The sequence below is a fragment of the Prionailurus bengalensis genome, chromosome E4 (genome assembly GCF_016509475.1).
Source record: "Prionailurus bengalensis isolate Pbe53 chromosome E4, Fcat_Pben_1.1_paternal_pri, whole genome shotgun sequence".
Taxonomy (NCBI): domain Eukaryota; kingdom Metazoa; phylum Chordata; class Mammalia; order Carnivora; family Felidae; genus Prionailurus; species Prionailurus bengalensis.
In genome coordinates, this window is record NC_057360.1 from 63,478,138 (window position 1) to 63,530,002 (window position 51,865).

General features: G+C 44.6%; 3 protein-coding genes across 5 annotated transcripts in view; 2 read left to right on the plus strand and 1 right to left on the minus strand.

Moving 5' to 3' along the window:
• The first annotated feature begins 4,584 nt into the window (after positions 1-4,584).
• Positions 4,585-7,942, plus strand: CFAP126 (cilia and flagella associated protein 126). 2 transcript variants are annotated; one of them, XM_043568813.1, is made up of 6 exons: positions 4,585-4,709; positions 5,978-6,082; positions 6,197-6,259; positions 6,461-6,541; positions 7,027-7,203; positions 7,529-7,942. In XM_043568813.1, the coding sequence occupies exons 2-6, from the start codon at positions 6,038-6,040 to the stop codon at positions 7,865-7,867; spliced, it is 705 nt and encodes a 234-aa protein (XP_043424748.1). In that variant the 5' UTR covers positions 4,585-4,709; positions 5,978-6,037; the 3' UTR covers positions 7,868-7,942. The 2 variants fall into 2 exon arrangements, with proteins under 2 accessions (XP_043424748.1, XP_043424749.1); XM_043568814.1 differs by lacking the exon at positions 5,978-6,082 and having other exon boundaries at positions 4,587-4,709.
• A 1,606-nt stretch (positions 7,943-9,548) lies between these two features.
• Positions 9,549-45,776, minus strand: SDHC (succinate dehydrogenase complex subunit C). Of its 2 annotated transcripts, XM_043568815.1 has the most exons (7): positions 45,708-45,749; positions 44,616-44,660; positions 40,133-40,189; positions 38,650-38,751; positions 29,380-29,441; positions 13,476-13,639; positions 9,549-10,409 (listed from the first exon to the last, which is right to left on the minus strand). In XM_043568815.1, the coding sequence occupies exons 1-7, from the start codon at positions 45,725-45,727 to the stop codon at positions 10,305-10,307; spliced, it is 555 nt and encodes a 184-aa protein (XP_043424750.1). In that variant the 5' UTR covers positions 45,728-45,749; the 3' UTR covers positions 9,549-10,304. The 2 variants fall into 2 exon arrangements, with proteins under 2 accessions (XP_043424750.1, XP_043424751.1); XM_043568816.1 differs by lacking the exon at positions 44,616-44,660 and having other exon boundaries at positions 45,708-45,776.
• A 3,731-nt stretch (positions 45,777-49,507) lies between these two features.
• The window catches only part of MPZ (myelin protein zero), a 5,488-nt gene continuing 3,130 nt past the window's right edge, over positions 49,508-51,865 (plus strand). The window contains 1 exon segment of the mRNA XM_043567861.1: positions 49,508-49,652. Coding sequence (XP_043423796.1) covers positions 49,586-49,652 — 67 coding nt within the window. The 5' untranslated portion in view covers positions 49,508-49,585.

The window sequence follows — 51,865 nt, forward strand, 5'->3', positions numbered from 1 at the left end:
AAAAGAGAGAGAGAAAGAGAGAGAGAAAAAGAGAGAGAAAAGAGAAAGAGAGAAAGAGAGAGAAAGAGAGAGAGAGAAAGAGAGAGAGAGGGAGAGAGAGAGAGAGAGAGAGAGAGAATCTTAAGCAGGCTCCGTGCTCAAGCATGGGGCCTGACTCAGGGCTCATTCCCACAACGCTGGGATCATGATTTGAGCCTAAATCAAGAGACAGACGCTCAACCAACTGAGCCACCCAGGTGCCCCCTAAACATATTTCTTAATCTTAAAAGTAAGTAGTATAGCTTGCTATAATTATTGTAAAAGATAACAGTGATGAATAAAATACATGTTTGTATTTATTATTTCTAGTTTTTGTGTAGGCACAAACTACAAAGTGTAGTTTGTAAAACTATACAAGAACTGATCATTGGTTTTCGGAAAGCTATTCCTTATTTTTAAATTAATTAATTAATTAATTAAATTTTCATTTATTTGTTTTTATTATTTATTTTTTAATTAAAAATTTTTATCACTATTTTTTTTAAATTTAAATTCCAGGTACTTTTTTTTTTTTTTAAGATCTACTGGTTCAAAGCAAAAGCAGGAAACTTTCACCTTCTATGGTCTCTCTCCACTTAAACTGACCAGTATTCTTTTTCTTCTTCCCAAATTCTATGACATTAGTTAAGACTCTTACTAGGTTGCAAGAAAGGTACAAGCCCAGGGTGCCTGGCTGGCTCAGTCGGAAGAGTGTGTGACTCTTGATCTCAGGGTCATGAGTTTGAGCCCCACATTGGGTGTAGAGATGACTTAAATAAATAAAACTTTAAAAAGAAAGGTAAAGCCTATGTTATTTCAGGATGATGGCTGCCAACGAGGGAACGCTGGCTTTCAGAGAGGAAGAAAGCAGTCCAGGGAAAAACACAGATGGAGGAAAAGCAATCTCTCTTCGTGACCACGTTCTACCTTCTGCATTCTAGAACTCTTTAAGACCCAAACATCTGCTATCTGGGCATATCAGATGTGTCTACCGCTCAAAACGAAGACTCTCCCCAGTTCACACCACAAGGGAACTGAGACACAGAAAGATGTCGTCACTGTCCAAGGTCACGTGTTCAGGCAAAACCAGAATTTAAACCAGGCAGTTTGACTCCAGGGTCCAGGCTGGTGGTTACCCTCAGCTAGAAACAATTTACACATTACCTACAGATACAAAGCAGACTTGCAACTCCACAGCGAGTGATGAGTGATCGGAATCCAAATGAAAGACTTCCTGAGGTCTAATTTCAGGCATCACAGAACTGAAGCAAACAATGAAAATATCTTGAGGCATATTTTGTGACTGGGACCCTTATGGGGCCTTCCAACTTTGAAAGAGTTAAATCTGGTCCCATGAAAGACCATCTCCTGTTCCGGAAGTCAACCAATCAATCTGAAGAAAGACTAAAATTTCAGTACAATTTTATAAGAAGCTTGAAAATTGCCTGTTATTATTTACAATTTCCTAGTCTTTGTGAAATTCTAACTGGAGAGTTGACACGGGTCCAAGCCCGGATTGGATTTTAAAGAGACAACCTAAAATGGTTACCCTCCCCCCAAGAACAATAGGTTAGAGGATCCAGAAATAGACCTAAATAAATTAGGAAATAAAATAAAGGTGGCATTTCAAGTCAGCAAGGAAACCATGGTATATTCAATGAATGATTCCAAGACAGCTAGTTAGGCATCTGGGGCCTGATCTCAGTCTAGTCACCAGAATAAATTCCAGGAAGAATTTAAAGCTAGGGGCACCTGGGTGGCTCAGTTGGTTAAGTGTCTGACTCTTGGTATCAGCTCAGGTCACGATCTCACGGTTCATGGGACTGAGCCCACTTTGGGCTCTGCGCTAACAGCGTGGAGCCTTGTTTGGGATTCTCTCCCTCGCTCTCTGCCCCTCCCCTACTTGGTCTCTCTCTCTCTCAAAATAAATTAAAAAAAAATTAAATATAAAAAATGAAACTATGAATTATTTTTTTAAACATTCAAATTTACAAAAAGCCATTCAAAGCTTAAGATACAGAAGCACAGAAAGAGTAATCAATTTGACTATGTAAATATTAAAAACACATCCATGGCCAAAAAAAAAAAGCCCACAACAAAAAATTAAATGACAAGCACACTGGCAGGAAATGTTTGCAATGTTTGCAGCATATTTGACAAAAGAACTAATTTCCTTAATATATAAAGAGTTCAAGATTAATAAAAAATGATCAACAGCCCAATTGCAAGTGGCAAAAGACACAGAAGGTTATTTTCAGGGAAAAAAAATATGAGAAATAAAAAGGCTAATAAACATATGGGAAAAAATCATAATTGAAGAAATGCAAATTTAAAACAATGATAAGCCATGGTTTGTCCTTCTTTTTAAGTTTATTAATTAGAGAGAGAATAAGCAGGAGCAGGGGAGGGACAGAGACAGAGGTAGAAAGAAAGAATCCTGAGCAGGCTCCACTCTTTCAGCCCAGACGCTGATGCAGGGCTTGAACTCATGACCTGTGAGATCATGATCTGAGCTGAAACCAAGAGCTGGACACTCAACCGACTGAGCCACCCAGGCGCCCCCAATGATTTACCGCGGTTTACCTCCAACTTTAAGAGATAATATGGTGGAAGTGGTTAAAACTGATGGCTGTAGAGTCAGAATACCTGGGATGAAATCCTGGCTCTAATCCTTCCTGGGTATGCCCCGGTTTCCTTGGCTGGGGTGGTTACGAGAGCCAAGTAAGAAAATGTAATAAAAAGCAATTAAAACCGTGGCTGGTATATAGTAACTATGCTTGTTATTGTCAGATTGACAAAAACAGGAAAAACATTAGTAATAGTTTTAGAAAGAGAGTGGAGGACTAGCCCTCTCGTGCACTTCCAGGAGATGTACAAACTGGCATAGTATCTTTGGCAACGTGACATTGTCTACTCAACGTTCTAAATGCACAAGCCTTTTGACTTTCCGATTCACGTTTAGGAACGTATCCTATCAATCCCGTACGTTCGTAAGAATACATACAGGTCTATCTATATCTATTCATAAAGATATATATGCATATATAGATTTTCATTGCAAGCACGTCTATAACAGCAAAAGGCTGGAAATAACCTAAATGGTCAAGTAGTTACGACAGCAATAGTAACAGTAATTGCCTCTGAGGAGCAAGACTGGGGGTTGAAGTCAGGTGGAGACTTGACATCCTTCTGTAAAACTGGAACTCCCCCCACCCCCAGTACATTACTTCTCCCATTAAACAACAACTAGTTAATTCTTAAAAATAAGAATGCGGTCATCAGATAATTACAACTCTATCAGAAGAGCGAACCAGCTGAAGGCAGAAGTTCCATGAGAAATGCAGTTGCTTAACTGTCACTGTGCTTTCAGGACCACAAAGGATACCCTAGAGCACAGTCCTTGGTTCTTAATGGTATCACCCTAGGGTGCTGAGGACCGCAGGGAATGAGCACACACGTCCTTTCCAGACTTCAGGTTATCCCGGGGTTAACTGCCAGAGCCTACAGAACCAAGGCTCTTTGTACCTCCAATTCTAGAAGCGCAGGAGTGTTCTTATACCCGGTGTGTTGGTTGGGGTGGTGACTTGGGTGGGGGTGGGGGGAGAGGAAGGGAGAAGGGACTGACGACTCTCCCTTATGATGCTCTCTTGGTTCTCCATCATCATTTCTTTGAACTGACTTTTTTCATCTCAACATCTCATGTGTAAACAGACTTTACAACTTATGTGGCAGTGCCACTTTCTCATGAATTCTGACAACCCAGTAAATGGATATGCTGATGCCATTTTACAGGAGTCTCAGAGGGCTTGCCCAGTCCCACAAACATTAGGTTTGTGCCCTGGCACCACCACTTAATTCCCCAAATCTGGTGCCTTCCACACCATGGTTTTCTCACCATCCCTGCCCGATCTCCCCCCACCGGCTCCCGATCCTACCCCATCCCTGCCAACACCAAGTATCTGTGTTCTTAAGCCCTGAGATTCTGAAGTGATGGAGGAGACAGGAGCCATTTAAGGACAAAGGACAAGAGATGCTTTTTCCTTCTGGGGATAAATCTAAGTCGCGTTATAAAACATTATTTCTGTCTGAGAAAATGAAGTAGGGGACCTATAAACAGTTGCCCTCGTACTGAGTACCTCCTATGCAATGACACTGTGTAGACACTTTGCACTTTATCTCATTTACCCTGTAAAGGGAGGCCCTATTATCTTCACAATACAAATGAGTCTACACGAGTTTAGAAGGGAGGGTGGTGCCTGGGTTGCTCGGTCGATTAAATACCCAGCTCTTAATTTCGGCTCAGGTCACGATCTCATGGTTCAAGGGGTTCAAGCCCCATGTTGGGCTCTGTGCTGATAGTGCAAAGCCTAACTGGGATTCCCTCTCTCCCCCTCTCTGCCGCTCCCCTGCTCACTCTCTCTCAAAACAAACTTCAAAAAAAAGTTTTTTTTAAAGAAGAGAGAGGGCTGCTATTTAGCTAATTTTTTCATGTTTATTTACTCTCTCACATCCCTAAAACGAAAATGAACCTAAGTGTCACGGGAAAGGTTGGAGCAGTGTCATCGGAGAAAGCAAAGAACAAGTAGAAGGGACCGGCAGTCCCGGAAGGTCTGCCTTCTGCAGTTGCCAGGCAACAAAGGTAAACAGCGAGAAGTGGCAGGATCATGGCCACCAACTACAGTGCAAACCAGGTAAGCTCTTTTCCCATCTCTAACATTTCATCTTGCCTTCCAGACTCCAAGTTTGGACTGACCCTCCCATGGGATTCTGATTATTGAATGGACAGCTGAAAGTGGGGTGAGACTATTTTTCACCTCCTTAGCTCCTCAGGGTAGAGGGCCCAATGACGAGCAAAAGGTATTTCAGGGTTAAGTTTGTAGGATCTAAACAAGAGGTCAGCAAGTCTTTTTTTCTGTAAAGGGCAAAGGGATAAATATTTTATTTTTAGGGCCAAGAGACACAATCAGAGATATTATGTGGGTACTTACATCAGCAAAATATTTTTCCATAAAATTTTGACAAGATTGAAAATATAGTAACTGCATTTTTTGGGGAATACTAATGAAAAAACGATTTTTTTTAGATCGTGTTTATTTAAGTTCGAGAGAGACTGAGGCAGCACCAGCAGGGTGGGGGAGGGAGAGAGGGAGAGAGGGAGAGAGGGAGAGAGGGAGGGAAGGAGGAAGGGAGGGAGAGAGAGGGAGAGAGAGAAAATCCCAAGCAGGCTCCGCACTGTCAGCACAGAGCCCAATCTGGGGCTGGAACTCATGAACTTGCAAGATCATGATCTGAGCCGAAACCAAGAGTCAGGCGCTTAACTGACGGAGCCATCCAGGAGCCCCGAAAAAAATGGAATTCTTATGGGATGAGAAAACATTTTAGTTAATTGGGATACAAAGCTAGTGTTACCTTTTATCATATCAATCGCAAATATTCATCTATAAAAAACATTCTTAGCTTTCTCAGGTCATCCCAAGACAGACTGGAGGATGGGTTTGGCCCACGGGCCACTTTGCTGACCCCTGTTCTAGACCAGGGGTCCCCAGTAAAAAGATAATGCGAGTCGCAACGTAACTGAAAATTTTCTAGTAGCTACATGAAAAAAATTAAAAAGAAATCAAATTAAGTTTATTTTATTTTGAGAGAGAGTATGTGTGTGTGTGCGCGCACATGACCAGGGGAGGGGCAGAGAGGGGCAGAGAGAGGATCCCAAGCAGGCTCCGCACTCTCAGCACAGAGACCAATGTAGGGCTCGATCCCACAAACCAGGAGATCATCACCTGAGCTGAAATCAAGAGTAGGATTCTCAACTGCCTGAGCCACCAGGTGCCCCCGAAATAAAATTAACTTTAATGATACACTTAGTAAGTCCAAAATATTATTTTAATGTTTAATCAATACTTTAAATGTGTGCATTCTCTTTTTTGTACTGTCTTCATTGTATTTTCTATTTCCAAAGCACCACCATTCAGACTAGTCACGTTTCAAGTGTCTAGTAGCCACATGTGGCTAGTGGCCCATGTTGAACAGCACACATGCAGACCAAGAGTACATCCCTTCTACAGTGAGTTAAAGCCTTCAGGTCTTTGGTCCTCCGCTCTCAAGGACTCGCCTCGTTATCATTTCCTGGGCATGGGGCCTTTGAGCCTCACAGAGATTCTCGTCTTTCTCTCCACAGTACGAAAAAGCTTTCTCACCCAAGTATCTGCAGAACTGGTCTCCCGCCAAGCCAACAAAAGAGGTATTCATGGGCAGGGCTCCTGCAAGGCCGGTTTCTGATTCTTTACCCCATGTTCTCTGTCACTGACTGGCACCGAACTCCTTAGCCTGTTCTAAAGTCTAAGACCCTCCTCTCCCTCAGCCCTTACCTCAAGCCCCTAGGACACCTTCTCTCTTTTCCACTCCATTTTCACAAACGCTCCTCTCCTCGCTTCTACCCTAGAGAATTTCTTCCCACGAAGGCTACACTCAGTTTATCGCCAATGATCGTGGCCATCTGCTGCCCTCGGTGCCCCGTTCCAAGGTGAGATACTGAAATTCATCCCTACTGAGAAAGGTAAAGAACTGAGGCACAGAACTGGGGTGACCGAGACTGGAGGTTTGCAATCTAGCACAGCCACTATCTGGAAATTAAAATTCCATCTAATTCACCACTGCAACACGACCACCCCCAAACTGCCAGTTTATCCAACATGACAGAGTGAGCACCCAGAATTCCTTACACTGATGAACACCTTCACGTGATGATACTTATGCAGTGGGCACTCTGCCAGACTTAGCCCAAGGACACAGGATTTAATTTAGGCCCTCAGAGTTAATATGCTGAAAAAAATAAGAGTGGCCTAAATGAGAAAGGGGGTAAAGCGAGGGTGGGGAGGCTGTGTCTCTGACTGATTTCGTCGCCACGCCTCCCGAGGGTACAGGGTGGAAGGGAGACAACGGACCTGCCAACAGGTGCGGTACTGGGAGTGGGGACCCTGCCGCAGGACCGCGTCATCTTCCTTTTAGGCAAGTCCTTGGGGATCCTTCATGGGCACCTGGCAAATGCCTCTGAAGGTGCCCCCCGCCCGGGTGACCCTGACCTCCCGTACAGTGGCTGGTGCTGCCTCCCTCACCAAGTGGATACAGAAAAATCCGGATTTACTCAAGGCCTCCAACGGGCTGCGTCCTGAAATCTTCGGCAAGGTATCTATTCCTCCCACCCAACCTCAAATCCTATTACCCCCCCGCTTCTTTTCAACCTCAAAAATGCCTCTTGTGACGGCATCACTATCCCAGCAGGGGGAGCCTCTAACCAGCTCTGTCTTAGCCTGTCTAGTCCCCGTCTTCTGACACCTAAGGAGAGGAGCTAATGACATCTTACGCCCTCCCCCCTGCCCAGTGTAAAATGACCTGACCTGACCTTTTGTCCATGGTACGGGGAGAAAGGGAGCTAGGATTCTAAGGATTCTAAGGACCAGGAACGATCTAGGCCTGACCAGAAACATAACTCTTGCATTCTACCCGACAGCCTCAGGACCCAGACAGCCAGAGGAAACTCGGGAAGTGGATCACAAAGACCGTACAACAAGCACCAAGTCCCACCATAATCCCCAACTCCCCAGCTGTAAACCTCAGTTCCCCAGACCAACCCCAAAGCTCACACCCCTCTGCAGGTCACACTCCAGGCCCCCAAAGCCCAGCCATCTCTCCCAAGAGCCCACCTGGGAGCCCGCGCATGCCGGAGCACTGGGCAGGTCCTAATTTAGCTGAGGTCCAGACGTACAAACCTGGAACTCCGGAGACACCCAGGGACCCCACTGAGAAAACCTGTCTGGAGACTGAGCGAAGGAAGCAAGACCCCTGGTGAGGGATATAGAACGGGGAGATTTCAGGGTGGGAATAAAGGTACGTTTGGAAAATAAACATCATTTGTTGAATCTTTTAGTGACTTGGATGTTTTCCTCCTGTTATGGTTGCCCCCGGTAACCCGTTAGTAGGAGGAGGGTTGGAGGAAACAGAATAGGAATAAGAACATGACAGGGGCTTGAGGTGGAATACGTGTTTACACAGGTTGAGTCACTTATACTCCAAAAGCGACCAAGAGTAAGTTGGTCTGAATCGTAGCAAAAGAAATCTCAAACCACCAGTCCCTCACTGCCACCCCTCATTTTTCACCCCGAGCATTCCTACTACAACTTCTGGGTCGGAAGTACAGGCGTTGAGTAGAGGCTGCATGCGTGTGTCTGGAGAAGATGGGGGAGAAAAGGTAAGGAAAGCCAGACACGGGCAGAAGACACTACCTTTGTGTAAGACTTCACACCTGAGGATGGTGAACACACCAGGAAGACAAACTAGAGAGAGCTATAAAAGTGAAACTCAAGCAAACGTACATCCATAGTTTGAAAACTGAAGATACAAAAGTGATTAGAAGATAGAGGGGGAAAAAAAAAAAACCCTAAAAAACAAAGAGAGATGGTAAGTAGGAACTGAGGGCAGAATAACAAACTTGATGACCACTGGACCCCAACCCCAACCAGTCAAATGGTTAAGAAGCCACCAAAAAAGTGAAGATCCGCTTCCCGGCTTCTAACACCTGTTTACCATTCTCCTGTTCTACATCGTCCTGGTGCTGACCGTTCAATGCAATGCCCTTGCCGAACCTTTCCCGGTTCCGATGCCAAAACCTTCCCTCATGGACATTTGTCCCTCACTCCAAGGACAAGGACAAAGGACATAGGGTTTAAGCGGAGGAAGGCTACAAAGACTCTTCAGGGCTAGTTGCACAAAAAGGGAGAAGCAATCAGCGTGGAAAGCCAAAGACCCCTTGGGGGCCGGGAGGAAGACTCTTGGGGCAGCAGGTCCCCGCGGTCTTGGCTTAAACGAGGTCTTCCTGCCCAACGGCCACCAGTTACACAGTCCCTGTTCCTCCTCTCCAACCCACAGCATTAACCAGTTGGCCAACAAGTCAGACAGACAAGACAGATGTTACCCCTGAGTTTCCAAAGAATATCAAAACAGCACTCCCACCAAGGGAGTTAGGGACCCAAGAGCCTGGCTCATATAGATTTTCAAAGCAGCAAGTCTTCCCATTAAATTATAAATTTTTGCCGGGTCTTGAATAATCCCTCCTGTCTCGTCTCGGCCCCCCTTTCTCTCCCAGTCTATGTACCCAGCTCATGATCCCTCAGCTGCCACCTCTGGGGCTCTGGCTCCCTTCCTGGCTCACAGCGTGCTGAACTGCACCAGGAGGTTTATAAGCAGTTCTCAGCGGGATTCTGGAGCCTGTGGGAACGCCGAGCTTCCACATGCTAAGCTTCCTTTCTCTTGCTCCTTCCGTCTCTGAGGCTTCTGTATGATATTCGATCTCTGGCTACTTGCATTTGATTCCCTAAAGACCGTTCCAGTGGTCAGTGGCAGAGGGACGAGCGGTTTCCCTCCTGTGAAAGGTCAGATTGGGGGATGTGAACGCCTGAGAGCAGAGGGAGTGGGGAGGAAACTGGCTCCTCCCCGACCGCCGTTCTCTGGGTTTCTCTCGATTTCAAGGAGAGTCAAAGACAAAACGATTTTTTTAATTCAGTTTCAGAAAAAGATGCCCTACGAACTTGGATTAGCAAAGAGGCTCATTTTTCCAGAAATGCAGGGGAAAAAATAACCCTTCATAGGTTCAGCGATAACTTTCTGGGTCTTCCTTTTGCATCAAGAGCTGTGTATCTCCCCCCCCCCCCCCTCCCCGAGCACCTGCTTCAAGAGTCAACTGATTCTCTTTATCTCCCTCTAGCTGGGACAGGCTAATTCCCCGCCACCCCCACCCCTGTGCTTTCGGTCATGCTGTGTGGGCGCTGAAGACCCTGGGCTCTGACCAGTGAACAGAACTGTCCTTTAAGCTAGCAACCCACAGGCGGTGGCGCCCACAGCCCCACTCCCGGTCCCCGTGGCAGAGGCCACAGAGCTGGCATTGTTTCCACTGTCTCAGGAAGAAGGAGCCAAAAGCTGACCGTCAGCACAAATCAAGGCCCAATATGGACAGAGAATGAGGGCTCCCAGGCCCGGAGTAGGCTGTAGGCTGGGGGCAGGAAAAGGGAATTTTTGAGTCATTCCATCTTTAGAAACGAGGGGAAACTGGGCCCTTTCCCACTGCCATGGCTCTATAAGGTATCTACTGCTACTGAGCTCCAAGGGGATGTGCGAGCACAAAGGGTCTGAGGAAATCAGGAGAACTGCGCCTCGGCTGGAGAAGAGAGTCACCAACAGGAAGACAGGTCAGTGAATCATTTATGGGAAGACAATGCTGGGAACTTCACTCTTCACATGGCTGCCAGCCCTACAGAGGACAACACAGTAAGAACCAAGACAGCCACTCCAGACTGGTACAGCTGGGGGATCTTCAGACCTTTCCCGAGGTCCCACATCTGCAGAAAAAAGAAGAAAAAAAAAAAAAAAAAGAAGGAGAAGAAAGCAAGCAAGAAAGGATTTCAGCAATCAGGGTCCTGGCTACTGTCCTTTCTGACACAGGAGCCCCACCTCATGGAGGGCAACCGCCCTCAGCCCGGGTCAAGGGGGAAAGTGCTTCTCTCACACCCGACCCACCTCCACCCTTCTCAAAGCCCGTGCGACATGGCACCCACCCCCCCCTTCTCCCGGGGACAGGAAAGGCATCCTCGGCCCCTACATACAGAAGCTTCCAGACTGAAGAGATGTAACTTTCCCTCGTGACACCACCACCAAATCAGTGTTTCCCCAAGTGTGTCCCTCCACAAACTAGTCCCTCAGAATGCTGAGAGTTACTGCACGAGAAAACTTCTATGGTCAAGTGAATTTGGTGGCCGTTTAGCTGCAAGACTTCTGAAACAACTTATTCACGTACAGCGCGAAGCTCCACAACGGGGGCGCACTACACGTGATTCCTCAGACACGGTGGCTCACGGGACCCCCGCTGAGAAGTCACATCTGTCAGAGAACCAGTACCCTAAGAAAATACTCTGGGATCTAGACCACGACGTCTCAGTTCTGTTTGTCAGTATATTTATAGCGAAAGTTCACGAAAGAATAAGCGATATTTACCATTAGCGTGTGTGTGCTACGTTCTGTATGCCGCATCCTACTAAATTCCTGTTTTGTTGTTTTTTAAAGAACCTCTATGCCCAATGTGGGGCTTGAACCCACGACCCTAAGACCAAGAGTCGCACTCTCCACCGACTGAGCCAGCCGGGCACCCCTAATTTCTGGTTTTGTGGGTAATAACCCACTAACCTGATTTTCTACCCATTGCAACAAAAACCAGGGGTTTAAAAACACTGATCTCGACTCTCTTGTACCCCAGGGACACTAACATACTGTACTCTGAGTCACTAAAAGATCCCCTAGGGCAAAAGCAGAATTTCTAGGTTCTACACTTTCCACACTTGGCTGCCCCCTGCACAGCACCAACGCCCACACTCTGGGTTAAGCTAAGTCAGGAGCACTTCAGAGAAAAGTCAGGGAGAGCCCAGCGCGGGGTCAGGGAGTAGGAGTCAGGCCTCTCTCTACCTGGACCAGATTAGGAGTCAAGCAGATTCCACATAGAGCTGTTCTGCCTACATAGGAACGGTGTTTTACCAACAAAAAAAACCCAAAACAAAACAAAACAGAAAAAAGGAGCCCTACTGGCTGGTAGTGATGGAGGGACACTCCTCAGAACACCAGAGACCCTGTCACTTCTCAGTCTCCTACATCAATGCCACTGACCACGCCCCATCAGGTCTTCAGGGAAGGCAGCTATCAGGCTCAGAGAGGCTCAGAGAGGCTCAGAGGGCGAGAGCTGGCACTGCCGTGCAGAGTAGACCAAATCCTGTCCCACACTCAGAGCCAGCACTCGCCACAAGAAAAAAAATAAAAGCAGATTTAAGGGCTTAAGAAAAGCCTTTAGGCTCCCCACTGTGTCAACAAAGAGATTACCATTACAGGCAGGAACCAGGGCAGAAAAACCTTGACTGCATTCTGAGATTTTGCAAGACCTCTTCCCCTAACCCCCCCTCTTACTGAGACCAAAGCAGATACAGGGCAAACCCCGCCTGAGCCAGGATGTGACCAGAGGAAGCTGATCGGCTGATTTTCATTAGAGAGATCTGTTCTGCGGAATAAGAAGTCCTTAATGGAAATGCCCTCCTTCCCTATCCCCTCCCAGAGGGCAGTGAAGTCATTGTGAATCAAACTGGACACCACCCCAGGGAACAGTTGATAGATACACTTAATTAAATAGGTCATTCAGTCCCTCACTTTTCTGATTCCATTAAAGTGTCTTTTGGACCAGACTGAAATTTAGAAAGTGCTTGTCTCTAGACTCTGATGTGGAAGGTTTAAAGGTCACATTAAGGCAAAAGTATCCATCTGGCAGATGACTCAGGTTCAGAAGGAAGGAAGATGAGAAACAATGGAATCAAAACTGTCTTCCTGGGAAAGAAAGCAAGGCTGGGGTAGGGAGATCACAAAATCTTAAAACGCTGGAGGAGAGACTAATCTCTGACCCGGGGCAGGCGTGATTAAGCTTTAATCCCTTTATAAAATAGAGACGGAAACACTAGTTTTGAACTGACCCAAGGTCACACAGGAGGCAACACCAGGACAGCTTTTAGGCCATCAACAAATTTTTAACCCCAATATTAAAATCTGGGATCCTCGCTACCCAGCTGCTGTTAAAGGTGGCCCCATTCTCTCTAACAGCTCAACAAAAGCCCAAAAACAGTTCGGGCATCTGGGTGGCTCAGTCGGTTGGGCGGCCGACCTCAGCTCAGGTCATGATCCTGTGCTTTGTGGGTTTGAGCCCCGCGTCGGGCTCTGTGCTGACAGCTCGGAGCCTGGAGCCTGCTTCGGATTCTGTGTCTCCCTCTCTCTCTGCCCTCCCCCACTCACACACACACACACTCTATCTCTCTCAAAAATAAACACTAAAAAACAAAAACAAACAAACAAACAAAAAAACCAAGCACTCCACCCCTTATTTCCAGTTAAAAAAAAAAAGTCAACTCGATCCAATGTTAAGATAACAGAAGTTAACAGAAGTTAATATATTTGACTCCAGCAGTTTGTCACCTGGATTGACAGGAATCAGCAACCATCTAGCTCATAACTGAAACCCCAGGCTCTAGAACAGAGGCTGACACACAGTAGGCGCCAGTTAATTACACGTGTACTAAGTACGCCTCCTAGGCCAGAGGGACGTCCTGGCTTCAGGGGTCTCTTGTAGTGACGCGCCTCACACAACGGACGAGTTCGCAGTGAGACCAAGCAAGGGTCTGGCTGGCCTACAGCCAGTGCTCGGCGGGGCTGCCGAGCAGGGCACGGGACCCGGGGACCCGCTGAGCTTTCCCCAAGCGGCCCCCGGGCAAAGGTCAGCACAACTAACTTCAGGGGCAGCACCAAACCCAGGCAACAAAGGAGAGAACCCTACGTTCCCCTATATTCCCTTCACCCCGAAAGCGCGTAAACAATGAACTTACCAAGTGTCGGATCCCATTCCAGGTGTGATACATGAGAGGGAAGACAAGAGCGAACTTGGCTGTGTAGATCAGCGATGGCCCCAGACACAGGGACTTGACAAGTTCCAGATGAGACTCAAAGTTCCCAGGGACCAAGAGGGCCGACAAACCAAACAGAGAGACCCCTGACGAGAAAACCAAATAAGCCCATTAGAGCTGCCCACCCGCTACGGCTAACGTCACACACAAAACTGGTTCTACGACAGCCCCTGGCACCTGTCGTACGATTCTCACCCATCCTGAAACGGCAAGATTTAAACTAATGCTCAAGTCTGTGGTGAGCGGGAGGCTGCCTGGCACCTGACCCTAATCTCTGAAATCTGCCACACACGTTAGCACATTATTCCTCCCGTCAACATCCCTCTCTATAAGAGTGACACCTGCCACTCCAGAAGTCACCTTCTGACCGCATCTAGATTATCATCTCTGGAAGGAAAAAATAAAAACAGGATATTCAGTCCTATGTCAAGACTGAGAAACATTTTTTAAGTCGTTCAAATCTCTACCCCACACACACACAAAATGTAACTCAAAATGGATCAGAGAGCTAAATGGAAGAGCTAAAACAGTAAAACTCTCAGGAAATCACGGGAGTAAATCTTTATGACCCTAGATTAGGCACTGGCTTCTTAATATGATGGCAAAACCATCGGTGACAAAAGAATAAATTGGGCTTTATCAAAATTAAAATTTTTTTTGCTGTGAACCATGTCATCAACAAAGTCAAAAGACGAATAAAAGGATAGCATGGGGAATAAAGTCAATGACACCGTAACAGCGACGCAGACACATATAGTGACATGGTAGCTACACTTGCAGCGAGCACAGCATAATGTACAGAGAAGCTAAGTCAGTGTTTGTACGCCCGAAACACGCAACACTGTGTGTCAACTACACTCAAAAGAAAAAGTAGGAGAACACAGAAGCTGTTTGTAAATCATCTGTCTGATAAGGGGCCTGTATCCAGAATACATCAAAGACGCTTACAGCTCGATAATAAAAAGACAACTCAGGGGCGCCTGGGTGGCTCAGTCGGTTAAACGTCCAACTTCGGCTCAGGTCACGATCTCGCGGTATGTGAGTTCGAGCCCCGCGTCGGGCTCTGGGCTGATGGCTCGGAGCCTGGAGCCTGCTTCCGGTTCTGTGTCTCCCTCTCTCTGACCCTCCCCCGTTCATGCTGTGTCTCTCCCTGTCTCAAAAATAAATAAACGTTAAAAAAATTAAAAAAAAAAAAAACACAACCCAATTTAAAAACAGGCAAAGGAGGGGCACCTGGCTGGCTCAGTCAGAGGAGGGTAAGACTCTTAATCTCGGGGTCAGGAGTTCGAGCCCCACACTGCTAACAGAGATTACTAAAAAAGATAAACTTAAAAAAATAGGCAAAGGATCTAAATAGTAAAGATAAATAAATGGCTGATAAGTACGTGAAAAGATGCTCAACACAATTAGCCATTAGGGAAACGCAAACCAAACCCATAATGAGCAGCCCTGGGTGGCTCAGTCAGTTAAGTGTCCGACTTTGGCTCAGGTCATGATCTCACAGTTTGTGAGTTCAAGCCCCACACTGGGTTGTCTCTGTCAGCTCAGAGCCCACTTCAAATCCTCTGTCTCTCTCTGCCCCTCCCTCTCTCTCTAATACATTTTCAAAAATCTTTAAAAAAATCACAGTGAGAAGCTACTTCACATCTACTAGGATGCTATATCTAAATATAAAATTACACACACCTTTACATAAAATATGCACATTTATATAAGTATCAAAAGCGTTCAGTCTGTCTTTAGTAACATAAATATAAAAAGACAGATAATAACAAGTGTTGGCAAGGATGCAGATAAATTAGGATCTCAAACACTGCCGGTGGGAATGTGAAATGGTGTTACAGTCACTTTGGACAACAGTCTGGCGTTCCTCAAAATGATAACAGAATTAACACATGACCTAACAATTTCACTTCCAGGTATACACACAAAAGAAATGAAACAGAAGTCTACTCAAACACTTATACACAATAGCAGCATTACTCACGGTAGCCAAAAACTGGGAACAACCCAAATACCCATCAATCGACGAATGAGTAAATTAAACACAGTCTAGCCGTATACGGACACATGCTACAACACGGAGGAAATCTGGAAACGTTATCCTAAGTGAAAGACACCTGTCACCGAGGACCCCATATTGCAGAATCTGCTTATATGAAATGTTCCACACAGACAAGTCTACACAGACCGAGTAGGTAAGTGCTTGCCTTGGGCTAGACGATTGGGAGGGAAATGGGGAGTGATAAATGATATGGGGTTTCCCTTTGCAATGATTAAAACGTTCTAAATTTTCATTGAGGAGGGCACTTGCACTGGGTGTTGTATGTAGCGATGAATCACGGCAATCTGCCCCCCACAACCAAGAGCACACTGTATACACTGTATGTTAGCCAACTTGACAATAAATTATATTTAAAAAAAATATGTTCTAAATCTTATCGTGGTGATTGTTACACAACTCTGGGAATATACTAAAAACTGAATTCTACACTTTAAATAAGTGAATTGCATGGTGTATGAATTATGTCTCAATAAAGCGGTCATAAGAAACAATCTCTACTCCAATAGCTGCCACCTAGTTCCCACCCCTACACATTTCCACCGGTAACTGTGGCTCATTACAGAGTGATTCTCAACAGCACGGTGAAAGGCTATTAACTTTATTTTAACAAGCATCTACTTTTCCATCTCCACTCAAGGTAGAAGAGGGACCAGAACTGTGGCAACTGAGCACCAGAAGGAATCTTGTGCAAGTCAGGCTATTGGGATGGCTACGCAAACTCTTTCCAAGAAGATCTGTTTTTCTTCGAGCGAGCAAACAAGGGAGAGGGGGCAGAGGGAGAGTGAGAATCTTAAGCAGGCTGCACGCTCAGCATGGAGCCCAGTGAGGGGTACGATCCCACAACCCAGGGATCGTGACCTGAGCCAAAATCAAGAGTGGACACTTAACCGACTGCGCCACCCAAGCGCCCCTCCAAGAAGATCCTAAAGAACGTGAAATATTGGGGCGCCTGGGTGGCGCAGTCGGTTAAGCGTCCGACTTCAGCCAGGTCACGATCTCGCGGTCCGTGAGTTCGAGCCCCGCGTCAGGCTCTGGGCTGATGGCTCGGAGCCTGGAACCTGTTTCCGATTCTGTGTCTCCCTCTCTCTCTCTGCCCCTCCCCCGTTCATGCTCTGTCTCTCTCTGTCCCAAAAATAAATAAACGTTGAAAAAAAAAAAATTAAAAAAAAAAAAAAGAACGTGAAATATTTACAGCGGCAGGAGTTGGAAGACAGCGTGCAGGGAGTGTAACTTCTAGAAGGCCATTCTACTCCACTCTTGTCAAGTGTGGCAAACACACACGCCTCCATTTCACAGACACTTACGAAAAGCATCCTTCGTACTAAATCTGTATGAAGCTTGCAGACAGAAAAATGAAGACCTGGTCTTTGCCCTTAGGAAGCTTAGTGTCCAGCTTTTTTTTTTTTTTTTTTTTTTTTTTACTTAGGGAAATCAATCCACAGGACCAAGTAAGGTGCTAAAGGGCACCAGCCCACAACCAAGGTATCTGTGTGCACAGGGAGCTAAGGAACTCAAAAGACAACAATCAAGATCCATCTGGTGGGAGGAGCAGAGTACCCTGAAAAGCTTTCTCGCGGAGGTGCTTTTAAGCTAAGTTCAAAAAATCTTTTGTTTAAGTTTATTCATTTATTTTTGAGGGAGGCAGAGACAGTGTGAGCAGGGGAGGGGCAGAGAGAGACAGAGAGAAGGGGACGGAATCCCAAGCAGATGCTGCACTGTCAGCACAGAGCCTGCCACAGAGTTCAACTCACGAAACCTGAAGATCATGACCTGAGCTGAAACTGAGTCAGGTGCTTAACCGACTGAGCCACCCCGGCGCCCCTGAGCTGAGTTTTGAGAAAAGAGATAAGGGGACAGCAAAGTGGGGAGTGGCGGGATACATCAAAGAGGGCCTTACATGCCAAACTACACAGTTTAAACTTGATCCTGCCAGTCAAGGATGACAGATTTCAGGGGCGCCTGGGTGGCTCAGTCGGTTGAGCGTCCGACTTCGGCTCAGGTCATGATCTCGCGGTCCGTGAGTTCGAGCCCCGCGTCGGGCTCTGTGCTGACAGCTCAGAGCCCGGACCCTGCTTTGTCTGTGTCTCCCCCTCTCTCTGCCCCTCCCCTGCTCGCACTCAGTCCCTCTCTCTCTCTCTCTCTCTCTCAAAAATAAATAAAAACATTAAAAAAAAAAAAAAAGGATGAGATTTCATCCTGGTACCAATCAAACGCAGTTCACCTCAGCGCCAATCCGTACCAATTAATAATGACTGTCTCAAGTGTTACAGTAAGACATGCAGACAGCCAACAGGCACACGAAGAGATGCACGCCAAGGGTCACCTGGGAAACGCAAATCAAAACCACAAGGACACATCACCTCACACCTGTCGGAATGGCTAGTATCAAAAAGAAAAGAAATACCAAACGTCAGCAAGGATGTGGAGAAAAGAGAACCCTTGCGCACTGGTGATGGGAATGTAAATCGGTGCAAACACTGTGGGAAACAGTATGGAGGTTCCGCAAAACATGACAAACAGAAATGACATGTGATCCAGTAATTCCACTACTGGGTATTTACCCAAAGGAAACAAAAATTTAATTCAGGGCCACACGGCTGGCTCAATTGGAGGAGCATGTATCTCTTGACATCAGGGTCATGAGTTCAAGTCCCACATTGGGTGTAGAGATTACTAAAAAAATAAATAAATGAACTTAGGGCCCCTGGGTGGCTCAGTTGGTTAAGCATCCGACTCAGCTCAGGTCATGATCTCACGTTTCATGAGTTCAAGCCTCGCTGTGCTGACAGCTCAGAGCCTGGAGCCTGCTTCGGATTCTGTGTCTTCCTCTCTCTCTCTCAAAAATAAATATCAAAAAAAAATTTTTTTAAATAAATAAATGAACTTAAAAAAATTCACTAATTCAAAAAGATATATGTACCCCTATGTTTATGGCAACATTATTTACCAATGGCCAAGATATGGAAGCAACCCAAGTGTTCACTGGTAGGTGAATGGACAAAGAAGATGTGGTGTATGCACCCAGTGGAATACTACTCAAGCATAAAAAAGAACGAGACCTGGCTATCTGCTACAACATGGCTGGAGTGAGAGGGTATTATGCTAAGTGAAATAAGTTAGAAAAAGACAAACAGTATATGATTTCACTCATACGTGAAATCTAAAAAACCAAACAGACTCTTAAATACACAGAACAAATTAGTGGTTGCCAGAGAGGAGGTGGATGGGGGAAGAGGTTAAATAGGTAAGGGGGATTAAGAGGTACAAATTTCTGGGGCGCCTGGGTGGCTCGGTTAAGCGTCCAACTTCCGCTCGGGTCATGATCTCCCGTTCGTGAGTTCAAGCCCCGTGTCAGACTCTGTGCTGACAGCTCAGAGTCTGGAGCCTGCTTCAGATTCTGTGTCTTCTTCTCTCTCTGCTCCTATCCCGCTCATGCTCTCTCAAAAATAAACATTAAAAAAATTTTAAGAAAAAAAGAGGTACAAATTTCCAGTTATAAAATAAACAAATCACAGAAATGAAAAGTGCAGCACAGGGGATATAGTCAGTAATACTGTAATGACATTGTACGGGGACAGGTGGTGACTTCACTTATACTGAGCACTGAGAAATGCAGAGTTGTCAAATCAATATACTGTACACCTGAAACAACCAACCAGAAAAAAGGTGTTGTAGTGAGAAGGACTGTGAGGCTGTATCACATACACAAACACTGATCTGCCCTCGGCTCAGAAGGAGGAGATGTTTACTTGAGCCAAAACCTGCCATTCTTTTTTTTTTTTTTTTAATGTTTATTTATTTTTGAGAGAGAGAGAGAGACAGAGCATGAGCAGAGTAGGAGCAGAGAGAGAGGGAGAGACAGAATCTGAAGCAGGTTCCAGGCTCTGAGCTGTCAGCACAGAGCCCAATGTGGGGCTAGAACCCAGGAACCACAAGATCATGATCTGAGCTGAAGTTGGACACTTAACCGACTGAGCCACCCAGGTGCCCCAAATCCTGCCATTCCTAATGGGACTGATAAATCATTAAGGGTTTTAAACTGGACAGTGATATGGTCACATATGCCCTTTGAGAAGGTCAACCTGGCAGCCACAGGGGACAGAGGACAGTAATCACAGGGGAGGCAGGAAGTCTGAACAGGAGGCTGTGGGTAATTCCGGGTCTTCGGTGGATGAAGGTGGTAGCCTGACTGAAGACAGTAACAGAATAAAGAATGGACAACTAAAAAAGATGTAAGGAGGTAAGATCTGGGGACATGGGGTAAATGAGGGAAGTCAAGGGTGGTGGTTTGCATGAACGACTGATAATGCCCTTTACCCACACAGGGAATGAGGGAAACACATTCAGGTTTGGTTTGTCAGAGGACTGACGTTGATACTCCGGGAAGGGAAAGACAGGTTCAATTCAGAGGACACCTAAGGTGGAGGTACGGGAGGAACGTCAAGGTTGCATATGCAGTAAGCAGCTGGATCAAGGTCTAAAGCTCTGACCTGAAGACACAGATTTGAGCGTCATCCCAAGGTCAGTGATAAGTGAAGTCTGAAGTGTGGACGCGGCAACTGAGGGAGGGAAATCCACCTGGCGATGAGGTCCTCAAGAGCAAGGGCCATGACTTACTCATTTCTGTAACCACAGCATTTCACACAGCGACCGGCACAAACCAAGGTCTCTACGCGACTGGGTCGAGGAGTACAGGTGGCAACCTGGGACTTGTGACTGGAGCCCGAAGTGGGGGACCATCAGCCCGAAGGGCTGAACCCCTTAACCCGTGAGGTCTGCACTAACTCTGAGTGGTGAGTATCACTACTGAACTGAATTGGAGGACACTCGGTGCGTGGACAATTGAAAAATTTGTCGTTAATGGGAAAAATATGAATTTGGTGTCAGACCGTTGTGTGTAAAACAGTTCAGAAAAGAGCCCCTGTTTTTTGATGTCTATTTATTTTTGAGAGAGCGAGCAAGTGTGTATGGGTGTGTGCGTACAGGCGAGGGGCAGAGAGAATGGGGGGACAGGGGACCGAAGCGGGTTCTGTACTGACAGCAGAGAGCCAGATGTGGGGCTCAAACTCCCAAACTGCAAGATCGTGACCTGAGCTGGAGTCGGACGCTTAACTGACTGAGCCACCCAGGCACCCCAGAAAAAAAAAGCCCTTTTTAAAAAGAACATAAAGGCAGCCAGCCAACACGGTCTCTCCTCTAATTATACATAGACTGGAATTTGTGTGGTGATCCCCAGATCTCCCTGACCTCCCAGAAACATCACTTAATTTTTTTTTTCTGATTACAAAAATACATCGCAAAGAACTACAACATTATAGAAGAGTATGGTTTACAAAGGTTCCCCATAATCCCACTACTCAGAGATAACCATTTTGTGTATATCCAGAGACACTGTGTCATTTCATGTCATTTTCATATCAGAAAAATACCACCTACTGCAAATACAATTATTGCTACAGCCATCGTTTACTGAAAACTTACATAATTATTTAATCCTCCTAACCATCTGAAAAATTAGCACCATCTTCACTTAGCAGTGAATGAAATGAGGTTCAGAAACATTAAGAAGCGTATCCAAGTTTACTTAGCATCAAGTGAACGGGCTGGGATTTGAACACAAAACTCAGATCCTTTCCGCTAACACCACACTTTTTTCTTAAGCACTTATAAACTCCTGACTCGTAATTGTTTTTTCAGACTTGCTGGTGTTTCCACTGTTTAAAAAATACTGATCTTGAAAAAACTGGCTCGGGGTTATGGAGGAGAATGGTGTCGAGAACAACTGATTTCTTTTGAGACGTTTGTTTGCTTTCGAATTGATTAAGCTGACAAAATTCTATGACATTCATTGAAGCAAAGGCTGAAGATGTTGCTGTTCACATCCCAGGATTTCCATTAGTTTTGACTCTGGAAGGTTATCCCAGAGTAGGTGGTGTTATTCTAAGATGAGGCAGCCTGACCAGTCTGGTCTTCTGGGAGGGGAGTGTTGCTATGAGCGGCCCTTCCTGGGACTCAGCAGTTAAGACTGCTGTTACATGGTGTGCACAGATCAGAGCGGAGTCTGTCTGGTATCTTAGGCATATGTGTGCCTATCAAAGTTTCGGATGAAGGTTTGCACTGAAATTCCAAGAACAGTGGAGGGGTCCTGTGACCTTCTAACTTTCTATCTATCCAGACCAAATCTATCCAAAGATCCTTGAATCCTCTTGGGCCATATCTTCTCAAATCTTCTCAAACTCTCTCAGTTCATGGTACCTCAGTGTTTTCAGTAATTTTTTTTTTAAGGGTATCCCTAAGCCAAAAGAGATACCTAACAGTTTTGTTTCTTAACTAATTAGATCCAAACAACTCAAGTATTTATGTCCTGACAATTTAGCAGCCATCTGGAAAAACAAAAAACAAAAAAACTATTCACATAATGGCAAGAGGAATTTTCTTTTTAATTTCAGCTGTCAATAACCACAATGACTTACTAATGGGATGTATACACTGTTGGATACTGCACAACTTCTCCAACCCCGGCTATCAGACTGGCCGTCACCATCATCATTTCCAGGTCCACAGATTCTCACACGGGCCAGGCGGAAGGATCAGCCTTTCAGTGAGAGACTGCTCGCATACACGGGCAAACCTCTGCTCAGGCAGTCAGCTTCCTTTCTGGAAAAGCCAAAGGCCTTACGTACAGACCTATAGGTAATCAGTGGAACTCTGAAGTGGCTGCTTTTCTCTTCTGGGCTTGGCATGAGAGGGAAGGGTCATCAGTCACTGATTCTCAAATGTGGCGTGTTACGGACACAGCAGGAATCCTGGCCACTGAGGCGGCGTGGAGAAAGCAGCAGCACAACCTGTGCAGTAAGACAAAGCAGTCCAGTTCTTACTGTCACTAACCAGCCACTTACTCCTCACTTCCCTTTCTGCTTGTATTAATGCCAGTTAGGATGGTGAGAATTAAATACTAGACGTGAATTTCCGAATACAGGCCTGGTGGCGATTATTCTTTCTGTGAATGCTTGGGATACTTCCGCACCGTTCAGAAAATGTCTCATCATCTGCAGCTGAAGAGCTTGTTCTCGGCCTTTCCTACTCACAAGCGCTACGGTTCTGTCCTCGCATTACCAGGATGAAGTGGCCTGGCAAAATCGATGGTCTCCAGAAGAGCAAATGCTTCTCCGAAGGGTTTTACTTTTTCTCAGTGCAGGAACCCTCCTGCCGCCGACCCCGCCAGAGGCTGCAGGGAGGCCGACAGGCACAACAGGACATGATGAGATTAGTGTGCGAGCACTTCGGATACAAGAACAATCAGGTGCTGTCACCGGGGCTGGGTGAACCATCACGTGGACGGCTCCAGCAAGGCTCTTGCACAGGTTTCCGTTCTCATCTGCAGGGACATCTGCAGGGCCGTGCTGGGAAGAAGGGTCTGAAAGGGCTTCGGATGGCTTCTGGAAGTGGCCACAGGACTTGCTGCCAACCTGAGGGGCTCTGTATGTAGCGCTTTACTGCAGTGCAGCAGGCCAGAGCTGGTCCCCACAGCCCAGGGAAAGCACCACTTAATTTGTCTGACTGATTAGATGGGACAACTTCAGTGGCTTTGTTTTCCTAATTTACATAGTTTAGCTGTTAGAGGAGCCCCCCCTTGGGCACTGAGGTCATTGGAGGAGAGGCTATCACCAGCTTCCTGGTATACTAGGCATCAGAGGGGAATTTGGGAAATCGCATATTTGGTTTCCTCTCATATTTTTTCACTTATAATGAGGAAAGGTTTGGCCAAAGTCACTTTTGACTGAATTAACTGATGGACATTCCTTGTTCAAAGATGTGCTATGGTAAGAAATATATATTTGGTCTCTCCCCCTAGTTCCTGGCACACCAGTCCTGACACCTTTGGAACTTCTAGAGTGGGAAGAGTGTCTTGGGATGACCGGTGGCTGGGGGCCCCTAGACAGCTTCAGGACGGGGGCTAGTTGCCAGAAAGACCAAGGCAGGGATGGAGGGTTGGAACTTCCATCCCCACCCCCTCCTCCCCATCCCCACCCCCCACATCTCTGCAAAGGAGTGGCTGGTGCTTGAGCTAATATGGCCAATAACGTGATCAATCCTGCCTAAGTGAGAAACCTCCATAAAACCCCCTGAACGACAGGTTTTGAGCTGCTTTCAAGTTGTTGAACACATCAGGTGCAGAAAGGGTGGTGTTAGAAAAACCCACAGGCCGACCATGGTGACGCTTAGGGCAAAGCAGCAAACCTAACTTGATACCTAAGCTAACTGCAGTTTCAACTTCCCAGCAGTGTAACCAGTCAACACGGAATTTCCTGGTCAATCTGAGTAAATTTACTGATAGGAAATTTACTGATAGATACCTTCCATGCCCCTCAGGAGGGCAACCTTGCCTAAACAATGCATTTTTCCTTCCTTTTCCTTCCTTTCCTTTTTTTTTTTTTGAAGATTTTTTTGAAGATTTTATTTTGGGGGCGTCTGGGTGGCTCAGTCGGTTAAGCATCTGACTCTTGATCTCAGCTCAGGTCATGATCTCACTGTTCGTGGGTTCAAGCCCCGCATCCGGCTCTGTGCTGACAGCGCGGAGCCTGCTTGGGATTCTCTATCGCACTATCTCTCTGTCCCTCCCCTGCTCGCTCTCTCTCTCTTCTCTCTCTCAAAATAAATAAATAAGCATGTTAAGATTTTATTTTTAACTAATCACTATACCCAATGTGGGGCTCAAACTCACAACGCCAAGATTGAAAGTCACATGATCTACCCACTCAACCAGCCAGGCGCCCCTCTTTTTTTTTTTTTTTAATGCCTTCTCTCTACCTTTAAAAACCTTTCTTTTGTTTAGCTCAGCAGAGCATCTCCTTGCTAAAAGGGATGCTGCCCAATTCATGAATCAATTCATAAAGCCAATCAGATCCTCACTTTTACTCAGCTGAACTTTGGTGTTATTTTAAATACACCAGAGAGGGCATGGGAACTCCACGCACACTGACAGCCGCCCGTCCACCCCTATGTGTTGTCCTACATTCCTCTTCCATTTGGCTCTTCTGAGGGGCATCTTTCATTTAAAAAAAATCACTAAATGTAAGTAAAGTGTTTTCAGGAGTTCTGATGAGCCGTTCTAGCAAATTATCAAGGGAGGGGTCATGAAGACTCTGATTTACAGCCAGAACTTTCTATCTAGTGTTTAATTCCCACAATCCTAACTAGGCATTAATACAAGCAGGAAAGGAAGTGAGCCTGTATAGTACCTGGTTAGTGACACATTGGGAACCGAACACAGATCTGTCCTACTCCCAAAGTTTACTCTTGTTACTTTGTCTCCACTGCCTCAGTGACTAGGATTCCTAACACATTCGAGAATCAATGACTAATGCCCCATCTCATGACAAGCCCAGAAGAAAAAAAGCAGTCATTTTCAAGTTCCATTAGTTACTTTATAAATCTGTAAGGCCTTTGGCTTTTCTAGAAAAGAAACAGACGGCCTGAGCAGAAGGCTCGTGTATGCATTCAGGCAATCTCTCACTGAAGGTCTCTGACCTGACCCGTATTTACTAACAACCCCAGACCTTCAGGACCATTCCCACACCCCTCTGAGGTCACTGTAAGCTTCATTTGTAGTTGCAATTCCTCTGAATACCTGCTATTTTGCACCCACCCGGGCTTCTTCTAAACTCACGGGGTTTCCGGTGGTGTTGCCGCATCCTGACTGCCTCCCCCAGCCTCACTCTTGCTGCAGCTTCCGCTACCTGCCACTCTCAAGGGACTGACCTGATCGCATCAGGACTGTTATACCATCTGTCACTATGAAAAGCCATGAGTGTTTTACTCCCTACAGCATCTAAGCAATGGAAGAGTATTACTGGCCATCTCTTCCCATATTTTAAAGGATTGTTTACGAAGTCCCTTTGCAATAAATTCTATTTTAAAGTCAAACTACCGTCATCACACTTTTTGGTTCAACATGCTTTTCACAATTTACATATTGGCTGCAAAATCTCTACAGTGGACTTGTCCCAGCCAGCCTGTCCTATTACTGGAATGAGAACAGGAACTTTTCTTTTTTTTTTTTTTTTTTTTTCCCCCAACGTTTATTTATTTTTGGGACAGAGAGAGACAGAGCATGAACGGGGGAGGGGCAGAGAGAGAGGGAGACACAGAATCGGAAACAGGCTCCAGGCTCCGAGCCATCAGCCCAGAGCCTGACGCGGGGCTCGAACGCACGGACCGCGAGATCGTGACCTGGCTGAAGTCGGACACCCAACCGACTGCGCCACCCAGGCGCCCCTCTTTTTTTTTAATGCAAAGCTCTATGCTCAATGTGGGGCTTCAACTCACAACCCCAAGATCAAGAGTCAAGTGCTCTGCTGACCGAGCCAGCCAGGTACCCCGAAAACAGGAAACTTTTATGACTTCCAAAGATCTACAGGCTCAAGTTCCAACTTCCCCACACGGCAGTCAAGGTCCTTCACTGTCTAGCACGTTTTCCAGCCTTACCTTCTGCCACTTCTCCCGTAAACACTACTCTCAAACAACCAGACCCAGTCATCACCATCCAGTGACTCTGGACACTTCCCAACCCCTAGGCCATAAGGTAGTTTCTCTGTTGGAATGTCCTCCTCTACCACCTCTTAATGAACTCTCCTCCTCATCCTTCTCTCAAGCTCTCCAACTCCTTCACAGATGGTGTCTCCTCAGGGACCCCATATTTCTATGAAAAAGTTATTGCAGAGCATTATATATATTTATTAATCTTACTCCTTAGACTCCTCTGCCCTTGAGGGTAGGGGCCATTACTATCACTATTTAATGTCTAATGCAAGCAGGAGATGAACTAGAAGGCAGGAAAAATGAACATTTCTGAAATGACCCCCATGAGCAAAATGACTTAGATGGTTGTATTCATTTAGTAAACGGAGATCTACTAAGCACCTACTGCGTGTCTGCCAGTGGGTATGGAGGGTAAAGAAGGTACATGCAGTCCCCACTCTCTGTAGAGTTAGCAGTCTAATAAAAGAGACAGATTTATAAAAAGTAAGCAAACAAAAGAATTACAAATATGTAATAAAAGCTCTGAAAGAGGCAACCAGTGCAATAAGAACTATGAAGGAACAGTGCTGTGAAACAGAAAATTAACAAAAGAACTAGAACTAGAAACTCCTTCATTAGAGATGGTGGTAGCAAAGTACTTTTTTTTTTTTTTTTTTTTAGGGGGGAGAGAGAGAGAAAATAAATGAAACAAATGAATCCCAAGCAGGCTCCACACTCAACACGGAGCCCGATGTGGGGCTTGATCCCTTGACCCTGGGATTATGACCTGATGATTCTGGTCAATGCAATCATGCAATGATTCTGGGGTGAGAAAGGCTTTTGCGCATTCAAAGGAATTCAAAGACCAGTGTGGCCAGAGCACAGGAAGCAAGGGGAGGCAAGGCCAGACGAGGCAGGGCACTTTATGCCACGGTGGAGATTTGAATTTTAATCTAAGCGCAAAGGCAAATGCAGTGATAGGGTGACTCTAAGTGTGACATGATTCAATTTATTTTCATAAGGTTTTGTTTCTCCCGCCGTTAAGTGAAGAACAGACTGGAGGAGAGCCACAAGAATGCAAAGATCACAGATGCTGGGACTGACTTCATTTCAGGCCAAATTCACCATCTGGTCCAGTGCACTTCATCTTCTAAGAGACCGCTGCCATTACATTTATCGTACTTCTCATTCCTGTTTTCCTAAGTCAACATCCAGAGTGTGGTTTCTTGAAATCCCATCAATTCTGGGAGAGGCATTAATAAGATGCTCATTTTAACAAGGAATAAAACTGAGGTTCAGAGAGCTGACCGGGTTGCCTGCGTCACCCACCTATTGAAAATAGGTTCCCTTCCAGTTTTGAATGGACCTTCGGCATTTGAGGGAAACAGGAAAACTACTACCATATACACAACAGCCACTACGTTCCATCCTGGAATTAGGGGAAAACGTTAGGGATAAACTGGATACGTGCTGATGAATACAAGGTCTTTCAAGGGGGTAAAGATAGGAAAGAAGTAAGTTACTGCTAAGTACGGTTGTGAAAAAAATATGTATCACCGTTAGCTATGTTTGGCAAACGAATATTTTTTAATTAGTATGGTCTATGAAAGAGTCAACATCCTCTGTCTCATTCGGTGGTGATAAATACACCGAGATGAAAAGGGAAACTAAAGCCTGATAAACTGCTCTTGTTCTTTCAATGATTTTTAGGATTAAATTTGCTCATCAACACCACCAAACTAAGCATACAGAATCAATCTAGCAATTCTAAGATTCAAAGTAGGCAGAAAGAAAGTAACTGAATTTACAGCTAGCATAACCTAATCTTGAAGTCTGTTATATTATTTTCAGTCCAAGTGGGTTAAAAACCAGAAACTACACACAGATTCCAAGACAATAGCAATCATCCTTCTACCTGGATTCCATCATCCCTTTACCAACCAAAGGAATGATAAGTAGGGATGATAATAGCCGATCTTAGGTAGGAGTTCCTATCCCTACTTGATTACCAACAAATGTGACTTTGAACGGCAAAGACATGGCATTAGCTAATTTCTGCCAATGTCTTAGCAGCAGCTGCCTAAATACAGGGTCCCTACACTTGAGCCAGCAGTCCCGCTGATGAGCACTTCTGTAAAAACACAGTCTACAGGGGGCGCCTGGGTGGCGCAGTCGGTTAAGCGACCAACTTCAGCCAGGTCACAATCTCACGGTCTGTGAGTTCGAGCCCCGCGTCAGGCTCTGGGCTGATGGCTCAGAGCCTGGAGCCTGTTTCCGATGCTGTGTCTCCCTCTCTCTCTGTCCCTCCCCCGTTCATGCTTTGTCTCTCTCTGTCCCAAAAATAAATAAACGTTGGGAAAAAAAAAAAATTAAAAAAAAAAAAACAAAAAAAACCCACAGTCTACAGGAGTCCAGGGGGGCGGTCCCTGAAGAACATCACAGAAAACAAAAATATGTCCATATTTCCTGTACCAGCCAGGGAAAAATTTAAAATACAGCTGATCCTCTTGTGAAGTATCTCTCTATTGTAGAAAGATGCATCAGATCCCAAAACCTGATTAAAATCTGCATCCTTCCTGCCTGTAATAAACCTGACTACCTGAAATGGATGCACTAAGACCAGCATACAATTCATACCACGTGAGTAAATAAATAGACATTCTGGGCCGTAAACCAAGATTTTGCAAGACTGGAGAAGGACTTGGTTTTTTGGGCCTAATCAATTCTAGGTGATACAGAATGGGTGCTAAAGCTGAGTTTCTGGAAGAATAAGGTTGATGACTAATCTTGGACGGTGTCTGGTCAATGTGTAGTCGACCCACACATCTCTATGACATTTCTACCTCTGTTCTCTGTAATTTCAATAAATATATAATAGTGTGCTAGGGATAGGGGCGCCTAGGTGGCTCAGTTGGTGAAGTGTCCGACTCTTGATTTCAGCTGAGGTCTTGATCTCAGGGTCGTGAGTTCAAGCCCCATACTGGGCTCCTCGCTGGGTGTGAAGCTTACTAAAAACCAAACAAACAAAACACCTGGCTAAGGAAAGAACATAAGCTTACTGGGAACTCATGATGAATTGTTAAAGGAACAAATGAACAATAAGCTTAAATGGACTCATCATTTTCTCTAAATCAAGTTGCTGATTTGCACAGGAGGGGGTGCTAAGAGACACAGAAACAGCAAAGCTCTTCAAAGCGCGTGTGCCGGTGTGCACGTATGCGTAAATACACGTGTCCATACCTGCACTCAAGGCCATACCAGTACCGCGGTGGCAAATGGACATCGCCATGGGAAGCGACCAACTGCAAAGAAATACACAAAGGCAATTAAAAAAAGGAAAATATGACACAATAGAGAGTTCATTTAAAAAAAAAATTTTTTTTTAATGTTTATTTATTTTTGAGAGAGAGAGAGAGAGAGAGAGAGAGAAAGAGAGAAAGAGAGAGACAGAGCTCAAGAGGGGAAGGGCCAGAGACAGAGGGAGACACAGAATCTGAAACAGGCTCCAGGCTCTGAACTATCAGCACAGAGCCCATGCGGGGCTCGAACTCACGAACTGCAAGATCATGACCCGAGCCGAAGTCGGACGCTCAACCGACTGAGCCACCCAGGGATCCCAATACAGAGCCCATTTTGGCGAAGAGAAGATAAACTACTTGGATATAGGCACTATTTACATATAAAAACAAAAACAGCTTTTGCATTCTTGTTTCCATTTTCTAGTTTGAATACATGAAAACTGATTTATTTCAGGAGAAGCATCCCTCCCTTTCACCAGAAGGAAACTCCTTTCCTAAGAAGGAACAATGTGGGTGGGTCAAAGACGCCAATTAAAGTTGCATCAAGTTAGAAAATAATCACCAGACTACAACCACCTGGGTCTTCCCTTGCTCTAGTCACAAGATTGGAGGAAAAGGAAAACCAAGTGAGCTTTGTTTATCTAGTTTCACAGAACACACAGTCACCCCGAACTCTTACTATATGCCCGTAAATATTCAAATTGAGCATACCATTTACTCCCTGGTAAATTACCTATCCCAAATTTTTAAATCCAATTTTCCTGGATTTAGTGTATGTTTCCTAATCCACGGTAGTTTTGAAATACTTTGTCATCAAACCCCTTTCTAAATCACGCTCTGAATCATTAATTTGCCAAAGCGTTTCCACAGAAGGACAACTAACACTGCTATATTCTGGACCTGGTTCTCATGCTCGAGAGAACTGGTTAGTGAAATGGAAAGAACAGAAGTCTTTGGATAAAGTGAACATTCACCCTAGAGAGTCAGCTTAGATAGGAAATGCTGAGCCTACTCAGACCATATTTTCAACACTCTAGAGGGAAGGTACCCAAGCAAGTTGAAAAAAATCTCAAAAAGAAATTCTAACTATGTAATGAAAATGGTCACAGTAAGAAAGGAGTAATGTCCAAAGAAACCAAAAAAACTGGCTAGACACCACTCTGCTTAACTCAGACTTAACAGGATAAATATAAAAGGCGGAAGAAGAGCCACATAACAAAGGACAAGCAGAGAACAATGACATAATTTGGTTAGATAAATCAGGAGACTAAAACCCAGAATGAGCTGAGGCTTGCAAAAATGTCAAGGACAACAAAAAGGGGCTTTTAAAATTGTATTCAGGGAAAGAAAGCCTCCTAACCGGGATGGACAATTTTATGTTAATAGATGACAGAGTACAAAGCAGATTGCTCAACTATTTTATTTGTCAAAGAGAATGATTATCAGACTGAAAAAGACAGAACAAATATTGATTTGAGAGAACTGAAAAAAACAGAGGTGGGGAAATTGTAAGACACTGCTTAGCATTCCGAATGCACTTAGGGCCCATGGCCAGTGAATGAAATCCCATGACCGAAAGAGCTACCCGATAAAACATGTGAACTGCTCTGGTATTTAGACATACTGAAGTGGAAAATGGGAGCGATAGGAGAAACTGCTGAAGTCGAATGTTACCCTAATTTTCAAAAATGGTTAAAACCATAGCCTGGGTTAGCTTAGTGCTGAGTAGGTAAAGGAGATTTTATTTCCCAAACAACCACAGTCCTATTTCCAGTTTCACGTGACCTTCCAGAATCTTGTCACTTGTCACTCCTTATAACTCCTTGTAACTCAGGCAAGTAAGCGTTTAGCCCTTTGAACCTTCATGACTGACCGCCTCAAGAAACAGAACGTAGCAGACTGGACATTGCGTGACTTCCAGAACACACTCTCTCCTGCTAAGAGGAAGCCCAAATAGCCTATGCAGAGAGATCACGGAGAAAGACTCGGGTGGAGAGAAAATGACGGTGCCTTTAGAAGCCAAAATCAACCCAAGACATAGGAGTGAATGGATCTTCAGATTAATTCAGCCCCGGCCTTTGTGCTTTCTAGCTGAGGCCTAAATATCACAAAGACAAATCATTTCCACGATTTCCTGTTCACACATTAGGTAAGAGTCCAGTATAGAAAATCAAGATTGTTTTAATTCATTTACAGAAAAGATAATCACTAAGAGCCACTAAAATTTTCCCTTAGGAAATTTTTTTTTCAGGACATGAGATCCCTTTGAACACAGATGATATCTTATCTCTGTATTTCCAACTCCTAAAAGAGTATCAAGCACACTGAACAATCAACAAATACCTGATTTGAAATGTATTCATTTTATTTCCTTTTTGGACTGCTAATAGAATGCTAATCAAGGAAAAGCTAGAGACCTAGGATATATGAGTTTCAGCATGTGACTTAACAATCGTGCTGCAAATAATACCATCGACAAAGTAAACAACATTTCTCCAAGGAAGATATACAAATGGCCAGTTAGGATACGAAAAGATACTCAACGTCACTAATCATTAGGGAGACACAAATCAAAATCACAATGAGATACCTCTTCACACCCGTTAGGATGGCTATTGTTAAAAACAAACAAACAAAAACAATAAAGAATGAGCGTTGGTGAGGATGCAGAAAAATTGGAACCCTCGGGCAGTGTTGGTGGGAACATAAACCAGCGCACCTCCCGTAGGAAACAGTATGGCGGGTTCCTCAAGAAATTAAATCATTACCATATGTCCTGGCGGTTCAATTTCTGGATATATACCTACAAGAACTGACAGCAGGGATTCAAAGAGGTATCTGTGCACCGATGCTCATTGCAGCATTATTCCCAGTAGCCAAAAGGTAGAAGCCACACAAATGTCCGTGGACAGATGAATGGATAACAAAATGCAATGTATACATACACCAAAGCATCTGTTCAGCCTCAGAAAGCAACGGAATTCGGACACGTTCTACAATATGGATGAACCTAGAAGGCATTGTGCCAAGTGAAAGAAGCCAAGCACGAGAGGACAAACATTGTATGATTCCATTTCACAAGGCACCCAGAGTAGTCTAATTTACAGAGACAGAAATTCAGTGGTTAGGGGTTGGGGCTGGAGGCAGAGAATGGGAATTATTGCTTTAATGAGTATGGAGTTTCAATTTAGGAATATAAAAGGATTCTGGAGATGGATAGTGGTGATGGTTTGTACAACAATGGTGAAGACATTTAATGCCACTGAACTGTATACTTAAAAATAGTCAAAATGACAAGTTTTGTATATTATGTATATTTTACCGCAATTAAAAAAATGTTAAAAAATAAGACAACCCAATTAAACAAATGAGCGTAGGATTTGAATATTCCTTTCTCCAGAGAAGACATACAAATGGCCAATAAGCACATGAAAATCAATAGATGGATGGTGGAAAAAAAGTGTGCTTGGATTTATTTCACATGACTCAAGGTAAACCCAGAGCCACTGGATAGAAGATGTAAGTTGTAGCAACTTCTGCAGTGCGTGGGTGGCTCAGCCATCCTACTTCGGCTGGGATCATGATCTCATGTTTGTGGGTTTGAGCCCTGCGTCGGGCTCTCTGCTGTCAGTGCCCTGTCTCCCTCTCTCTGCCCCTCCACGGCTCACTCTCTCGCTCTCAAAAATAAATAAACATACAAAATTTAAAAATATAATAATAAGTTGCAGCAACTTCAATAAAAGAAGGGTCTGATAAAGAAATTCCCAAACTGGAAAAGGGCGGTAGGGAGTTCCTTGTATGCTAGAGGGGTATAAGCCCAGGCAGAGACAACCACGTGAAAATAACGCAGAAGAGATTCACTCATCAGGTACAACCGTGACTTTTAAACTTCTTTTCTGTTTTTTTTTTTTGGTGAGCAGCACCTTTCTTAAAATGCAAAAACCCAATACAGTGAAACCTTGGATTGCGAGTAACTTATTCTGCGAGTGTTCCGCAAGACGAGTAAACATTTCCAGTAAATTTTGACCTCATAAACGAGCGATGTCTTGCAATACAAGTAGTATGTGATGTGGAACGTCACATGATCTCAAATGAGCCAACGGTTCCTCTCTCTCTCTCTGCAGGATTGTGAGTGATAGTCTCCCACGCTCGGATGCTCAGTCTCAGGCCACGGTGTTTGGCAGAAATCAGTAATTTTTTTCAGAACGTTGGAAGGTGCCCACTCTGGCACTTGTGTATTTTTTGTCACTCCAAAGCACCTATGGGCAGTCCTTTATTTTCCATCCAAGAGTAAGCTTAGGAATGCTTTGCTTCATTCTAGGTCAGGCTGCCTGCAGATATAGACCTTTTCCTCTGCTGCCTTATTGCCAGTTACGTTAAATACAGAACATGACAAGAGTTTATTAATACTGTACTGTAGGGGCGCCCAGGTGGCTCAGTCGGTTGAGTGTCCGACTTCGGCTCAGGTCATGATCTCACAGTTCGTGAGTTCGAGCCCCACATCTGAGCTGTCTGTGCTGACAGCTCAGAGCCTGGAACCTACTTCAGACTGTGTGTCTCCCTCTCTTTCTGCCCCATCCCCACTCATGCTCTGTCTCTCTCTGTCTTAAAAATAAATAAAACATTAAAAGAAAAATTAAAAAAAAAAATACTGTACTGTAGCCAACATCCATTGGTGATAGTGAAAGACGTCCTACACAATAACCCACCTCTCGTCTCCTTCCCACCAGCCATGGTTTTGAAAGGAAAGTGCAGGTTAGTTTATTTTTCTTTAGACTTTGTATTTTCTTTATTATTTGGTATTATGTTACAGTATTGTAATCATTTCTTTATGAATATTTTTGGGCTGTAGAACAAATCATCTGAGCTTCCATTATTTCTAATTGAGAAATTTGCTTTGATATACAAGTGCTTCGGATTACAAGCATGTGTCTGGAACAAATTATGCTTGTAAACCAAGGTTTTACTGTATGTAAAACAGATCAAAGTGAAGTTGCTTTGGTTACCCAGGGCCGGGGCCCATGGCTGCATGTTGGCCAGCCACACACAACTACCCACAGAAGCTTAGTGGAATAGCCAAAGTCCCAAGGAACGTTCTTAAAACAGTGAGGTTGGGGCTCCTGGCTGGCTCAGTCAGTAGAGTGGGAGACCCTTGATCCTGGGGCTGTGAGTTCGAGCCCCACGTTGGGTGTATAGATTCCTTAAAAAGTAAAATCTTAAAAAACAAAAACAAAAAACACCAATGAGGTTGATGAGGAAATTAAATGTTACGGCCCCTTTCATCTCTAAGTTTCAACCCTAAGTTTTAAAAAGTTTTCTAACATCCTTTTCAGTGGCTCTTGTTCTCCTGATAACTTAAGCTTTGATAAATTGATGCAATTTAGTGAAATAAATAATACTTCATAAAGTGCTCCCTTGACCATTTACTCCCTCCCATGCCTCCTCCAAAAAAACTCTAAAGAAGTTAGTAATAGAAAATATGATTCCATAAAACATAAATCAGACATCTTTCCTGGACATATCACCTTGGAAACAGCCCCATGCTCTCTGATGCTTTTTTCCCCCCACAAGTATGTCTAGAAGGTAGTGAAAGACTCACGCCACCAGCCTACTAACATTCGTTACGTGACCCAAGCAAAAAGGCCAGGGCTTTAAATACAGATTCAGAGTAATTTGAGAAGTTCTTCATCATTATCATTTTTCCCCAAATATTTTCTCTCTTAAAAAAAAAGTTCCACCAAGTTGCAAGGCTTAAGATCACCTACTAGTCTCCTTCTGTTTTAGTAGAATGCCCAATTTCTGCAATCAGAATTATTTCTGGAATCTGGCTTGGAAAAAATCTGAAGGGTTGTGGTATTTGCGGAGGTGGTAAAGAAACGGCCAGCCTCCCTGGCAGGAACCCAAGTAGAGAGGGTAGCGGGGCTCCAGCTGCTTTGCTGCATGAACTGGAAAGGAGCAGATCTAGAGGGGTTTTTCTTTGAAGACACCAGCTTACCAGTTATCGATGCTACTTCCGAGGACAACGGATGAACAGCTACAGATGCATCTGCGTATATGTATACACTCACATACCTACACGGACACCTGCATCTGCATCCACACATATCCTAGCTCTGTCTACTGAAAAGGGCCTACAAGCAATGACATCCTGGTAGCAGTGAGAACATCTAGCACCCAGATCTTGATTTCGCAGGAGCCTTCTTGAAGCACTCCCACCGGCTAAGTGTGGGACAGTCTGAACATCAAAATAAAAGAGAGTAACAGTGTAACCCTTTAGGCAGAATAGGCACTGGGAAATAATAAGAAATATGTATCTACACTGTCTCTCTTCCTGGTTCCTGACACAGAGCTCCTAAAACCCTTATCAACTCCTTAGAGATAGGAGGGCTAGGAACATCTTTTGTTCTAATATTTGGTCTTTGACCCTGATTCCTGACACACAGTTCCTAAATCCCTTGGAATTTCCTGGGCCGTAAGAGCGTCCTTTGCTCTAATGAGGTGACTCTGGGTGGGGGCTGGTTACCAGAAAGACCAAGCCACGGTTAGAAATTTGGAACTTTCAGGTCCACTCCCTCTTTTTCCAGGGAGGGAAGAGGGGCTAGAGATTGAGTTAATAATTGATCGTGCCTATGTCATGAAGCCGCCGCAAAAATCCCAAAAGTAAATGGTTCAGTGTCTCCAGGTTGGTAAACACAACCACATGTCACGAAGGCGGTGTACCTCAACTCCATGGGGACAGAAGCTCCTGTGCTCAGAACTTTTCTGCACATAGAGGTGCATCAAAGGGTACCTTATGGCTTATCTGTATCATCTGTAGTACCCTTTATGACGAACTAGTAAATGTTAAGTAAATGTTTCCAGGTTCTGAGAGCAATTCTAGCAAATGATTGAACCTAAGGAGGGGGTAGAGAGAACTCTTGACTTATAGCTGGTCAGTCAAAAGCACAGGACTTGCAAACAGGCATCTGAAGCGGGGGACAGCCTGAGGGACTGAGCCCCTAACCTGTAGGCTCTGCACTAACTCCACACAGTAAGCGTCATGACTGAATTCCTGGATACCCAACTGGTATCCACAGAGATGGAAAACTGGTTGGTGTGGGAAAAACCTCCACACATTCGATGTCAGAAGTATCAAGAGCAGAGAGGAAAGGAGGTTGTTTTTCCTTTAGTGGGTGTCATCACAGTAGAAAAGAGTTTTTCCTTTTAGGATTCCTTGAGTCTGCACCGATAAAGTATGCTTCATCCTATTAATTAATTTATTACAAATAAATCTAGAAGGGATGATGGAATTAGAAACATTACAATCTGGCAACCGTCACAGTAATAACTCATTGTAATAACTAATAAATGTTGATGGTAAGTACCATCAACAGATGGTGGTAAAAGTCTCCCCACAAAATAATGATCAACTAGTAAGCACACTATCTTTATTCATTAACTTTACAGAGAAACCGAAGCAGACACATTTATTTATTAATGTTCATTTATTTTTGTGAGAGAGCGAGCACGCACGCACTCTCAAGTGGAGGAGGACAGAGAGAAAGAGAGGGAGACACAGAATCCGAAGCAGACTCCAGGGTCCGAGTTGTCCACACAGAGCCCAACGTGGGGCTTGTACTCACACAAGCCGTGAGATCGTCACCTGAGCTGAAGGTGGACGCTCAACCAACTGAACCACCCAGGTGCCCCTGGTGATATAACTTTTATCATTAGTTAAAATGTGTCTTAGGGCACCTGGGTGGTTCAGTTGGTTGAACGTCCGACTTCGGCTCCAGTCATGATTTCATGGCTCGTGAGTTCGAGCCCTGCGTTGGGCTCACTGCTGTCAGCATGGAGTCTGCTTTGGATCCTTCGTCCCCCTCTTTCTCTGCCCTTTCCCTGCTCACGATATCTCAAAAATAAATAAACATTACAAAAAAAAAAAAGTTGACATCACCAGTAACGGGATAAATCATCACCATGTTTATCCCTGGCCCCACGCACTGAGAAGAGCACAGCATCACGTTAGAGGCATTCCTGCCAAAAACATCAGGCAAACAACCCAAGCTGAGGAACATTCTAAAAATGTTAAGGTCATAAAAGATAAGGTAAGACTCTTTCCTTACCAAAGGAGATTAAAGAGTTAAAGAGATAACTAAATGCACTACATGATCCTGGGTTGGATCTTGGACCTATAAAGGACAATATTAGGACAACTGACAACACTTGAATGAGATCTGACAATTAAATGGTAACACAGGGTCAAAGTTAACTTTCTGATTGTGATGGCTGTACTACAGAGTGTCCTTGAATTTATGAAACATGCACTCAAGTATTAAGCCTACTTGAGTAATGAGTAATGATCCTCCTAAAGATGTCCACATTCTAATCCCTGAAACCTGTGAGTATTTTACCTTAAATGGCAGAGGAGAATTAACAGTTGCATATGAAATTAAGTTTGCTAATAAACTCACCTTGAGCTAAACAGACTAGCCCGGATTATCTGGATGGTACCAACATAATCACAAAGGTCCTTAAAAGTGGAAGAGGCTGGCAGAAGGGAATCAGAGAAGAAATGTGACAATGGAAGTAGAACGGAAGTGGTGGGAGGGAGAAGAATGTCACCCATCACTGCTGGTTTTAAAGATGGAGGGAGGAGGCCACAAGCCAAGGAATTCGAAGTAGCCTCTGGAAACTAGAAAAGGCAAGGAAACAGATTCTTCACTTGAGCCTCCAGAAGAGAATGCAGCCCTCCCAACACCTTAATTCTAACCCAGTGAGACCTGTCAGACTTCCGCCCCACAGAGCTGTAAGATAACAAATGTGCTGTTTTAAGCCACAAGGTTTATGATCACTTGTTACAGCAGCATAAGAGCTAACACAGGAGTAATGGGACACGATCATCTCTGCACTTGATCTTAAATCACTTGGACATGTTCACAAATTGGGAATGTGCACAACAGTATCCAGGAAATGAGTGTATTGTTTTTGCAACATCTATATAAATTTGAAATCATTTCAAAATACTGGTTTTCGACTAATAGAAATTACATTTTGACTTGCCATTTTCCAAATGGTAGTTCTTCAGGACAGATTACCCTCTAAGGCCAGAAGGCAAAAAACAGTCGTCTTCTTATAAAAAAGGCCTGAGGGAAATAATCAGGGGCGCAATGGCCCAACCTCCAGGACCTTCACCCATTACCTCTAGATTCCCTGGTTCCACAGCGCTCACCTGTAGATAGTGATATGAGGAGACAGAGGACGGTTTAAACCAGCGTTCTTATTCCAGAACCTCTCCATCTCTTCTTTGGCTGTGGTTCCCAAAGGAACAGCACTAAAATAAAACCAGAAGATGGAAGACTTTAAAATGATTAGAAATATACTTGTCTCAAGATTTTACGTAACAAAAAGTTAAAATAAAAAAAGCTAAGCTGGGCTGGATGAACCCATTGTATAAAGAAAACATGTCCGTCCAATCCTCTTATCTTTAGGCCAAGTTTGACTCAGTTATTAACAACCTCAATCACCCAAGGAAGTCCTAGCAGAGGAAAACTCTTCTTTCCAATTCCCCACCACGCAGGTCCTGCCACAGAAGCTCTACTTCTTTGGTGCCAGGCAGCAGAGCCAGTACAATATTTCAAAATCATTTATATAAATGGATCATCCTTTCCCGAGGGCACGGGTGTGGTCTCCTACATCAGCACCACCTCCTCTCATCTGGTTTGTCAAGACTCCCTTTCACATCCTCAAAAATCAAGACCTCAGCACCTCTGAACAGTTTCTTGGGTTTCCCTTGTCAATGGGGTGGATGGAAGCTAAGTGTTGAACAGCTACGTCCAATAATTTATTACATGCCTGTATTAAATACATTCCATCCCCCTCAAGAAAATATAACCTACGCACAGATGACCCATTAATTATAAAAAAGAGAAAAAAACCCAATAACTTCATAGTGGAAAAATACCTAGCAGACATTCCATTATTCAAATGATCAAAGTTAAAATCACTGGCAATGGGACAAATGGCATCACATGCCCTTGATGTGAATATAACCAGGAATATAACATACTTACATATTACTCCTGCCCAAAATGGGTAACCTGACTCTAATCATAGCAAAGAATCATACAAGCCCAACCTGAAAGGCATTCTACAAAACAACTGGCCCGTATTCTTCAAGAACGTCAGTAACGGGGTGCCTTGGGTGGCTCGGTTGGTTAAGCCTCTGACTTTGGCTTAGGTCATGGTATTGTAGTTCGTGAGTTCAAGCCCCGCGTCGGGCTCTGTGCCGACAGCTTGGAACCTGGAGCCTGCTTCGGATTCTGTGTCTCCCTTCTCTCTCTGCCCTTCCCCTGCTGTCTCTCTCTCTCTCTCTCTCTCTCTCTCTCTCTCTCAAAAATGAATAAACTTAAAAAAATTTTTTTCTTACATAAAAAATAAAAAAAATAAAATACACAGAGCTCTAAGTAAACATAGCAAATGTCTTCCAACTTTTCTGAAAGTATAAAATATTTCCCAAATTTAAAATTTAATATTCTAATCCTTCCTTCTTCTACCAGATGAGAAAAATAATGACCACGATCACTAAATTTTCAGCCAACCATCTACAACTATTTTCTTCCACACATACCCCCCAAATCTAAACAACAACCCGTTGCTGTTCCCGAAGGAAAAAATGTTAAGTCATAATAGCCTCCACAAATTTAGAAACTTACTTTCTGATACAGAGCTGAGGACTAAGGTGGGCACGGAGGCAATGACGGCCAGCCTGTCTGCAAGATAAGAGAAGAAGGAGTCAATGGAGGGCACCTGGCTGGCTCAGTCAGTGGAGCATGTGACCCTTGATCTTGGGGTTGTAAGTTCAAGTCCAATGTTGGGTGTAGAGAGACTGCTTAAAAATAAAATCTTAAAAAGAAAAGAGAAAGAGAATAAAAAGCAACACACATTTCGAGATCAATTTCAGTTTATCAAGTTCTCTATTTTTGTACCATATTAGACTTAGGAGTGAAAGGAAAAATTAAGAATAAGATGAAAACAAGGACAGTATCACTGTCCTTGAAATGATTTTTTAGTTAGAAAGCTACAACTTTAAATAACTTGAGAATAATCACAAATACAACCTCCAAATGCAAAATAAAGTTTTAGTCCAACACAAATAATACAAGGTAAAAGAATAATGAGCGTTGGTAACGTTCAACAGAGAAATATAGAATGTGATTTATTTTTAAGTGAGGTTTTAAAGGAGGTCATGGTTAAAAGACAGGGGTGGGGGCGCCTGGGTGGCTCAGGTGGTTGAGCGTCCAACTTCATCTCAGGTCATGATCTCGCAGTTTGTGAGTTTGGGCCCGCCTCAGGCTCACTGCTGTCAGCGCACAAAGTCGGCTCCGGATCCTCTGTCTCCCTCGTTCTCTGTCCCTCCCCCACTCACACTCTCTCCCAGAAATAAAAATTAAATGTTAAAAAAAATTTTTTAAAGAAAAAAAAAAGACTGGGGTAAAGAAGAAGAACAAGAATACAGCCCAGTTAACTGCTGCAAAGGGAGGAACTAAGAAGGCTGAAGAATAAGGGGTTTGTAGAAAGAGGGTCTTAAACATTAAGCTGTCATTTTAGGAACTACCATCAAGTTCCCGACAACACAGATGAATTTCAAGTCAAAAAGTCTGTAATAGGGGCGCCTGGGTGGCTCAGTTAAGCACCTGACTCTTCATCTCAACTCAGGTCTTGATCTCAGGGTCCTGAGTTCAAACACTGCATTCATAGAATCTACTTTAAAAAAAAAAAAAAAAAAGTCTCTAATAGTGCAAAAAGTATGGGAACGCAAAGATTTCATGGACCACGTGAAGAGTTGCACCAAGAGAATACACAAGTTTTCTACTAAAAAGTTGCTATTTTCGAAATGCATCAAAACAGTACCAGAACTGCTCCTCAAGCCTAAAACTAAGACGTGCCTGGGCATTCTATGTAAAGAGAGTTTAACTGATCCAGAGAGCACACACGAACTGAAAAATACGACCACTAGGCCCCTCTATTCACGTTATCATATCATATCTTTCCAGAAGTATTTAAGAAAGGTATCAGAGTGAAGCACTGGGATTAAAATGAAAAATATGTTGCTTCCACAAAAGTTTACTGTATATCCCCTATGCGCAAGGCACCGTGGGGAAATAAAATCACACTGAGGTCTGATGACCTTGTAAAAAAGCTCACAGTGTCCATCCCACCCTCGATATTAGAGGCACAAACGTTTCAAAATCCCTCTGCTTTACACTAGGACAGCAGAAGGGTACGCTATTTGAAGGTAAAATAATCCAGCCAACACTTCCTTCAGCTCCTCTCTCTCTCCAGCCCTGGAGACAAGAGGTGAATGCAGACATTGTGTACCCCAGGCTCCCAGAAGGAAGTGGGAACAAATCTCTTTAATCAATTGAAGTAATTGTGGTTCTGAAGTTCGCAGGACATGCATTCCGCACACCAGGCTAGGTCCAGTCACTCGGCTGCCCAGCAAGAGTTTGCAGATGTGGGCTGGAATCTACAGCACTCTGTCTAATGCTATTGTTTCCCAGACAAATACCAATGTAAGCTTTCCACAAGGCCCTCACAGAAATTAGGTGCACGAAGTCCATAGCCTTATTTGAAAGAGGACCAAAGTAGGTATCAATCCTTGCCTTTTGTGGGAAACCAGGAACTCTGGCAAGTTCCACCAAGGAACTTGGTGTTCTAGGTTATGGCCAAAAAGTAATCGTACTTTGTTTTCTTTTTAATGAACAAGCCAGAACTTACCATTCTAGTTAGCACTGTCCCTTTCTAAATGCATTATACATGTGTACCCAAAAAATGTAATCGCTGTTCAAATCATTTGTGAAACTCTTCTCTGGACTGGGGTGACAACCGCGACACAGGAAGAATATTAAAGTAAAAACTGGAATTCCGATTCTGCATAAATCATGTAACTTTAGGGGACCGCTGAGCTGCACCTTCTTTATTTGTAAAATGGGACTGAAAAGACCTACCTAATAGGTCGCTGGGAGGATTACGTAAGAAAATGGCCAGAAAATCATTCTCCAAACTGCAATTCGGCCCAGTATTTCAGATACGACCAGTATTTCACTGGTTTCCCCCAAGGTCTTTAGAATTCACATCACATTCTTTTTAAAACCATCAGTGGTGATAAAAATATTCATCTGCTGAAAATGGATTTGACTTTTGGGGGGAAAAAAAGTTATTCAAAGCCAAGTCTACGGGATCAAACTAAATAAAACCATTTTTTGTCCAAAACAAGATGCGACTATAATATAATGAGTTTCTCTTATATGACCTCTAAACTTGATCTGATGGTATGCCAAAAAGTTTCAGAAATATCTGGGGTAAGAGCAACACTAAAATAGACGTATAACCTCGAAGAACAGGATGAAGAGAAATCGCTTAAAGACGAAAATTCTGATTCATGACTGTTAGCCCCCACCCACTCCCAAACGACAACAGAAGTCATCCTTGATTTTTTTTTCTCTCACCCCCATATATACGTGAGGCATCACCCAGTCCTATCAATGCTATCCAGGACTTCAGTCCATTGTTTTAGTCCTTATCCTCTCCATTTCTCACAAAGAAAACTATAAGAGGAGCTCCTGAACTGATCTCCCTACCATCAGTCTCTTCCCAATCGTTCAATATTACCAAAGCTAACTTACTGAAAAATAAAGCTGATTTCATTGGTCTTCTGCCCAAAGTCTTTTAACAGTTCCCCGTTGCTTGTAGTGTAAGGGTCCACACCGTAGCCAAACAAGGCCGCTCTCAACACGGCCCACTCCAACTCTCTGGACCCATTCTCCTCCAAATTCCCGTCAGCCCCTTATATGTCTGCCACACTGACTATTGCACTACACCCAGACAGAGCAAGCCCTCTTAGGATTATATGCCCTCGCTCATGCTCTTCTCTGATTGGAACCTCCCTCACAGTCTGATTAAACTCATCCTTGAAAACCCAACAACTCCTGGATGGCAACTTCAGTTTCTTTCGCCTTACTTGCTGCCCCTGCCATGCCTCACACCGCTTCTTCATATCTCTATAGCAACACATATTATGGTGCTTAATAATTAATCTATTTATCGCCTCTACTAGACTTTGAGCTCCTCAAGGATAAGACTGGAATGCTCTGTGTCTATAACACCTATGATAATGTCTGACACATAGAGGAGGCTCAAAAAAAAAAAAAAGGTTTGTAAATGAGGTATGCTTATTTTAAGAAGCAGTATTATATGTTTAAAGTTAAGCCTTATTTTTAGAGGTGTTTCACAGGTAGTATTTTATATGATGAGCAACGTGCACATAGTTAACAACTCTTGGCGACTTTGTGCCTAAGCGGCATGAACTTTATTAGACAGAAGCCTAGCTGTTCTTTGCTTAGTTTTCCATCTCCGTCTTGGCTTTGGCAAACCATTCCTTGACTAAAGGCCAATGGCGTTGCATTACTCAGCTGGTTATTCATTCCTGGCTAGTCTGTGAACTGTTTAGGGAATATACAAAATACAGAGCACTATTTAAAAGCCATGATGTACGGTACTTTGAAAACTAATCATTTTTAGTTAGCCAATTAGCCAACATTAAAAATGTTTAGCCAATACTTCTCTTAAGTGGGTCCAAGTTATTACTATTTTCATTCACAAATGAGGATTGATGACCTTGACTTGTCCAAAATAAATGGAACTAGTGACACTAGAACTAGAATCTAGCTCCTAGGATTTCTTAGAAGGTATTTTTCTTTGAGGCTAAGTTAGCACGTTATAAACAGTTCCAAATCCCTCTAGTGAAATGGAATTAGACTCAGAATTTCAATCAGAAAAAGAAATTGTTGTTGTTTTTTAAATTCCCTATGCCCCCTCCTAAGAAATCCCTTGTGAAAAAAGAAGAGAGAGGCGCCCTTCCCATGAGCTTCAGATGAATACTAATGAAAAAGAAGTCTATTTCTTGGCATTGAATCCTGGTGGTGACAGTCGTACACATCTCAAAATGATACTGTCTGGACATATTTACTGAGTATGATAATTGTCACCTTCCAAACAATAATCCTGAAACTCCTAAAACGAACTGTTTAGAACCAACATGATCATTTCAAGCTAAACATGAATTCCACCAAAAGGCCCCCGACACCCACCAAAATACACCAAGGATTCAAAATCATTCAGTTACGGTAAAACTATCTGGAATAAAGAGTGCAGTTCTGGCAAGACTGGGGCTGGCAACACCTTAGGAAAAAAAGATACATTTGGAAATGAGAGGGAAGGAGGAAAATGATGGATTAAGATAACCCGCTCCTGATCTCAACTCCGAAAGGAATCGTTCTGTCACAGAGAAAAACTAAATAAAGTCCCTCTATTTTTATACTGGGTGTACTGCTGTGGAAAGAGAAATAAGAAGGCATTTGGGGAAATCAGGAATTAAATCTCAACGACATTAAAACTAACTTTCCATAACAAATAGTTTCCAAAAATAGGCCTGGCACGAAACTATGCCGGGATTTGTACCGGGAGTGTCTAAAGTCACTCGAGTTGCCGCGTCTAGAAAGGCTCTGAGTGGAGAATGAGGTCTAGACAGTGGACAGGACAGAATAGAAGAAAATCTAGGCTACTTCTCCGGGCGGCGAATGACGTTGTATAGAAAAACTGAGACATCCACTCCCTACCCCACAGAGAAAGATAAATTGAAACTGAATTCCCTGGGCTGCTTTAGGACAGTAGAGCGACCGCTATGGGCGCTATTTCTAATCGCCGGCGCGGTAGGGATCCAGGACTCCTGTCCCCTCCCGCAGGGGCCCGTTAGGAACTCAGTGGCCACTCGTTGCCAGCAACTAGTGTCTGCAGGAGTTCGAAGCAAAAGCGAAGTACACCAAGATCTCTCTTCCCGAGGCCCGAATAAGAGCTCGAAGTCGTACGACCGACGGTCCGCTGACCTCGAAGTCCTCTAACTATTTACTCTCTCGGAGCGTGGCTCTGGGTGCAGCCCCGAACGCAACCTGGGGGGAAAGTATTGAAGCTGGGGGAAGCAGAAGGGGCGACAGCCGCGCGACTCCTCGGTAGGGAGTTCAGGAGGAGATAACGGGCCCGTGACCCCGGGGACCGGAGCGGCTGGGGGGGAAGGGAAGGGGCCCTAGGACGCCAGGGCGCGCGACCCGCGCACCCACGGGCCCTTCCCGCGCCCCGGGACGGTGCAAACAGTCGTCAGCAAGACAGAAGGGGCAGCGCAGGCCTCCCCAGGGCCGCGGACACAGACTCCCAGCCCCGGGCTAAAGTCACCTCAACAGGAGCGCAGCCATCTTGAGTTCCGGCCTGGACGGAAGTGACGCACAACGTCTCCGCCACTGGGAGGGGCGGGGCTGTGTCACGTGACGCCTCCGGCTCTTTAAAAGGCTCGCAGGCGGTCCGTCTCAGCGTTGTTCACGCTTGGTTTTTTCTGGTTTGTGTGTCTGCACGGCTTCCCTCGGCTGGCTTCTGCTAGAATTTGCCAGGGGGTCGGCAGAAATGGCGCTAACTCAGACTCTGCGGTCTGCGTTTCACCTGTGAACATATTCATTTTGCTTCGCACCACTGAACTTCTGACTTGCCCTGATTCTTCACCAGGGACTCCAGAATAGTTTCGCTCTCCCTCTTTCCCAGGTAGGCCGGCCGAGGCTCCCAGGGAAACGGGCTCCATCCGTTCTGATGGGAAGCTCCGCAACAGAGTACAGAGAACACGAGTTGAGGCCCAAGTTGAGGAAGGATCGTGAGAACTACGTAGACCACCATCCCAAGGCCTGGGAGCCTCGTCTAACCACCTGGATCAGCTCTGTGCCCACAATTCCTGGGCTTCAGCTGCCGCCTGAGCTGGACGCCCACTAGCCAAATACAACACTCCTTTGTTCCTTGTTTCAAGACTGTGTGGGTGACGCCCACAGCCAGAAGAACCTGGAGTGGGGGAGAACTCGCTTTGATTTATACACTCATAGACACACACACGCACACACACACACATATGGTTTTGAGGAACCCAAGCACTGCAATGAACTGCAGAGCATTTGTGACTTAAGGAAGAAAAAGGGAGACAGGAATAGAAAATTGAAAAAGTTCTTGAGTCTTTTTGCGGGCGAGGGCGGGGCAAAGAGAAGTGAAGGAGACAGCCTAGAGCAACTCCTATTCTACAATAAAACATTCAGCTAACATTACTATTCAGATCTCATTTATATTTAGCACTCCTGCACTTTCAGGATTTAAATAGCACACATTCACTTATCTCTGCATCAAATGAAAATCCTGTTGTGCATTTCTATAATACTTGACAAAGAAAGCACTTTTACAGACTTTTGGACTGTTAAGAGACCTTAGCGGCTCTCTAACTTTGGTTTCTATTCAGTGCAGGGATCTCCTATACAACATTGATGGCCACTCATCTTCAACACTAACACATTCGGTAAAGGTTACCTCAAAACACAAGTTTTTGTTTTTTTAGCAAACTGCTTAATCATTAGAAAGTTGTTACATTCAAATAAAGTTTTCTGGGGAGCCTGGCTGGATTAGTCAGTGTAGCATATGACCCTCGATCTCAGGGTTGTGATTTCGAGCCCCACATGGGTGTAGCGATTACTTACAAGTAAAATCTTTAAAAAAAAATAAAATACAGTTTTCTGCTATTGAACTTCCAGTCATTGGGGGTGCCCGAGTAGCTCAGTCAGTTAAGCATCCTACCCTTGATTTTGGCTCAGGTAGTGATCTCACAGTTCATGGGTTTGAGCCCAGGATTGGACTCTGCACTGACAGCACAGGAACCTGTTTGGGATTCTCTCTCTACCCCTCCTCTACTCACTCATGCGTGCACACATAATAACAATAAATAATAATTATATATATAATGAATTTATTTAAAGAGCTAAGTACAAGAGGCATATACATATATGCCTATATATATATATATATAAACTTTTTGTAGAGGATGTGAAAGTGCTTCAGGGGATTCAAAAACACAAACGTAATTGTCCTCAAACAGTTTATGCCTTAGCAGGATCAGTAAGTAAATACAACAAAGAAATTAGCAACCCCGTGAAAGAGGTATAGGTAAAAGGGGTGGATGAAAGCAGAAAGTGGGTCATTCGCAGCTGGGGAGACGTGGTTAGGGAGGTGTAATTGACTACAACATCCCGTGAACATTTACTGACAATTTTGCCTGTGGCGTTTATGATCAAGTCCCACATTTAGAGTTCCACAGCTCAAATCCAATACTAATCATGGAACCCTCCATCTCCTGTGTAAGGAGATGACCGGTGGGTACCAGGAGCCTGTGGCTTTACAGGTGAAGCTGCAGTGGTCCCAATCACAGGAAAACAGTGGCCTCTCCCCTCAAATTAACCCTGTAGGGCTCACAACTGATTGAAATTAATTACACTGAAATTCAAACAAGGTATTAAGTCAAGCCCCTTATCACCAGGGTTTATCTTTCAAATAAGCAGGAGAGAAAAGCAGGGTCTATCCAAGGCCTGAGGTCAGAGAAAGAAAGGGGGAAAAAGAAGGGGAAACATTTCAAATGGAAGTATGAGAGGTTCAGTGAAAAACAAAATCATTTCAGATAATCCCAAGAAGGGAAACAAAGGAGACAACAATTAGGAGAGCTCTGGTGGGAATGATTTTTTTTTTTTTTAGCCAGGTTTGTCTTAAAACTCAGCTCTGACCATGTGGACACTCCCATCTCTAACCCAAAATATCACCCTCAAACCATCAGGAAATTCTTATGATGAACCAATGAAGCCCACCCTCTTTCATTTGCCCTTTAATGCCTTTCACCAATTGGCTTCAACTTTCCTGTACAGACTTGTTTCCTATGATGCCCCTCATGTTCCCCTAAATCAAGTCAAAGTGGAAGCCACAAGATCTGGCTTGAATATCCTCAATATTTCAGAAACCTACACACACACACACACACACACACACACACACACACACACATTTTCTTCTGTCTTTGTTTTTGCTTTTGCTATATCTGCCTGGATAGCTTCACTACCCATTCATTTTCTTCAAAATGGCACACATCCTTCAAAGTTGGTCCATATCTAAAGTTGCCTTCTAGACACAACTCCCCTGCCTCTGAACTTCCTTTATTAAATGGTTTGGTTTTGTTTTTAACCCTCCGTTACTAACTTAATCTCCCGGATGTTTGTGAACTACTGCGCATGTTCAAGCAGATCTGGTTGTGCCCTCCTGGGTATACTAAGCACTTGGTTCATCACTCTGCTATGGCAAGCACGATGGTTGATCATGTTGGGTATTGATGGATTTGTCCTTTGATCCTCCCCTCTCTGCCCCCCGCCAACTAGATTTTAAACTCCTTCAAGGAGAAACTTCATTTTTATTCCTCTTTCTGTTACCCACAAACCCATACTTTACATATAGCTGGCATTCAATACAATTTTGTTGCCTTGTCCTAAATCGCAATGGCCTTAAACTGCAGCATGAGGCATTGAAAGATTCCCTGACAAAGAGGGAAAGCTCAGGGAAATTATTTCCTGCATATTTTCCAGTGGCGAAAGCTTCTATCAGGGAAGAATCACCCAGGATGCAGGGAGATAGGGGGTGGGGGGAAGGACTCCCAAGTGACCTGGTCATCTCAAGAAGCCTATAATGCAACCAACAGTCATCGAAAAAATTAAAAATTAAAATTAAAAAAAGACAAGGGATATCCCATTTTCAGAGTTCTCTGGGGGAGCCATTCTCTGGGAAGGAGGCTATAGAGAAATTCCCTCTCATGGCCTAAGGATTCAGGTTCCCCTGCCCATCTATCCCTCGGAGAAGTGTGTTTATGTCCCTTTTTCTGTCCCTCTCCCTCACCTCCCCCCCCCCCCAGGCATTCCAGCCTAGGGCAGGGGGAGGCCATCAGACACAAAGCCCTCTGTGTATGGGGTGGTATGTGTCCCCCCCCCACCCCTCCACCGAGAGGACACAATGCCCCTTCTGCTCCCTGTACTCTTCCCCCCTCCCCACCACCTCTCAACTGCACATGCCAGGCTGCAATTGGTTACTGGCTCAGGACAGCCCCCTCATACTGGGGCCCCAGGGGATTTTAAGCGGATTCCAGGAACCCCCCGCTCAGTTCCTTGTCCCCCACTCTCCCATCCCCACAGACGCTCCGAGCCCTTGCCCCTGCCCCAGCTATGGCTCCTGGGGCTCCCTCGTCCAGCCCCAGTCCTATCCTGGCTGCGCTGCTCTTCTCCTCTTTGGGTAAGTGGAGCCACCCCAGTCTGGGAGCCCTGGAGCTCAGCTTGCCTCTCAGCAACCTTCTCCCTGCCTTCACTGCATGCCCCACCGCCACCAAAGAGGGAGCAGGAGCAGGAAGGTGATATTATAGTCGGAGAAAAAATATGTATAGCTTAGAGGGAGACAATAAAGGTATTCTGTGAAGGGAGAAGGTAAAAGAGCGTAGAGAGCTTCCCTGGGGTGGACCTGACTGGACCCAGGTGGGAAGGTAGTACCATGCCCCCAAAGCCATGCTGAGCACCTGGTGGGAAGCAGTGTTACGGTGCGGTAAGGAACAGGACAGACACCTGGGTCGGGTACCTAATCATTCCCTAGCAGTGCCTGAGGTACTTAACCTTAGTTCCCCTGAATAGGAAGGTCGGGGAATGTGATCTAAGGAAGGAGCCCAAGGTCTGTGGTCCCAACTCCTCGAATCCTTTGTCTCTTGGTGCCTCAGTTTCTCTCTGTGGATCCATTGTCTATTATGCAGGCAAAAGGAGTAGGAGGAAGGTTCTATGAGATTCTAAGATCTTGTCCATCTAAAGCAGTCTTCCTTTATAAGGTGACCAAACCCTTTCTCACCCCGTGGCAGATGTTGGGTGGGCAAGTGAAAGTCAAAAGTAGGGATATTTGAATGGACAGTTCCCTTCTCCAAACGGCCCCAAAGCCTAACACAGTAGATGAGTAATAGGCAAATTGAGGGTCGGGGAGAACTGCTCAGGATATCAGCTCTTTGAGTCCTAACCCCAGGATCCAGACCCTTCTGGGTGCTGTGCTGGACTAGTCTGGGACACCCAGAGAAAATGTTAAAGACAAGGAGTTAGAGAAGGTCATAGTGAGGCAATGGGGAGAAGGAGTGTTGGAGAATAAGGAAGAGGGTTCTGTTCTAGCACCTGTCCCCCTCACAGTACCATTGAGCAGGGCTGAAGGGCAGTGGTTGATGCTAGAACAGGAGGAATAGAAGTTAGATCCAATGAATAACCTTCGTTGTTGCATTTGGGATTCCCAAGAGACCTCTAAGGAGAAGCGGGTCGCTGATCTTCCATGCTGAGGTGGGAGATTTGAGACTATGGAGCAGGAGTGGGGGGTGGTTATGGGGTCTGGGGATGTCAGGAGCCCCCAACATTGGTCAGACAATGGGTCTCTGTTTGTTTGGTTGCTTCCTCCCCCTCCCATAGAACAAAAGGGTCTACAGTTGCCCCCACCCCGGGCCAGCCCACACACATAATCTCCCTGGAATGGCCTTCCTTGTGTGGGTGAGTCTTGGGAGTGGCACTGGGCCAGCATGGCCAAGAGGAGGGTGACAAGGGTCAAGCCACAGAGGGCTCACATGCAAAGTCATCTGAACTCTGAGCTTGGGATCTTCCTCTGTACCCAACTTCCCCTGAGAAGCTCCCTGACCTCCCAGTCGACAGCAAGCTATATGGCAACCAGGGATTCAGCAGCGAGGACGGTTGGGCCAGGAAAAAACAGTCTTAATTATCTTCATTTTTTTTTTTCTGTGAGAAATTTGAATGTGTGATGCTGTGAAATACTACGCAGCTGTTAAAAATAAGATTGATCTCTATGAATCAACATGGGAAGTTCCCTCAGACACATAGGCGTATTATACATCCTCTTAAGTGAAAAAAAGCCAAGTACAATATAATGCAATGTATCTCAAAAAGGAAAGAAAAGCTCCATAAGACAAAACTATTTCATGTTTTGAGTTTGTTGGGTTTACACTGCACTTGATACATAGAAAACGGTTACTTACTAAACTGATTGACAGTGGTCATATTTGGGAGGGGACTACAGGAAAAGCATTTGTTGGGGGAGGCGTCAAGAAAGACTTCAGTGGGGCGCCTGGGTGGCTCAGTCCGTTGAGCGTCTGACTTTGGCTCAGGTCATGATCTCGCCGTCTGTGAGTTCAAGCCCCGCGTCGGGCTCTGTGCTGACAGCTCAGAGCCTGGAGCCTGCTTCTGATTCTGTGTCTCCCTCTCTCTCTGCCCCTCCCTGACTCATGCTCTCTCTCTGTCTCAGAAATAAATAAGCATTAAAAAAAAATTTTTTTAAGAAAGACTTTAGCTTTATCTCTATTTGAATGGTTTCTAAAAAAGAATGCAATATGTATTACCATATAACTTATAAATTAAAATTTTTTTAAGCCTGCATCTTAGGGGTACTTTAAGAGTTAAATACTGACCCAAAGGGAGAGG

Excerpts from the sequence above, each read along its gene's own strand:
- CFAP126 (XM_043568813.1), top strand. The coding sequence starts at position 6,038 with ATGTTGAACAGCACACATGCAGACCAAGAGTACATCCCTTCTACA. Across the intron at positions 6,260-6,460 it reads CCGCCAAGCCAACAAAAGAG|AGAATTTCTTCCCACGAAGG; the intron begins GTATTCATGGGC and ends CTTCTACCCTAG. Across the intron at positions 6,542-7,026 it reads CCTCGGTGCCCCGTTCCAAG|GCAAGTCCTTGGGGATCCTT; the intron begins GTGAGATACTGA and ends TCTTCCTTTTAG.
- SDHC (XM_043568815.1), bottom strand. The coding sequence starts at position 45,727 with ATGGCTGCGCTCCTGTTGAG. Across the intron at positions 44,661-45,707 it reads ATGGCTGCGCTCCTGTTGAG|GTGTTGCCAGCCCCAGTCTT; the intron begins GTGACTTTAGCC and ends TTTTTTCCTAAG. Across the intron at positions 10,410-13,475 it reads GGAATGGGATCCGACACTTG|ATGTGGGACCTCGGGAAAGG; the intron begins GTAAGTTCATTG and ends TTTTTTCTGCAG.